General features: G+C 47.2%; 1 protein-coding gene across 1 annotated transcript; it reads left to right on the forward strand.

Moving 5' to 3' along the window:
* Positions 1-43,863: 43,863 nt before the first annotated feature.
* On the forward strand, positions 43,864-50,118 carry LOC119406274 (uncharacterized). Its single transcript, XM_037673007.1, has 2 exons — positions 43,864-44,761; positions 50,060-50,118. The coding sequence occupies exons 1-2, from the start codon at positions 43,864-43,866 to the stop codon at positions 50,116-50,118; spliced, it is 957 nt and encodes a 318-aa protein (XP_037528935.1).
* Positions 50,119-72,089: the final 21,971 nt, after the last annotated feature.

The raw sequence follows: 72,089 nt of genomic DNA on the forward strand, positions 1-72,089 counted from the left end.
GTTCATGTTGTTGCAGCACTTCCGGCAGGGGCAGATAATTGAAAAGTTGTTCCTTGTTTTTTTTTCTCTAATGTCCTATGCGTACTGAAAAAAATAATTTCAAAATTTCGAAAGAGCGATTTAGGGAAGCAGTAAATTATTTTACACGTCTCGACTGTGCTGATGGAACTCTCATAATTTCCTTTCTTATTTTTTTTTTCTTTTTTAGAGTAGGGGTTGATTATTTAGCTAGAACAAAAAAATACGTTTTGGTTTTGAAATTGCAATCCACAGGCGGTTATTTTGGCAGTAGTTACAAACCCAATTGCCCGGTTTACCGGGTCCGGGTAAATTAACGTACTATTCATTACTATAAAGAGGTTTATTAGCGGCGACGATATTTGACGATACAGCGACAGTCAAGGCGGGGCCGACTCTCAGCGCGAGCTGCGTTCTCTTCGAGCCGAAGAGGGCGACCCACTAGAAGGTGTTCGAGAGGACGACCCATTATCAAGTTCGAACGCTTCGCTACAATTACCCCCGGGTAGGAAAAGGGAGCCACCTGGCGACCTAGCAACTAGTCACTATGAGGGGGTCGTGGTAGGGCTTCAGGCGCTCCACGTTGACAATGTCGCGCCCTCGACGGCGCATGTCCGAAGACGGTTCTATGGGTTCGATGAGGTAGTTGACCGGGGATGTGCATTCGACGACACGGTAGGGGCCTTCGTATTTGGGCAGTAGTTTGGAAGAGAGGCCAGTTGCAGTGGTAGGGACAGAGAGCCAAACGAGCGCTCCAGGGAGGAACGTGGGCGCAGAAGTGGTGTTGTCACCGCGAATGCTCTTCTGCCGCTGTTGGTTATGCGTAGTGAAGGTCTTGGAGAGCTCACGACACTCCTCAGCAAGTCTGGCTGTGGCAGAAATAGGCGCACATTCAGAGCGATCCGGCTTGTAGGGAAGTATCGTGTCCATGGTGTGCGACGGGTGCCTTCCGTACAGTAAGAAGAAGGGTGAAAAACCAGTAGTGCTCTGAGGGGCGGTGTTATAGGCGTAGGTGACGAAGGGCAGAATGGCATCCCAATTGGTGTGATCGGCGGCGACGTACATCGAGAGCATGTCGCCGAGCGTGCGGTTAAAGCGTTCGGTTAGGCCATTCGTCTGCGGGTGGTAAGCAGTAGTTTTGCGGTGAACAGCATGGCACTCTTTGAGAATGCCTTCCACGACTTCCGACAAGAAGACACGGCCTCGGTCGCTGAGAAGCTCTTGGGGTGGTCCGTGACGCAGTATGAATCGGTGTAGTAGGAAAGAGGCAACATCGCGCGCTGTAGCCGCTGGGAGGGCGGCGGTTTCGGCGTATCGCGTTAGATGGTCAACAGCGACGATGGCCCAGCGGTTACCAGCCGAAGTCAGAGGAAGTGGTCCGTACAAATCGATGCCCACGCGCCCAAACGGACGGTTAGGGCAAGGTAATGGTTGTAGACCTGGTGGCGACACGTGCGTTGCAGGTTTTCGGCGTTGGCAATCGAGGCAGGAGCGAACGAACTTCTGCACGTAGCGGTACATCCCTCGCCAGAAGTATCGTTGTCGAATGCGGTGGTAAGTTTTGGATACCCCAGAGTGCGCGCATTGCGGGTCAGAGTGGAAGGCCTCGCATATTTCAGAACGCAGACTGCGGGGTATCACTAGTAGCCACTGGCGGCCGTCGGCGTCCTAATTGCGTCGGTGCAGTAGGTCGTCGCGAACGGCGAAATGGTGGGCTTGACGACGCAACGCGCGAGTGGATGGTGTTGCGGACGGATCAGTGAGCAAGTCGATCAGCGAGGTGATCCATTTATCCTTGCGCTGTTCGGTAGCGATGGTGTGAACGTCGATTGAAGCAACAGCTATGTGAGATACTGAGCAAGGGGCATTGTCGTCAGGCAAGGGAGAGCGCGAGAGGGCGTCGGCATCAGCATGCTGGCGTCCGTTGCGGTACAGCACTCGGATGTCGTAGTCTTGCAGGCGAAGTGCCCAGCGGGCGAGACGGCCTGAGGGATCCTTCAGTGACGACAGCCAGCATAGTGCATGATGGTCGGTGACGACATCAAATGGGTGGCCATACAAATAAGGTCGAAACTTTGTAAGGGCCCAGATGATCGCCAGGCACTCTTTTTCCGTGACCGTGTAATTGGTCTCGGCTCTGGTAAGCGTACGGCTTGCGTATGCCACGACATATTCGGGGAACCCTGGTTTGCGCTGCGCAAGGACAGCGCCGAGGCCTACACCGCTGGCATCCGTGTGTACCTCCGTTGGGGCCGTAGGATCGTAGTGGCGTAGTATGGGAGGAGACGTCAACAAACGACGGAGCTTTGCGAACGCGTCGTCACACTCGGACGACCACGACTTTAGGGGTCCGTTACCTCCAAGGAGCTTCGTCAGCGGTGATATGATGGTGGCAAAGTTTCGTATGAAGCGTCGAAAGTACGAACACAGTCCTACGAAACTGCGCAGTTCTTTGACGGACGTAGGTTTGGGAAATTCGGCCACGGCCCGAAGCTTGGTCGGATCGGGAAGGATTCCGTCCTTGGACACGACGTAGCCGAGGATTGTCAGCTGCCGTGCTGCAAATCGGCACTTCTTCAGATTCAGTTGGAGGCCGGCGTTGCGCAAACGCGTCAAAACATGCCGCAGACGTTGGAGATGCGTGGAGAAGTCCGGAGCGAAAACCACGACGTCGTCAAGGTAACACAAGCACGTGTGCCATTTCAAGTTGCGCAGAACGGTGTCCATCATGCGCTCGAAGGTGGCGGGCGCATTACACAGACCAAACGGCATGACGTTGAACTCGTACAAGCCGTCGGGCGTGACAAAGGCTGTCTTCGGTCGAGCGTCATCCGCCATGGGCACTTGCCAGTACCCCGAGCGCAGATCAAGAGATGAAAAGAATTCGGCTCCTTGCAGGCTGTCAATCGCGTCGTCGATTCGCGGCAGCGGATAAACATCCTTGCGAGTGATCTTGTTGAGCCGTCGGTAGTCCACACAGAACCGCACGGAACCGTCCTTCTTCGCAACGAGAACAACGGGAGACGCCCATGGGCTGTCCGAGGGCCGAATAACGTCGCGTCGAAGCATATCGTCGACTTGCTCATTAATGACCCGACGTTCTGCGGGAGACACGCGATATGGACGTTGCCGCAGTGGTGGTTGGGCGCCAGTGTCGATGCGATGCGTAACAACGGAAGTGCGGCCAAGAGAAGTTTGCCCGATATCGAAAGAAGAACGAAATTCTTCGAGCAGGCAGAGAAGTTGGGAACGCTGGACCGATGTGAGGTTGTCAGCAATGGAGGACCTAAACACATCAGCAGGTGACGAATCGGACGTGGAAACAGCACTGAGCGTACGGGAACTGGGACAGTGCGTGTCGTCGGGTGTGTCCATAACTTGTGCGTCTTCGAGGGGTTCCACTCTGCCGAGACATTCCCCTCGCACCAACGTAACAATGAACGGGGATGGGTTGGTCACAAAAACATCCGTGTCGCCCTGGGTGATTTCCACGGTCGCAAATGGCACCAGCAAGCCTTTCCTAGTGAAAACGCGGTCACATGGAGAAAGGAGTGCGACGGCGTCGCAGAGACCGGTGCAATAGACTGACACAGCCGTTGACGAATTTGCAGGAACTGTGATGTCGTCTTTGACGAATACCTTGGTCGCAGCCGATGAACTGTCTGCCGGCGTCAAATCTGAGAATGGTGAGAGCTCTATTTCGGCTGGTGCGCAATGAATGACGGCGTCGTGGCGGGCGAGAAAATCCCATCCCAGGATGACGTCGTGAGAGCATGAAGAAATTATAATGAATTCGACGGCGTACAGAGCGTCCTGAATGAGGACGCGGGCGGTGCATACCGCCGTCGGGTGAATACTTTGGGCGCTGGCTGTACGGAGGGAGAGCCCGGAAAGTGGCGTCGTCACTTTTCGTAGCAGGCGGCTTAGTTTAGCGTCCATAACGGATACGGCGGCTCCAGTATCGATAAGGGCAGAGGCGCGAACACCGTCCACAAAAACGTCTATCACGTTCGATGGGCTTCGCTGAGGGCTTTCGCAGTTCGATAGCGTCGCAGCCCTTGCCTCGTGGACTGCGACGACTAGTTTTCCTGATCGCGTGGGACCGGACGTGGCCGCATCGGTGACAGCGAGCGGCGTCGTGGTGACTGTGAACGGCGGGTAGATACAGCTGGGCGAGACGTCGGCGACGGAGGCGTAGGTGGGTCGTAATATGGGCGGTTCGACTGGCCGGTGGCAGGCGACACGTCTCTAGGCGGCTGCACGCGGTTGCAATAGCGCGCCACGTGGCCGGCGTAACCACATGCGAAACATATGGGGCGATTGTCAGGTGTGCGCCATCGGTTCGCTGGGGCAGGGCCCGCCCATGGTGCAGGACGGGATTGACGGGGCGGCAACTGATAGGACTGCATGGTGGGCTGCAGTCGTGGCCTGTGCGTGACGTCGGCGTAGGTTACCGGTACATCCGCTTCGAAAGAGTGAGGTCGAGCGGAGGACTCGGCGTAAATGTGTGGTGCAGCCGTAGCGATTGGTGGGGGCGTTCTTGCGACAACTTGGGCGTAGCTCAAAGGTGCAGGAGCCGGATGGTGCTGGTGGTACTCGGGCATGACCTCCGCGATTTCCTGCTCGATTGCTCGACGGAGGGGAGGCAGAAGGGTGGGCGACGGCTGTTGAGCGTACCGAGGGCGAGCAAAGTCCAGCAGAGAGAACTGGCGCGCGATTTCCTCGCGCACGAATGTCTTCATCTCTGCGAGCAACGCGGAGTGGTCGGGTACGGTCGACAAGCCAGCGAGCTCGGCGTCGCGTGATGGAGAGCGACGGGTCATCGATCGCTGCCGGCGCAGCTCCTCATAGCTTTGGCAGAGCGTTATGACCTCTGCCACTGTGCTGGGGTTCTTGGCGAGCAGCATGGTGAAGGCGTCGTCGTCGATGCCTTTCATGATGTGCCTGATCTTGTCACACTCGGACATGGTGGCGTCGGCTTTCTTACAGAAATCGAGGACGTCTTCAATGTAACTGGTGAAGGATTCGCCGGCCTGCTGAGCGCGTTCACGTAAGCGCTGTTCGGCCTGCAGCTTACGAACGGCAGGGCGGCCAAACACGTTGATAATGGCGGTCTTGAAGTCGGACCACGTCGTAAAATCGGATGCGTGGTTGTTGTACCACAGGCCCGCCACACCCGCGACGTAGAAAACCAGGTCAGTCAATTTTCCTGCCTCGTCCCATTTATTGGGGACACTCACGCGCTCGTAAATCGCGAGCCAGTCCTCCACGTCGGTACCATCGGCGCCAGTGAAGACGGGAGGGTCGCGAATACGAGGGACACCAGGACATGAGGTCGGTGCGGGCGGGGGCGTTTGCTGGGAGGCGTCTTGAGGCATGGTAGGCGGCAGGGTACGGGATCGAAGAGCCAGGGGCATCGAATGAGGGCCGAGGTTGTTGTGAAGGCCCAGCACTCTCCACCAAATTATAAAGAGGTTTATTAGCGGCGACGATATTTGACGATACAGCGACAGTCAAGGCGGGGCCGACTCTCAGCGCGAGCTGCGTTCTCTTCGAGCCGAAGAGGGCGACCCACTAGAAGGTGTTCGAGAGGACGACCCATTATCAAGTTCGAACGCTTCGCTACATTACGTGTTTTTGCCGGAAAAGCTGCTGTTTCAGGTATCGGCAGTTTGCCTCGCGGATTATGTTTTCACGAGGTGGAATTGTTCTGTAGCTGTAAATGTAGTTAGGTGCAGTGATTACGGTGCCCGGCTGCTGACCCAAAGGTAGCGGGTCATAGCTATAGGCCCGTGGATGTCGATGTAATGGCCAATTTTGCTGGATTTACTCGCTTTAAGTAATTCATTACATTACAAAATTACCAGCCCACAAAATTAGCTCATTAAATTACTCATTAGAGCAAAAAGTAATTTAATTGCCGCAATTTCACGACTGTAATTTCACTACTGCCAAGGCTGGTTTTGGCGAACCGACCTGGCCGCTGCAAGACAGCTATACGGCGAGACGCGCTAACGCGTTCGCTTCAATCTCCTCCGCACTGTTCCTCAGAGACTTGTGTAGTATATGGCTGTGTACACTCGGCGCGTAAGCGTGCGACTAGGAAGCCCCCGTAAGGCCACATTGTTGCGACCGATACAACAATGCCCGCGTCGCTCCGTCGCCTCGGAACGACGAGCGAACGAGTCGTCCCTGCATGCCACGGCATCGTGAGGCGAGCTTTTGTTCTTCCTTGTAAGCCCCCCCCCCCCTTCTCCTTTTCTCTGTTTCTCTTTCTACACTTTTCTTTTTCTTAGCGTCACTTTTGTCTCGCCTCTTCTTCTTTCTCTTACACCTGTTGCTCGATTCTGGTTCCGCGTACCGGAATGTCACCAGTGACCGTACCAGCAAATGAACGACCCGAACAAGGAGCAGGACAAAAGAAAGTAAAAAAACGCTGAACACGCGACGCAGTGCAACAACAATGCCCGTCCTTGTGGACAAAGCGCGCGTATGAAATGTACCACGCGGATATGTCGCGAGGATGCCACGCGACGGGTCATTGTTTTCAGAGTTGCCGCGCTGCGGGCTTCGATCGCGGACAACTAGAGGGCGCTCTTGCAGTGCAATGTGGTTTATCGGTGTTAATCATTGATAAAAATCAATATTAATTTTTAACCTTTCTGGTCAAGGTACTGTAAGGTACCGATCCGACACAAAGGGCCATAATGTCCGGTTTCCAGTGTAGCTCGTCTTTGCCTTCGCCAGCACAAACTCGTCGTGATCCAATCACAAACGCAATATACAGACCATAATCATCATCGCCGTCTTATCATAATCATGTGTCGGGTGCTGTACAGCTGCCCGCACGCTTCAAAGAGCAGAGCCGCAAGCCATCATCATGATATTTATCTTGATCACTGAAGTGTCGTTACCTGGGCTAGTTGTCTTAATTAGCAATAAACGTAGACTGTCCCCGACGTTGGACAGAATCGAAACGCACCGCGTACAGCAAACACGATACACACGTTTCACATGAGCCGGACCGCGGCCGGCGCAAGCCGATGACGCAGCTAAAAGAGCAAACGACGACGCCAGCCGAGGGCATCGTGATATCTGCGTCTGTCTCACCCCGGAATAATCCAGCACAAGCCAAGACCAGTGAAAAATAGTATACAATTTCAACAGCCACATCAATGCACTTGAAGTGACCGTCTGGATTTTTCAGATCGCGTTGATAGCAGACGATCGTCAGCAGTCGACGCAGACAGCTTTGCCATCGGCGACCTGCTCGCATAGTGCCTACAAGTTTATTGCCAGTTTTTAGCTGTGCGTCGTGTTAGCGAGGCCTTGAAGGCCTTGAGGAACGGTGATTCCAATCGGAACTGCATCGTGCGGTCTTCGGTGTCACCCGAAGAACTGGAGATGAACGCAAAAGCCCCGCCTTTCCGTCAGCGCAATGGAATGTGTTGATGACATTCTGGGCAGGTAAGCGACTGACCCGACTATAACATATCGAAGAAATATACCGCAACGTCTCGCATTGTCTGCGCGCTAGTGGTGAGTGGACAGACGATAAGGAGGCAGACGAACTTGATTGCCGCCTTTGCTTTAAACGTATGCAATGCTTGGCTACATGCTACCCATGCAAAATAGATAGGTACTTAATTTGTGCGCGAACTTGTGGGTGTTAGGTGAATACTTGGTTACCGGAGTTCGCGAACGTGAACGGCCGGGGTATAGTGACGTTACTTTGTGGTACAGAGTTCATCCAGACGAACACGATTGTTATAGACCCTTTTCATAACCCACAAGTGCGCTTCCCTGCGCTGCACATTTGCCCAACTAATGGCGGCACCTGTCGTACCTTCAAGTGGTGAAGAGGTCCTAGTTTCACGTGCTGGGGCTTGTCTATTATGCGTGTTTATATCAATAGAACTGATTCTACATTTTTCGCGTCATAGAGTAAGCAAACTTCGCTTGAACACGATGTTTAAAAAAGTGACTAGCTGCCAATAGTTGGGCTAACTGCGTCGCATGAAAGCTAGCATGCGCTACTTTTGTAATGGTGTGAATTTCCGGCAGCGACACGTAATCAAGAACATGTCTTTTAGAATCTTTTTTTTTCTGCAAGAACACTCGCAAAACGAAACTATTAAAAAAGTGGCTATAATTTGGGTTAGAGGAAGCGTCTAAACGTGTCTGTGCCAGCGTCAGGCACAACCAGGCATTCCGCTAACGTCCATGCATATGCCGGAATACCGGACGCGGTAAAACTCTGTGATATATAAGAGCAATTGGGTCCAGGCACCTCGACGCCGCTTTCTTTCGCCATGACTTCGCAACGGCCAGCGCCTGCACTCGAAAAAAAGTAGAGAAGCCGAGGTTTCAGCGTAGCGGGGCCGTTTATGACGTCGGCGGCCGTGCTTATCTGCAGCGATATGCAGGCACGGTCTTCTAGACACCGCTGAACAAGATGAGACCTATTGTGAGGAACATTTTTGAAAGCCGGGTGCCTACATTTCGCGAAGAGCTTAACGAGGTTCAGCAACTTTAATTTCTTTCTAATAAAAAGAGGTATTTTTGTGGTTCTCCATTCTAATAATTTCTTGACGGCCTTGTATTTGACCAATGTATTCCGCAGCTGACTTTTGATCCTTTGTATCATGTTACTTAACAGGTTTTAGAATAGCAAATGTCGCATGTTTTCATTGCTACTTCAGTGGTCACTGAGCACGGGCGGTCCCATGATGCAGTTTCTAACTGCCGGCCCTTATTTTGGTCGTACATCTTTTATAGTTTTTACCATGTTATGGATACAAGTGAAATTATTTTTATTCTGCACTTATTCGTACATACATACATACATACATACATACATACATACATACATACATACATACATACATACATACATACATACATACATACATACATACATACATACATACATACATACATACATACATACATACATACATACATACATACATACATACATACATACATACATATGGCATGCCGGAAAAATCCGATGGGTTAAGCAATGCTTTGCACATGTTTGATGCGGTATCTGATTGCCAGACCGTTTCGTCGCTCGTTTCGCATCCTGCGGCGGTGAGTGCATTGCCGCTTCTGACCGCAAGGCCTCGCTGCTCAGGCTATCAGTGGCGAAGTGGAGGGGTTTGTGTGTACGCGCCAACATACTTTGCAGGGTTCGACCGGAAACACCCTTTGATGACCTGCACATGGCGCCGCGCCGCGAGTTTGTTTACTGCAGGGAAGAAGGAGGGCGCTTATTGCCACGCCTGCTGGTCATCCATTCCTGAGTATCGCGTAGTTGTGTGCAGCATACTTGAAACTTGTTGGAGTAGATTGTAGTCCTCGAAGTTTGCGTGCCAGGCTTGCAACGCGTTGCTCCGTCGGAATGCGCATTCCTTCGTCGAATTATTTTGGCGGCCGTTTAGCCCAGCTCGTTTTGGTTATGCGCAACACCGAATTAGGGTATAGAGATGTAGAGGTTTTCTCGTTGTCATGCGTTGCCTGCAGCAGTACGGCAAAACTTGGCGTTGCTATAACTATTACTATTTTCACAAATTGTAGAAGTCTTGGGTAATTGCACTGTAACGTATTTAATTGGACCGACTGGACACACCACAAGACGAACCGTCCAAATACGTTACAGTGCGATTAAGCAAGACTGTATAACCAACTGACCCCGATTTCTGCTTTTCTTGTACTAGTCCTATGCTCCTCCTTTGTGTTTTCAGTTTACCTTGGGCTTTGTTCATTGTTGTATACGAACAGTCTATCATTTTAACACGCGACCATAGAGTTTCATACTAGCACACTAGAGGGAAATCTGGCGCTAGTGTCTATGGGAGCTGCAACTCATGGCGCTTCAGCTATAGCATGGGAATGATGGGTAGTACACGGATTCGTCTAAGCTCTAAGCTTTGTCGCAGGACGCCTGTAAGCTTTGTCGCAAAACGGAAGCTGAACAGAAGTTCAGCAGTCCCACTTCACCACCTTGATCCTTTTTTAGGCTTACCGATCCAAATCAGCTCACCAGGTTCACAACGAGCCATCCTTTTATCCGAAAAAAAAGCGAAGACGCAACAATAAACAAAGCCACAAGATCGTTCGAAGTATAAAGACTATAGGCAAATCCATGCACTACCCGTCATTCCGATGGTGGCTGAACGATCGTAAACATAGCGCACAGTTCCCTCTTGTAAATATTGTAGGCAACGCTTATGTGCACGATGATGACGACGATGGTGGTGATGTTGGTGGCGATTATGTGCCCGATTAAGAGTAACAGACTGGATTCTAAGATAAGGCAAGCACACGAGGGGCAGGCAAAACGTTAAGTGCAGGCACGTAGGCAAGGGAGGGGGGGGGGCAGGAAAATTCGTACAGCCTTTTATGTTCCCGGGCAACTTTTTTTTTTTCTTTTTGCCATGGAAAGACTTTCTTTTGAACAATGGATAACTTGACCGCAGCAAGAACAGGACCGCGTTAATTGGCGAGCCATTGGAGAGGCATTTGCTTTGAAATGGGCGCAGTCAGGATGATGATGATGATGATGATGATGATGATGAAGGCTTCCGTAATGGCGGCATTTTAAGCCAATCGGAGAAGCCGTAGCAGCCCTCCGGGCCAATCAGGCTCGACCAATGGCAGCATTCGACAACATGAGGGAATTTGACAATGTCCAGAATAGCACCCCCGGTTCACGTGTGGCGCTTCTTATCTTTGCTTTCGCAAGTACAAACTCGTCGAAATTCAATCACAAGCGCGATATACAGACTGGCGCGCACACGTGTGTACAGTACTCGCGATTGGTCAGTCTTTGCACCACTTCCTGCAATGTGGATTGAAGGCCAAATACCGCGACATGCGGCTAAACAAGTGCCGGTCCAAACGTGCGTACACCTTGCGTGCGAATGTGAATGAGGAGGGTGGCAAGGCAGCCGATGCGTTGCTCCGTGTTTACGCAAGTGATGCAAACCCGTTGACATGCGCATACAGATATACTCGGTCGCAAAGTGATTGCAGTGTTGCCGTAAGCGCCTGCAATGTCGTGCATACATTGACGCCGATGTTGCGAGTGATAACGGAGTGCGGAAGGAGGCAACCGCTACTTCGCTGTCGCTGCACTGTACCCGAGTGTTTACTTGTAATGCGAAGCATTTCATAAAAAAAAAAAAGAAAAGCTGGAGCCTATAGGGTACTGACGCGAAAATTTTCAGTTCTCGTTTTCTTGCCTCAAATCGAAGGCCAAATCCTCAAGAGCCTAGAAAATGTACTGGTTAGCGCGAGTGTGCCCTGCGCAATTAATTACAACACGTTTTTAAAAGATAGTTTCGGTTTCTACTGCGCACTGACGTAACAACATGGTATGAGCTTCTCGTCACGTGATCGGGCAAGATATGGTGACGTTTTCACGGCCGCTCCGCTCCGTGGCTGCTCTGATCACGTACAAGCAGCCATTTCGAATGTTCTGGTACCTAAAGTAATCGCCACTGGCCATACTGACGCGTCAACTCACCAGAATCGATGGTGTATACTCTGTTCCAGAAGTTCCGTGCAGCAGAGCCAAGGCTACACGACCCTCGAGCGCAGGTTGTTGCGAAGCGAGATGTAGTGCCCCATATACGTAGCCCGTTGTTTGTCCTCATGACTTTTGCAAGCGGTCTCGTCGGAGGATTTTTACTTGAAGGCTTCTCTGCGTGTTGTAGCTGTGATTTGTATGACGATTTTGTCGCATTTTCTGTATAAAACAATTTTTGTGGCTCCATGATACTGAAGAAAGAGTTCTTGCTTGTACGTGTTATAACATGCAAATGACGAAAGAAATAACGCTGTTGTGGCTCGTATGTGTTATGTTTTTACTTATAAAGTACGAAGGAATGGTACGACACTGTCTAAACTTTTATGAGTAGTCCGCACAGCCCGAGCGTCCACAGCGCCGCGGAGGACCCAGTCTTGGGTTGTGATTAGTCCGCGGTGACAGATTTGGTCACTCCTTAGTCAAAATGGCGGCGCCTGGTTCACCTGTGCGATATCGTGCAAGTATCTCGAAGACGCGCGCTTTTACGGTGCCGAGGAGAATATTTAACCGCTTTCACAATTACAGCTCATCTCACTGCGCAATTGCACAGTGTCCCGAGACGCTCTTGCCGCTTTCGCTGCAGCGCTCGCCGCTAGCAGACAACAGGGCGCGGAAGGATACACTTAGATGTGCTCGCCCTCCTGATTGGTTGAGAAGGCCTGTAGCTTCCACAGTGCTGCACGGAACTTCTGGAACAGAGTATAGTCTGCAGTAGAGCACTGTACGGGCCCGAAAGCCCGGCCCCGGCCCTGGAATGCCCGGACCCGCGCCGGGCCAGGGCTCGGGCTGGCTTCGGTCTTATACGCCCAGGCCTGGGCCGGGCCCGGGCTTGGAACCACGGGCCCGGGCTGGGCTCGGGCTTCATAAAGCAGGCCCAGGCCGCGCCCGGGCCGGAAAATCAAGCCCGTGCAGTGCTCTAGTCTGTAGTGTACTAGAATAATATAGTGTAGGCTAACACCACGCTAGTGTCGAGTCAGTAAACACACCATGCGAAAATTTGCTCTAATGTCAAAATATCAGCATTTACTGAGCTTCGCACTTACTCGCAGCTATCTCGGTGTGCACAAGACTTGTATGGCGAAGTAAAACACAGCTTCGAAAACTGGTGTCAGTACCTCTTTAAGTATTTTTTTTCTGGAAAGGGAAGGTGGAAGGGGTCAGCATTCTTTAGTGAAGAACATATTACCGCATAAATTGTGTTTTTTTTTAATTTGCGACATAGACTTGCCCTTAAGGCATAGTATTTGTTGTGTATATTTGTATTAAATGTGCGCCGTTAGGCCGGTGTTGTCACTCGCTGCGAAGCTCGAGGGCGCCGGTTCGATTCCTTGGCACGGTGGCCGCATTTCGGTTGGGGGCGAAATGCAAGAACACCTGAGTACTTGGATTAGGTGCACGTTAAAGAGCCTCCAGGTGGTCGAGATTGATCCGGAGCCCTCTACAACGACGTGCCTCATAATCATAATATAGTTTCGGTGCGCAAAACCCCGGCAATTATTCTAATTATTGTAATTGCTGGAAAAGTAATTTAAAGGGACAGACAACCGCTCAGAACACGAATTGAAATTATTCCACTAATGGAAATATTGCCTATCGTTATTGGGCTAAAACTAGCCTTGTTTTTAACGGCGATGCCGTTAGAGCTATCCGTAACTTGTATTCCGTCGTGCAGAACTCCACAGGTGGGTATGCGCCACAGGAATTGGGCAAGCCCCACTACCACGTACAGCAGGTGCCAGCGTTAAACGAAAACTCTGCTCGGCGAAGTAGGGCACGTGAAACACGGGAAAGATTGAGAGAGAGAAAGATAAAGAAAGAGATAGAATGAAAGAGAAAGTGAAAATAGAGATAGAGGAAGAAAGCGACAGAAAGAATTAAACTGCAGCGACACTGAATGTTGGGCTAGTTGGTGATACATAATGGGCAAAAACAGCGCGCAGGCGGACGGGACGAAGAAAAGCGTTGGTTCTTGTGTATCCTTTTCTTCGTTCCGTCCGTCTGCGCGCTCTTTTTGCCCATTAGAAAGAAAGAGGTAGAAAGAAGCCGTCACGAAAAAGAGATAGAAAAAAAGCAGAGAGTGACAAATAAATAAATAAATAAATAAATAAATCGAAGAATGAAAAGTGAAGATATAAACAGCGAGAAAGAGAAAGAAATAGATAGAGAGAGAAAGAAAGAGAATAAAGAAAGAAAAAATAAAGAGAAACAAAGAAGGCCAGTCAGCTCCGCGCTTCCTTCAGGCTTGGCTCCACTAGTGCGAAGTTGCTAAAACTTTTTTCTCTTTAGACGCGCATTTATATTTTTATTTCTTCACTTAAGTCGCGAAAAAAGACTTGTGGCGCCCCACGCGGTAAAAAAGCGAAGATGCGTGAGATTCCGATCAAGTGACCTTTCCCTGCTGACGGGGTATAATGGCGTCTATATTAGTGTTGAAATGCAGGACACTTTTTTTCTTATAATCTTCTATAAATTAAAATGTGCAGATACATCCTCGTTTGTAGTGAGCGGAACAGTGGCGCCGCCTTCGCTTGACATGTGATCCGAATATCATAGCGGCAGCGTGAAAGTTGTTAGCTTATGTTAGCTCAGGGACTAGCGGCACCTGTCAACGAGTTGAAGTATACCAGGAGGGCCAGGCTCGCGCAGCGGTGAAGAGACTTCGCGTGCCAACGAGCGTTCGGAAAGCTTATTATACCTGCTTTTTATATTGAAAGATAGTTGAAAATGTCAAAATGAATGTGGTTAACCCCAGTTGCACTCACCCCTCGGAAAGCGGAACATTGAGCGTAATGAACATTTTCCGAATAGGGCTACCAGCATCGCTATCGCTTCTCAGCGTTGCTGGAGGAGGTACTCTTATTGAGTGGCTTCTCAGATCAAAAAATTCTACTTAGAGATTGGCCACGCGTTTTCGGAATCGACTGCTGCAGGTTTCTCTAACACCGAATAGGAGCTCTTTGTTGCGCCGTAAAAAAACTGGGTCGTGAAAAATCGGTTGTTAGTCCCTTTAACTTCCGCTACGCTTCTGGAGATAGCGGGCTCGAGATACAAACAATCGAACCTTTCATCGTGTTTGCTCTGCAGCAATAGCGCGACTCCGATGACGTCATTACCCACCGTTGTGCTGTTTTGTTCTATTAAGTTTGGTGTGGCAGATAGCGCGCTATGTCAATCCTCCAACTGAATTGCTTAGGCGATACATCCAACATTACTTCGACGATAAGTGAAACTGCGTGTTGTAATAATTAAGGAAACATCCCTGATGGAGCTTCCGACTCATTACGTTGCTCCTAATGAAGTCATCTGTCATCTACACGTGGCAGAAGCAAGATGTCGCTAGTATTTAGCTTCAGTAGAAGCCGGGATTCTGGATGAGAAACTCCTATGCCCAAAAACCAAGCGAATACCTTTACGTCATCCTGTAGTATGGTATATGCACAAATCGAGTGCTAGTAGTCACGTGTGCGCGAAACATGGACAGATTTCTTAATTAGCATAACGTCTCCGATTATGCAGCGCAAATGATGCATCAAGGTTAACGTATATCGACATTTTTCATGCCTAAATGTAGTCACCTGATTTGATATATGGTCTGATAAAACTGTCAGAAATAGCGTAACGTCATGTCCTATATTATGGTATATGCTCAACAAAACGTGTACTCGTGGACGAACATGTGGGCGAAGCATGGACGAATTGCTTAATTAGTATAACGTCTCTGATTATGCAGCTCAGATGACGAATGAAGGTTAACGCATATTTACATTCTTTTATGCCTAAATGTGGTTTCAGACTCTGTTGTCTGATAACACAGTAAAAAAATAAAATTAAAAACCTCACAAGGTCCCTTATGCATTCACTTCAGACGACTCGAAGGCGAAAGACATCTTCTTTTTCTTCTCAGTCAGTGTACTGATCCTGCCTCACCACCCTTCGAAAGCTTTCTGGACCTAACGTGGTTTCGCACTGCCTCCAAAATCGGAGGCTCCTCAATTGGTTTTGTATTGCCTCCGTGATCGAATCACCTTTGATCACTCTACGATGCCCGTGATGACGTCATTTGACGTTACGTCACAGTGACATCAGGATGACGTCACATTTTGGCGACATGTGACGTCATCACGCTATGATTTTTTGCATCACTCGTCCCCGACGCCGCGGGACGCCGACGGTCAAATTTCGTGTTTGATGAGGCATCTAAGGCTTTCGCCTTAAAACACGCAAGAAAAAGTGGGTACTAAAGTGGAACTAAATTTTTCTCGAAAACCCAGTTGAGTGCTCTCTTTCTTTTTTAAGCATGTCCCTCCCCTCACTGTCGTATGGCTCTCAGCTTTCACACGGCGCGTCGACCTTGGCATATGCGCAGCCGCTGACAAAATATTTCCCCCCAACCACTCCTGCACCGTCGCACCCCCTTTTAAAGAACGTTATGAGAATGGAGTCTCTTCACTGTTGAATGTCCTCGTTAAGCACTGAATTCTCCCCCTCCAATATTTTCCTAGTAATTTGTGTTTTCGGAAGAATGAGCAGAAAGAGCGCTTTATCTTCCCTACCCACGCTATCAAATTTTCATTTTTGAAAAGACTTCACGGCAGGGATGCCAGTTTAAGCGATGACTCATCGATCTGACTCCCCCAACTATAAACTACGTCAAGTGGCGTGTATACCCGAAAGTCACGGTTAAAAAAAAATAAAAGGGTGTAAACGAAACAAATCTTCCATATCGTTTGCCAGACTATGGACGCTCTCAAGTGAAACTTAATGAGCCAGAACGAAGCATATTCCCAGCAATTATGAACGTTGCAGTCCCGAATCCCTGGCCTCATCGCATGGCATGGCAAGAACATTATTTTGGTCCAGAAAAACTAGGGCCCGATGGCTATAGCCCCCGGCTGGCCCCAGAGTTTTCTTTTAAAATGTGTTTTCTGTTTCTTTGAAATCGTTCTTTTCGTGTCCAGTAACAAGCTCTAATCGGTGATCCCTCCTTTACTTAGCCATTTTAAGCCACCTGTTCATGTATTGACGACGGGTCTTATCTGTGTACTGTCATTCATTGATCGCAGATGGCGCATCTGCAGTACTTGAATTTCCTATTCACGAGGGAGGCGTGCGTACAGTCTAATGCTGAACGTGCGGTGCTTTAATGAGAGTTACTACTGCGACGGATTACAACGATCCAATGCGAGCCGCGACAAACATTTTATACTTGGGAATTGTATGTGCGCGCGCAAGCTTCCGTTTTCCTTATTATTATTATTATTATTATTATTATTATTATTATTATTATTATTATTATTATTATTATTATTATTATTATTATTATTATTATTATTTTTTGGTAGCTTAACTCAAACAGAAGCATAATGAACACTTAGGTTTCAACGAATCATTCACTCGCTGTTTCTCTCTCGTCCCTGCCGGAAAATGTCTTTCATTTATTTAAAGCTCATTGCACCATTTTATCGGCAACAATTTCCTCTCTTATATAGCATACCTTTTATCTTTGCTAGCAAAACAAGGAGCCCTAAATCATCTCCTTTTTCAGGACATCCGTTATGTCAGTTCTCTCAGTTTCATTTCCACCTTTTCTCTTTCTTTCTTTCTTTCTTTCTTTCTTTCTTTCTTTCTTTCTTTCTTTCTTTCTTTCTTTCTTTCTTTCTTTCTTTCTTTCTTTCTTTCTTTCTTTCTTTCTTTCTTTTATTGGTGCTTTCAATGTTGAACGTTGGATGTAATCTACTCTACGACCGTGACCGTCAAAATTTTTTCCGTGGTGCTTAACCGTCAAGCAGCGGGTAGGCGCACCGGCAACCGGAACCGGAAGTCGTCGCGCTTGCGAGGAGCGCGACGAGAAAGAAAAAACGGCGAGGAGGAAGCGGACGCTAAAGCCGAGGGGGGGGGGGCGGTGGCGATGACGGTTGCTCTTAATGGCGAGAAAAAGGATGGGGGGTGGGAATCTTTAAAGTATCAAGTTCAGGCCCGGAACGCCGTAGGTGTTGGCGTAGTATTGGCGTACGGGCGCGGAACTGCCGAGGGAGGCAGAACGGCTTCCGTCATTTTGCAAGCGCCTTTCCCGCCACTTAACGCGCATGCGCGTGCTTGGCGAGCGCGTCATATCTCCTCGGTGACGAGCTCCCGTCACGCTCATTTCCGGTGCTTGTACGACCTTGAGCGGTTTCTAGATCCTCCCCTCCATGTCTGGGGGGCTCGCTCTAAAATGTGCTAGTCCAATTTGTACAGCGTCCCTGCAGAGGCTGACAGTTTTGTGATTAGTTGCTTTTCTCTTTCGCCATCTTGCGTTGCGGGGCATATTTGAGGTCGTAACTTAGTGCTACCTACCGAGTTTGTTTCTTGTTATCGTATGTATGTATGTATGTATGTATGTATGTATGTATGTATGTATGTATGTATGTATGTATGTATGTATGTATGTATGTATGTATTATGTATGTATGTATGTATGTATGTATGTATGTATGTAAGCAAGCAAGCAAGCTTGCACGCATGCATTTGTGTAAGGATATCTGCATGTTTCAATACTTGGCTGGTGTTTAACGCCGTTGTCAACGCCGTATTTTTGCTAATTTAACGGGCTTTCATGCAAGAGACGCGCTATGTTCTGTCTTTCCTGGTGAACAATTAGCCGGGCATAAATTATTTATTAATTCATTCATTACTTAACAGCGCGAAAAGAACAGGAAAGCTTTCGAAGGCACACATACGACAGGACACAGCGCCGACTATCAACTGAAATTTTTATTCCGGAAACGGTTTTATAAGGGGTATGCTGAACCTGAGCGCCTGCGCACACTTAATCGCGACACACATGATGCAAAAAAAAATTATAAACTTAAAAGATTATAACTGAATGCCACGTGTAAGTCCCTCAGTTCATTGGAAGTTTAAAACTGCAATTTCGATGTGATGGAGGGTGATAGACGACCGGTTGATGTACTTGTTTTCGTTCTTTTTGTATGTATGGAATAAAAATTTCAGTTGATAGTCAGCGCTGTGTCCTGTCGTATGTGTGCCTTCAAAAGCTGTCCTGTTCTTTTCGCGCTGTTAAGTAATGAATGAATACAAACTAGCCCGGTTTACTGTACTCCTTATTAATTAAGGTCAAAAACGTAGTTTACACGCAGAGTCCATTAGGGCAACACCGTCGAAAAGGAGAAAACAAACACTCTGCCCTTCGAGCAAACAAGCAAAGGGTCAGTGTGCCTTCGAGCCCACCTCGCCAACAGTGTTTTCCCGTATGGCCCGTACCGCTGACACCTGTCTCGACACACCGCACAGCATTCTTGCATCATCTGCTCTTGAGAAAGAAGAAGTGAGCACAGAAACAGACGCCCACGTGCAGTGCTATTGCCATGCGCCGTGTCTGCCAAGAGCTCTTCCGCAATGAAAGAAAGCTGGAGCCGCATACGCATACCTGCGGCGTGCTATAATTGAGCGACAGCTGCACGCTATTTGCCAGGAAATAAAAAGGATGACGTGAAAGGGGGGAGAGGGGGGTGAGCCCGAAGCGTCTAGTCACTGTAGGTTGTGCAGGGGGTGGAGAACTGCGGTGAAGACAGGAACAATGTTGCCCAGTGGCTAACCAAGCGTCGAGTTCAGGGAGGCAACTCACCTGTAAAGATAGCAACAACATAAATAGGTGACAAGCTGCGGGAGGATCTGGGCGCACGTGATCTCTCTCGTGAGCGTGCCAGGACCAGCCAGGACATGACAGTGCAGGAATTAGAGAGGAGAAAGGAAGGAGGGAAGGAGAATGAAAAGGACCCGTCGTTCTGAATCTGTTCTGAGAAGCGAATGTGGGATTGTACCTTTGGGTCGGCGTATATTTCTGCAACGCCTGCGTGTTATTTAGGTGCGCTAACGCAGTTTTCGTTCTTGAAATTTTGAAGGCTGATTTAAAACCATTAAGGCGAAAATTTGCCAAGCAAATGCTGTTCTAAGCCAACAACTTCGTTAAATGGTCTCTTTACCGACCGTGCACTGCTCTGTTATTTCGGCGGTGTAATAGCGCAATGCGAACAGAACATCGCAAATGCATCCAGGGCAAGAACACTTGACGCAGCAAGTCTAGATGACCTGCTAGCCAACTGTTTCGCTCAGATGATAGGATGACGGCCCCGGAAAGGCGTGTGGCCTCGCGTTCCAATCCCAAGCGGGAAATAATTTTTCTTCAACTAAGTAGATTTCCTATGTAGCTTCGTGCTACAGATGGGCGGACGAAAATTTTTCGTCGAAAGAAATGTTTTACGGCTGCGTCACCCAATGATGTTTTCATTTTCGTGGCGTCATGAAACGGAGGCGTTGTTCTCTTCAATATCGACGTCTCTCGGGGGCTGTATTTATTGGACCACGGATACATTAGGTGCTCGAGCATTGCAATGTTTGTGGATGTGTGGAGTCTCCATGTGTTGTTTATACCCTAGTTTCTTTCCTCTTTCTCTCCTCCTATCTCATTTCCTCTATAATTCCTCTTCCCAAAGGAGCAGGACGCACTGTGCCCTCTAGGTGGCAGTTGCCACCTGTTTTCTCGGTTCCCGTGTGTGTTCGTGTAAACACATACAATAATAATAATAATAATAATATAATAATAATATAATAATAATAATATAATAATAATAATAAATAATAATAATAATAATATAATAATAATAATAATAATAAACAAGCTCGAATACATGTAGAATTCTCACATTCTAATAACAACCGTTGGGCAAATAAAGTTTATTCAACTCAACTCAACTTGCTGATGTCAAAATGTTAGGATTGGCAGCGCCGTCTGGCAAAGCACGTTGACTTGACGCAGCATATCCTCTGCATGTGGTCGCTCACTGTCCGTGCAGCAGACGACTGTGGGTGACACACAGCCGGGCTGCCGCCATGAAACCACATCCTACGCTTCTGGAATCATCAATTTTACAACTCCTTAAAAATTTGCAGCATGTTTACGATACATGCTGGCGCCTTCATATGGGCGCTGGCTGCTCCCTTTCATAGATAATTAAAAACAATAAGCGCTACTTGCAGTCGTCCCTTCTGCCATATATCCCTAGACCACTCAATTGGCGCAAGCCATTCTCTTTTCTTTATTTCTGCTCTAATGTAATTTGCCTTCAGCCCCGCCACTCGAGAAGTTTTCCGGACACCTAACGAGGTTTTCCATAGCCTCCAGGATCGGAGGACACTGCTAGCTTTCTGCGCTTCTTTTTTTTTTGGTAACACCTCTTTTCTATCATCTTTTATTTTATTTACCTTACGCCTTCCCCCAGCACAGGGTAGCCAGCCGGTCTGAGAACTGGCTAAGCTCCCTGTCCTTCCTTCCATATCGTCCTCCTCTTTATCCTCCTTCTGCCACCTCACCTGGTTTTGCATGGCCTCCGTGATCGGCCCATCTTTGACCAAGCGACGACGCCTGTCCGCCGCGGTGGTATAGCGGTTTGCGGTGCTCGGCTGCTGACCGAAGGTCGCGGGTTCGATCCCGGTCACGGTGGTCGCATTTCGATGGAGGCGAAATGGTAGAGGCCCGTGTACTTAGATTAGGTGCACGTTAATGAACACCAGATGGTCGAATTTCCGGAGCCCCTCCTCTACGGCGTCTCTTCATAATCATATCGTGGTTTTGGGACGTAACACCCCAGATATTATTCTTATTAAGCGACGACGCCGTGCGATGACATGTGACTTCGTCATGACGTCACAATTTTAGCGTTCTGTGACGCCATATTGTGACGTCATCACGTGATCATTTTTTTGCATCACTCGTGTCGACGCCGGCGCCGCTGGAAGCCGACGCCGCCGACAATCGATTTTCGCGTTTGGTGATCATCTAAGGATTTCGGCTTAAAATCAAAAACCACCTCAAGTCGCATTCGAAGTTAGACGTTATCTGGCTGTGTAGCTGTTATCGCAAGCTCTGACAATGCTGAACGCAATTAACGAGACTGAAACGTGCAGCGTGTGAAACGACGCCTTTCTGCAAGCAGCCTTCACAGTTTCATGCGATGTAGTTTTTTTTTTTCTTGTTTTTCTACGTTGGCGCGGTGCACTAATTGTTCCGCCGGCACGCGTCTCAAAGTGAAAAGCGTCGCTTTGTTCTTAATGATCATTTGCGGCTGTTCCTTATTTTTTTTTGCGCATTATTTCTTGTCTCGCGGTATGTATATATACACGCTATCTCGATGAGAACGCGCATTCGCAAAACACGTACATGCTGAACTATTTAAAAAAATCACGCGTAGAGATATAATAGTTATATAACGCATTTTAAAGTCGAGAGAATGAAAACATAAGCCTAGGCTGGTTCGCTCGTTCTGATCGTTCTTCCTTTTCGTTTTTCTTTTGTGTTAAAGCGTTCATGGTTGGCTGCTCGTGAACGAGGCGTGCGCCCCTTTTAATTAAAACTGTTCTAGAAGGGTTATTGCTCCGTAATAAACCATATTTAATTTGACGGCGGCGGACCTTTACGAGTCCTGACTATTAGAGATGTTCCGGCATGGAATGTGCGTGCGCTTATAACACGCCTAACCTTACACTACAGTATGTTCAATTTCGTGTTTAATAGCAATCGGCACGCAGTTGTAACGATTAACCTTTATAATGCAAACTTATAGACATTCCATAGGATGCCAAAGTATCGTATATGCCACGTTGTGTGCATAGTTTGAAATGCTGATTTAAGCGGCAAATGCTTAACGAAAGTCTGATGGTTGCATTTTTATCTGCAAGTGTTATGTTTCAGTTGTGAATGCTTAAAAAATCAATTACGATTTAATTAAACGCTACAGTAATTGGTCTTGCACTGAATAACAATACAATGCCGTTCTTTTTTCTTTAAGAAACGTACTTCATGTGATCAGAAGTAAAAATAGATTTTCTGTGCCAATTTTTCTTGATGCAGAGCTGTTTGCTTATTGGAGGTAACGAAGACTGCTTCACTTTCTTAACTGTACACTCCCCCCCCCCCCCCCCCCCCCCCCCCCCCCACCACACACCTTTTTTTTTTTTTTTTTGCTGTACGAGGTACGACTTTTGCGTCTAATTTTCGTGCCCCGAGTATTTAGCTTTAAAAAAATATTGGTCAGTTCACTTACAAGATATACGTCATAGATAACGTTGTTTATATTGACTGTCAGTCGCTGTATGTTGAGATGCGGCAGATTCTCGAGTTCCAATAGAACATCATGCAATATTTCTCTAATGGTGTATGTTCTTCTCATAGGCTTGAATTAAGTACCTGAAAAATCGCATCGTGCATTCGTTTCCAAATATATTGCAATTCTGTTTGAACAGGGAAGCCTTAGAATGTAACAAAAGTCAGTAGTGGGAACATGAGGTTTTTAAGGTTGGACGTTTGTACGATAATTAACGCTTGCTTTGCTTAACGTTGCCCTTCCTCAAGTCTCTCAAGATGTATGTTTGGGGCAATCAAGATAATAATGGCTCGAAACAGTTAGAAGAATTGTTCTAGGAATTCTGTGGCATTCTTACTGAGTTACTGTTGCAGTCCGTAGGCGTTTCTACTGAGCTTCAATGAGATTGACACGTGCAGAAAGCAATATGATGTGGGAAAAGCAGGTAGGTTAACCAAATAAGTGTTCGGTTTGCTACCCCACACTTGGAGAGGAGTTAGGGAGCAAGATATAACCGACAGAAAAAAAGAGTTAAAACGTCAGAAAAACGACGACAATGCGTTTTCACTTTCGCTTTCACCATATTAATAATAATTGTTGGGGTTTTACGTCCCAAAATCAGAATATGACCACGAGGGACGCCGTAGTGGAGGGCACGGAAATTTCGACCCCCTGGGGGTTCTTTAACGTGCACTTAAATCTAAGTACACGGGCGCCCCTCAAGCATTTTCGCCTCCGTCGAACATGTGGTTGCCGCGTCCTGGATTCGATCTCGTGACCTTCGGGTCAGCAGTCGAGCACCATAACCACATGACCACCGTTCCTCGTCGCTATATTACCTTAAAAGACGCACTGTGGGGGTATTATTAAAATGTTGGCGTACAAGAGATTACACGTTCTCCCACGAGTGCGACAAACGGATAGTCCTCCCAGAAAGACCGCTGATAACGCCCATGGAAGGGTCTCACATCCTTCTGATTGTTCTGCGAGAGATCGGATTAACGTGAACGATGGTCAACTAGGCCACACAGAAAGAGGCACTCGGCCGGAGCAATAACTGCCGGGCCGTACACATCCGGCCATGCTAACCAGGGCTATCACCAGACCTGCCTGTTACGTAACGCCGCTATACATTCAATTGACAGCTCTTGAACCTACACATCGTGCGAGCTTTTTCTTCGCGGTCAAGAGGCTCATTTCACAGACTGCTGACTTATTTTATTTAGATTGATAACTTGCACAAATATTTATTCTCTGTCTGATTTCTGCGTTTTCCATGCTTGCTATTGCGAGTTGAGTATGTACTACATAAAACTACACAAACTAAGTAATATGGCTTAGAGTATTGTAACAACCAAAGGAAGAAGATTTCCCAGTATATGGAAGCTGGCCAGCTCAATTAAGATAAACCGGGGCGTTGGGTCAAGCGAGGACGTAACTCGGCAACAAATCAGCGAGTGAAATATCTAAGCACACCACCGCCACCCACCCATCATGTAGTAGGAGTCGTACGCGTGCCTAACTAAGCGTCACGAATTCGCCGCTAATCGGCAAGCACGCCTGCCTCGAGAGAGACGAGACTCCTAAAAGAGAGAATAAAACAAACATAACTTAAGCTATACGCGGTAGTTAAGCCACGAGGCGTGTTCTCGCCCCGTTGGGGTCGCGTCGGTCAGTCCCCCCCTCCCCCTTCCCTCCGACAAGTCTACAGTGCTTGGCGTGAGCTGCCGCGGCGCGTGTTTGTGCTTGGCGAGGCGGATCCAGCGGCAGCTCTTTGCACTCGCTGACTATTTATTTACATTTTTTTTTTCGCCACCGCATTAACGACGCCGCTGGTGCTTATAATTACAGGGTGCCCCCAGTGTACGTTGCATAAGAGAGGCGTAGAAAAGAGAAGTGGAAGGGCTTACAGATGCACGCCCTCATAGAAGGAAAAAGTGCAGTGCTGTGTAGACTACCGGGTTGTATACGCTTGTTACGCGTTTAGTTGTGAAGCGAATGTTGGCGACTGCTGGTACCCTGTTGGACGCTTGTTGGACCCTTGTTTGGACACTTGTTGGACACTTGCTCGGCCCCTGTTATGCACTGGTCGTGCTCTCGTAGGACTTTTGCTGAGCGCTGCATCAACTTCTGGTGGTTCCTGTGTACCTCCAGGAAGACTGGTCAGCCATGTTTTGAACGCGGGTCGTAATTTGTGAAGTAGTTGTAGTTTTGATGCGCTAGACTTAGGCACTTGTTGGGCAATAGTTGGGCACTTCTTGGGCTCTGGCATATGACACGTTGTTGGTGCTTGGTAGGGCTTTTGTCAGACACACTAGGAGGGGCTTTTGAGCTCTTGCTGAACACTTGTTCGATACTTGTTCGGCTCTTTTTGGGCACTGGCCGTGTTCCTGTTGGATTCTCGCTGGGCACTACTTGAACCTTTGGTGGGCTCCCGGAGACCGACATGACGCTGGTTTTGCACTAATTGGGTACTTGTTGGGCACTGGTATTGGACACGTTCTTGGTGCTTAGTAAGACGTCTTGTTAGAACTAAGAGTGGGGCTCTTTAGGGCTCGGCTCTTGCTGGACATTTGTTGGACGTCTCACAATGCTTTGACAATTGCTGGGCACTGTTCTGGTATCTCGTGCAGACAGTATAGTTGAATTCTTGATGTGCCAGATTGTCTGGGCGCCTCTCGGACACTGGTTGAGCGCTTCTTGGACCTTGGTTGAAGCCTTGCCGGATGCCTGGTAGAAGTCATGTGGGACGCTGGTGGGACCCTTGCACGGCCATTGCTGGGAACTTGCTGAATTCTTACTGGGTACTTGTCACTTGTCTTACTGGACACTAGTACGTCATATCCTGGGCTCTGGTCCGGCATTTCGAGGATTTGGGGACATCTGTACGTGCTGCCATCTCTTGGCGACAGAAATAGCGTCCTGCCGTAACTGAATGGGAAATAGAGAAAAAAAAAAACCATGTCTCACGGCAAAAGCTAGTTACCAAAAAAGGACTCCCAGTTCTGTACAGAAGAGACCCACTGGAATTTATTGGTAAATCTGCAGTATCGCTCTAGAAAGCGTGCGGCTTCCCAGGACAGTTGAACACCACTCATTAGAAACACATGGGGCAGCATTGTAAAATATTAAACACGCAGGGAAGCCACGCGATTTGTAGTGCGACAGTGCAATTTTACCAGAATGTTCCAGTAGGTCTCTGCTGTATAGAACCTGGAGTCCTTTTTTAGTAGCTAGCTTTATCGTCAGATATTTTTTTCCCGAATATTTCCCCTTCAGTTACGACCAGCCGCCGCTGCAACCGGCGAGAGATGGCGCTACGTGCACATGTCCCTTAATGCTGGTCATGCTTTTGCTGGACGCTCATTGCTAACTGATTATATACGCTGGGCGCCAGCTGAACACTGCTTAGACAGTGGTAGGTCACTGGTCGGACACGTATGTCGGACAGTGTCCGAGCATCTCTTGAAAACTAGTTTTACTTGAAATTGAGTGGGAACTGGCCAGACTCTTGTTGCGCAACGTCAGCCAATCGGCTCTTACTGAATTCTGCGCGCGCAAACATGAAAGTGCGCACGCAAGTTTAGAGGAGTGCACGTCGTGACATCCGGAAACCCGCCCCCCTTCCCATCCCCCACTTACTTGAGTGCGTCTGTGTACAAAGCTTCGCTCCAGTCGTGCAGCTGAAAAAAAAATATAATAAAGACCAGAGAGAAACGTCGCGAACTTGGTCGCTTTTCGACCCAATTGAGCATCTACGATGGCCGTCTCGTCGCCTACTTCGTCGCGCGACTCGCCTGCGATTCGCCAGTGTGAACGCCAATTGACCTCTTGGGCGCCCGCTTCTTTCGCGCTGCACAGTTTTGTTCTGGTGGCTCCGCGGTGACTGTACGGTCATTGCTTTGATGCTCCGCGATATTTTATGCACATACGCCTCGCTATACAGGAGACTTTATACCGCTTTTCCATCGCGTTTCGTCCCTGGTATAAGGAAGGGCCTGCGGACGAATAACAACACGAACAGAAACAAAATACAAAACGTTCTACTACGCATTACGTCAACGTATTCAGGCACAGCTACGTTAGAGGGGCTTCGCCGCGCATGAGCAATGAATTGGCATGCAATCACGCGTCTGTATCTCTGCCGGCTTCATTCTCAATTGCTGTTGTTGTTTAGTATCACGGATCCCTGCATGGCTTAAGAATCTTACGGGCTCGAATACATGGTTACGGTGAATACACTGAGGAAAAAATATGGCTTGCGCATAAAGCGGTGACAAATGCGGTATAAGTTATAGGCGGCGTGTGTGTACCCTGGCGGCGTGGTTCAGGCCGATTAAGTAATAAATAGCGCGGCTGCGATTCGCTGCGCTGGGCCGTCGTTTCGGAAATAGACCTCCAGCAATTTGTACACTGCGGAGAAAAAATGTTCAAATAAAAGTACGATAGTTTGTTCGACGCCGACGCTCCCATTATGTCGTTCCGCGGACGTCGATGTTTTTGCGCTTGTTACACTTTCCTTCTTTCATTAGTTCTTACATGCGATAACACTTCGTGACGCCACTGATATGCTCTCAAAGCTCGTTGACGGGGAGTTAAGTTACTTACACGAAACACGTTTTTATTGTTCTTTTTTTTCTTGCAAATGCGTGTCCCTCTTAGTAGGTGTGAACCTGTGTTGAACGAGATTAGGAGGCTGATCTCTCTGAAATTTCCGTGGACCGTTATTAAAAGTGATACACGGTAATAGTGACAGCCAAGAATCTTGATTTAAGTAATTAAAGAAGAAAAAAGACTCTCAAGGGCATATCTGGGTAAATTGTGCCAAGTGGAACAAATTTTTTAACATATATGTTATGCATAAGAGAACAAGTGAGAAATTATATTAAAAATGCAATTTTTAAAGCAAAGTGTCAGTATCTTTTTTTCATAGATAGATAGATAGATAGATAGATAGATAGATAGATAGATAGATAGATAGATAGATAGATAGATAGATAGATAGATAGATAGATAGATAGATAGATAGATAGATAGATAGATAGATAGATAGATAGATAGATAGATAGATAGATAGATAGATAGATAGATAGATAGATAGATAGATAGATAGATAGATAGATAGATAGATTTCCCCTTCTCTTCCCGTCTACATCAATGACGTAGCTGGCACACTTGTGACGCAATTACTAGCCTTACGTAAGCGCATTATACGAGGCTGGTGCACACCCTGGAATGAATAAAGAATACTAACAAGTGTCGCTGCCAGGGCTGGGCAAAGATACTTTGAAATTGTATCGCGATACGATACAAGATACTGAGGCAAGAAATATTGGAGATACAGATACAAGATACTGCCGCAAAAATTGTATCCGATACGATACTTGGCAATTGTATCTTAAGATACTTCGACACATTCTCAAATTTGTGATTATAGATCCATATAATGTAGCAGCAAACACCTATGCACGAAAATGTCTACTTCAAAATTTCTTAACTGTGACCTATTTTGTTTCACTTGAATGAAATGTCTGTTAGTATCTCAAAAGTTTTGCCCTTCTTGCTCAAAGTACATTAGTTTCCTTCCAGGATAACTTATTGGGGTTTGTTTAGCTTCTTCCCAGGGCAACTCTTTGTACACTTCGCTGACAGCGGTACTTGCTTTGCACAGCTTGCCGACCATCCAGCAAGTTGCCATATAATCACAATAACTTCAATAAGAAGCCTTCTCACGACGGCGCAAATACCGGTGTGGAATTTTACCATTTCCGTAAAAGGCAACTTGCACAATACCGTGTATCCGGACAGGTGTACAGCAGCAACAACGCTGGTAGCGACATTTTTTTTTTCTTTTTTGTTGGGGGGGGGGGGCGCATGGTGTATACTAGGGGTCTGAGCCATTTCGCTAGCGGCCCGGCCCGCACACATGACCGTCTTCGTCTCATTTGTTTTTATTTTCTAAATAAGTATGTTCGTGAGCTGCACAGACATGGCTGGTCTCAAGCATTCCTTTCGTGAGGAACATGTGGTCACCATGTGCTAAAACATAACCGTGGAACAAAAACTTTATATTTTAGAATCCGCGTCCAGATATAAGTCATTCTGTACATCGCTATCGATGTTTCTCAAATGCTGACTCCAAATCCCCTTCAGAAATGACCTATATATGAGATATGGGAAAGGCTTCCTTTCAGACGTCATGTTGTTCAAACTCTCTCCCACCATCTTCACTGTCCCGGCCCTTGCAACTAAATTTCGCGACTGCGGCCCGCTGGCTGTAAGCTCAGTTTGAGACCCCTGGTGTATACGTACATGACGTAAAACTGCAACGAATTGTCATATTCTACTTATCTGCTGGCGTAAAGGATTCCTTGTTGATATGCTCACTAATGTGCAATCTTTTTAGCAATTATTCTTCAACGAGAGAACATGTACAACACAGAAACGTCTCAGACGTATTGTATAGTGCCATAAAGCGTCGCAGGACACCGCCGCTATTCGCGCTATTTCCACTTATAGCTCCCATTACGTGGCGATTAGTAATGCGAAAAATATTTAAGAAAGCCTGATACAGGAAAACAAATATAAGTAAAATAGAAAGGTGGTTGTTTATCAAACATTCACATTGAATGAGTACAGAAACACAATACAGACGGCGCCCTTAATAGTTATGACAATTAAGCATCAAGTATCGTCAACTTACCTGTTGAGACAAGGGAAAATTCAGTGCTTATGGAAAATTGCCTGAAACGGCTCGTTGGGACCCTCATGAGCAAAACAGAGCATTCAGCGAAACAAAGTTTCTCGAATCCCCTTCCTAACATCTTTAAGATGGCTCCTAATGATTTCCATTATTACAATGCGAACTCAATATCGCTATTTTCCTAAGCGGTAAGCAGAATGTTTTGTACTGTTTACTCAAGGTACGCCCACATAATTATATATTTGTTTTCAAAATCGCCTTGGCAACGTGTAAATGTGTAAACAGTAGTGGAAATAAAGTAGACCGAAGAATAAAGCAATCTTATTTTGGGTGCGCGTTGCAAAAGACATACTGCAGTGACGTCACTGCAGTACCAGACCGGAAAAACAGTGCAGACTTAGGTAATGTAAGGGATGCAAAATGACAGCTAAGAATTTTGTCATTTGTCAAAGCTGTCATTTTGCATCAAATTTGTCTGAAATCAAATTATGATTTCATAAATTCTTTGAATAAATGTGCGAAGTGAAAACTGCGGTATGCCATGATAGTTTCTGCTAGGTAAACGCTTGCACTTTTAGATCTAGCATCAGTAGCAGTGGTGCTAACGTTGTTAGATTCTTATTTGCATATAAGTTAATTCATGGCATGCAAGTCAAACTTGCATCCACGAGATCCTTCAAATCGCTGATATCTAAAATCCACGCGACGCAAAGGAACCCCATTCTTGCACGCATCACATTTCGTTACGGAGCAAGACGCAAGAGAATCTTCAATAACGACACTGTAGCAAAATCAGAATTTGCGCAACAGACGCGGCGCAGGACAGTGGCTAAGAGCAAGTGTCGCGGCATATTGGCGCAACTAAAAAGCAATCGAGCAAACAAAAGGTACGTGGGCTGGGCGTAGACGTCCGCGCGCTTGTCTTCCTCATCTTCTGCCCTCACTGGGGTACTCTGGCGGGAAAATAAAATTGCGTCACCGCCCTAAGACTTATTCAGATGGCTTAGTGGCACCAGTACCAGCTTGAGAAGTGTAGCTTGGCCAGCGATTATTGTTCGCACGGTTGTGTTGCGATAGAAGTATCTTGTATCTTAAGATACACGATACATTATCGAATGTATCGGAAATACAGATACAGATACTCGTCTTTCGAGAAGTATCACGATACAGATACAAGATACTCATAGAGTATCTAAGATAGTATCTAAGATACATGTATCTTCGATACTGCCCAGCACTGGTCGCTGCTTAGTGACCGTGCTTACTGTTTGCCCTGTGCCGCTGTTGTCAGCGCATGCAGGAAAAATACAAAGGGGAGCGGTGGCGCGTTAAATGTGGAACCGCCAACAAGCTAAGAATGGTTGGCCTTCAGAGCAGCTTCGCTTGGTTAACGAGGAGCTACCTTTGTCTTCAGGGACTGCTGTCTAATTGTAGTGCCGTACTGCGGCAGCTGCAATAGTAAAGGCCTTCACAGTACACGTATCCTTCGTGGATACGTGTACTGTGAGAAACCGTCCCTTATATTTAGTGATGGTTAATGTGGTAGTCGTAGCACTAGTGTAGAGAGAGAGAGAGAAAGAAAGGTTAAGTGAAAGGCAGGGAGGTTAACTTGAAGTATTTCGGTTTGCTACCCTGCGCTGGGGAAGGGGTGAGGGGGATATAAAGGTAAGGACTAGTGTAGAAATATATTCTTATTAGGGGAGTGAAACTAAGGAAGGAACGGTTGTAACGGGAGGCGGGGATTACTATTTGACTATAACTAAAAAATGCAGAAGTAGGGGAGAAGTAGAAAGTGTTAGTATAGAATGAACGAGGAAGATATAGTTGTAACAGCAGTGGCATACTAACTGTCTGCCTCACCCAATGAAATTCTTCGCACAATGCGACAGTTCACCTCAAATGAAGTTCGAGGCGAACTATTGAATTCAAATCCGTTCTGACACTGTACTCGTGTAATCTATATATGAGCAGCTTGCCAGTATATCGTTTACCAGCTGCGTCGTTTTCGTCTCGAAGCCTCAACGGCGTCGAGGTACGTGTGTGTAACCACCGCAGAAAAATCACCGCTCAAGCACTGTGTACAGATGGTTATCCAGCGACAGTGGCGTAGCCAGGGGTTGGAACACCCCTGCCCAGTGTGCCACCTTGTGTACAGTTCTTGTGTACAGGGTCGTCTACATCTAAGATGAACACCTCATTAGTATTCAAGACCTCACAGAAGCTGATGTTCAACACATAATTCGGAAAACTATTACTGTGTTGATCGACACCGTGATTAGACGTCATATAACGGACATTTCCCTCGTAAAGTGGAATAAGCATTCTAGTTTTACGAGCTTGAATACTAATGATGTGCTACCTTTAGATGAGGTCGACCCTGTACATAGGACGGACGAATCTTGCTTTCGCCTTCGCTGTAAAATATTAGCATAAGCGATCGTTCCAGCCAATGGTCGTTTGCGCTGATCCTTTTCTGTGGTGGTCGTGTACATACGTTTGAGAAACGGAAGGTACGCAGTGCAGTCAGGAAGCTTGCGCAGGTGAAACGCGAGAGGCGGTTAGTATCCTCCCCAAGAAACGAACCAACGCGCGAAAAACGAAAAGTACGCTGCCACGGTTAAAAGAGAAAGGAAGGCATGTCACGTGCGCGGGACCGCGGGTTGAATGTCCCACCAACGCGGGAACAGTTGAGCGCGAACGGCAATAAGGCTTTAGAACGCAACGAGCCGCAGCACCCCCTGACGGCACGTGGCTGAAGTTTATTTTCTGCCGCGCCACGAACGCTGAAGTGTCTTTCGGCAGCAGTCGCGGGCTCTAATTCTGGACGACAGACGACTACGAAGGCGTTTCTAACGGACGATGCGGGCTTGTCTGCTGGGCGTGCGCCTCCGCTAGTTCTGTGCACGCCTCAAGGAGGTTAAAAAAAAATGCTGGAGTGGCGATTATTGCGCAATAGTGAAGCCATGCCCACCAAAAGATGGCGGCTGCACCCGCCATCTTAGTAGGGGCACGATAAGCCATCGGCGTTTGGCGAAGGAAAGCGAGCGTTCTCCACGCACGCCAGAGAAGTTTAATGTGGCAACTTTTGCGGGTCAGATACTGCAGCATGTGTGTCTTTGTGTTACTAGTTTTCTTAAATAAGCCTGAAAGTCATGGCAAATTTTATTGGATGTCAACCGCCAATAGTCCTCTCGACAGGTTACTTTTGTCGGCAACAACGATCTTTTATTTCATAATTAACGTAGCTCTTACACCAACAGATTAAAACCACTTGATCTCTAAGAAGGCACCACCAGAAAAGAGCATGTTTCCGAGCTCCTTGGTGGGCAAAAGCCGGCTTCACTTTCTCTGGCAAGGCGTTTCGAGAGCTTCCACTCCAGAATTTTTTTTAACCTCCTTGGCACGCCTACAGAATCCTGACAGAGCGCTATAGTCGGATAAAACCTAAGAACACACACAAAAAAAAACTCATAGGTTCCCTTATGCTTTCGCCTAGGACGACTCAACGACGAAAGCAATCTTCTTCTTCTTCTTCTTCTTCTTCTTCTTCTTCTTCTTCTTCTTCTTCTTCTTCTTCTCAGTCGATGTATTAATTCTTCCGAGCCCCTCTCCGAAAGCTTTCTGCCCCTATCGTGGTTTTGCAATGCTTCCAAGATCGGAGGCATTGTAAGCTCTCTGCAGCTCACGTAGATTTTCATTGCCTCCTGGATCGACTCACCTTTGAGCAAGCAGTGATGTCATGTGGCGTCGTCACCATGTGACGTCATTACGACGTCGTGACTTCATGTGGTGACTCATCGCGTGATGGAGATTTTCTTGCGTCCCTCGTGTTGACGCCGCCGACGGACGACGCCGACTCGGTACACCGGTCAATTTTCGCGTTTGATGAGGCGTTCAAGGCTTTCGCCTTAAAGATAATTTGTAAAGCTTTACGGTCCGCGCTGTTTTTGAACTTGCAAGACAGCGCGGACTAGAAAGGAGCCTTCGCGTTTATTGAGACTGCACCCCTGCGATTGCTAGTATCTTGTAAGAAGCTTCTGCAGAATATACTTCTCCTCTTCAGTGAAGAACGTCTCGCCGGGCATATTCGTTTTTAGTCGCTCATTCAGAGTGAATGGAGTTTCCACGACGCTGGCTGGCCAGGGTGGCTGGAACACACAATCTCTTGCACTCGACTGCGGTGGTTTTTCGTGTTGTGTAAACAAAATTTGAAGAACGAGTCCAGGCGTCTCTTCTTCTGCACCTCAATTTAGAATATATGGAGGCACCCTCATCCTTGACATAGGTGTCTGGTAGCGGTGCATTCCTTGGGTATAGGTGTTTCGTCGCGCTGCCGGAGCGGATCTCGGAGGCCACGCATGAATAAGCGCGTGGTTGAGCTCTCCTCCGCCTGGGGCCGGAACGATTCCAGGTGCTCACAAGAAAACCGTCTCCTTTTTCAGTGAACTCGTTCAATTAATTTTCATTGATTATTCTGACAGTTAGTTAGCCCTTAAGCAAGCCTATGCGCCGATATCAATTGTATGCAATATAACTCTTGAGCCAGAACCATCGATTTCGTACCAGTTAAGCCGTCCCTAAATACGTGTACAAGAAGCCCTCCTGATGCATGGGCACACTAGATCGAGCGTGTTTAGATTTAAAAAAAAAAGGTTTGACAATTCAAAGTAATATTTACTTTGCTACCGGCAGCGTGGTAACAGATCTGTGTGTTTAGAACAAGAGGAAATGATTGAGAGCACTATATATATGGGCTGTACTCATGAAAGATTAAAAAATTATCCTTGACTTTACTACGGGAGACGATATTCTGTCCCGAAAGTCAACAACACGTCACATCCGCCGTGGTATATTCTAGTGGTTATGGTGCGCGACTGCTGACACGAAGGTCGCGGGATAGAATGCCAGCCGCGTCGGGTACATTTCGATGGAGGCGGAATGCTAGAGGCCCCTGTATTTAGATTTAGGTGCGCTTTAAAGAACACCAGATGGTCAAAATTTCTGGAGCCCTCCACTACGGCGTGTCTCATAATCGTATCGTGGTTTTGGGACGTTAAACACCGACAGGTATTACATTAACAATACGTCACGTGACTCTGTAATGAGTTCCTTTTATGTGAAATCCAACATGGAGGGGAAAAAACTAGGCAGGAGCTTCACGTGAGAATTTTGAAGCCCAGCCATGAAAAAACTAGCAGTTGTTTCGTGTACGAATACAACCGCTAAGCGAAGCTCCGCCCAATAAAGTTTTTCCTTCCTTCCTTCCTTGGAAATGGGACGCAAAGGAGGTTGGCTTGTGGACGCTAGACACGATCCCTCCTATATTTTTTTTTTAGTTGCGAAGCTCCTTAGGCCCGCACTCTACCGCGCCGTCGAAGCTCCCTTCTCTTAAGCATCGCTTCACACTAAAAGTTTTCGGGAGTAACTGCACAGTTAACCCAAAAAGAGCTCACTCACAGCGGCAAGAGAGTGCTAGCAACTCTCTTTGCGAGAGTAAACGCTTGTCCCATATTTCACTCCCTTTTCAGGAGTGCTGGGAACTCTCTGCTGTACAGAGTAGGCATGCTCTCTCGACAGAGTTCTGGTACTCTGGCTGAACCAGAGTGAACAAGCTCCCTCGCCAGAGTAAAGTCACGCTTTTGAAATGGAGTACATAGACTCTCGGCTCGAATTGCGCTACTCCCTCGCAGAGTTTTACAATGCTGGTTGGGCTAGAGTGCATGAACTCCCTCCAAGAGTAGAATCACTCTTGCTGCTAGGACTAACGTTTAAAAAAAAGGGGAAAAAAAGAAATCCTTCGTACGTTTTCTACAATGTAACAGTGAACCTGGCTGAAATGCCTCAAGCTTACCTCACACATACACAGAACTCACATCCGCGCACTCATTCATACACAACACAGCAACACTGAACATATGCACTACTGGCGCTGCACACAACCATACACCCCGTAACCGGTATATGTATCCATGATGTCTGGCCCGCCTTCTAGTGCCAGTGGCAACAGCTCTGCTGTGCGTATTTACACAGCAAACATACATGGAACACGTGTAAATATCTAATGATCTATTGTGATACTGTTGGCACATCGATCTTTTACTATAAAACAGCATAATATTCAACACTGTTTTCATTCGTAAATTCCAAATATCAGCTGGGACTCTATGATATCGGCTCAATGCCGTACAGCCGCTCATGCCGAAATCTGAGAGTTGTAGTCACGCGCTTACAAATACGCTTGCGGCGATCTTTTACCAGGGCTGGCTGATGAATACTTTACGACGTTACGATCTGGCCTCCGCTCGGACATGCGGTGCCGCGGCAGGCGCGGCACGTACGCCAGAAAATCAACGACGGTCAACATCACCACAATGCAAGCGCATCTCTGGCGATTCTCGCACTTTCGCTCAACCTCGGTTGCATTTTAATGCATTCAAAGCTTTCGACGATAAAATGCGCATTCTTCAACCTTCATCAGCCACTTCCGCCGAGATCGGTCGCACTCAATATGACCCATACGACTCCCAGCGAAGCACCCCGGCAGACGCACCCCGGCAGCCACCGAAAGCCGCCGGGCGCACTCGCCGGCACTTCGCAGACACAGACTTGTCAATTAGTACGCCTTGTTGAACGAACATGATGGCATACTTTCTTCCACGTTCAATTTGGTGTTTGGCGATCGGTTATGTATGTAGTTGCACCTATCGATTCAGATGCAAATCAGTACATTGACACGGGCGCTGTGCGGGTGTGTCGTCGATAGCGCGAGAAAATACAGGTTATTGAATGTCATTCGTGGTCGTCATCTGTTCTGTGTGTTATGAAGACGCGAATTTTATTTGAAAAGGAAGATCGCGTCTATCTTCAGTATGCGACCCGTAAAGATGAAGTCGAGCGGTGAACTCTGTCTTGACTAGTCTTTTTACGGCAAGAGCGCTGCGTTGGGGCGTGGTGTTGTGGTAGAGACCTCGGCTTGAGAATCTTGTGGTGGCAGGTTCGATTCTTCCTGCCGGACGTTTTTTTTTTTTTTTTTCTCACGACTCTTCTTTTATTGCAATAATGCTTTAGTGTCTACCTTATTCCAGTGGCAATTAGTTTGTGTCGTAAACTAAGTTGGCGATGCGTTAGAATTTGCCGATGTTCGAGGCTTCGAAGCATGCCTCTGTTGGCGTTTCAGAAACCAAAGGTTTACGATCACAAACACTTTCTTTTGTTATTACTGAAAGCTATCCTATTAACTTGCACAATAAAGTGACATCTGTGGCGTCTACGCTCGGAGGATTATGGTACAGTTATATATCGCTGTGCGGCGTCGGCCAGAAGCTAGCGCTAGTTTGTACTCCGTCTGCTTAGGAGGGAGTTCCCGACCCTGTTCACGCTACGTCGGGGAGGGAGTTCCGTGGATTGGGAACTCTATCTGAGTAGCAGAGAGTTCGCGGTCTCTTTTACTCTGCCTTCAAGGAAAGGGCAAGTTCCGCGGCTAACTCTCCACTACTCCCCCACGGCGTTAAAGAACTCTGTCGAGAGTAACACAGTCGCTCTACCCTCGCAGTACTCCCTCTACATCTGTGAGTGAGCGCTTTCCTCCTGCAAGGGACGAACTCTGTGCAAAAGTTTGCGCACGGCACGGCACGGCAACAAGGGCGCTTTCCTCCCTTGTGGGGAGTAAGGCGCCCTTTTTCGGATGAACTGCAGAAATGCACGTACCGTGTGCAAATTTTCGATGGTGAATCATTTGTCCCACGTCGTAAAAAGAGGAACGTGTAACCCGATCGAAGGGCACAAGGGGACAAATTCGGCCTGTTGGTAAGACATTAGGAAAAATTTTGCAGCGCAAAATAACACAGGGACGAGACGGGAGCGCACGTGTTGTGTCCTCCCTTCTCGTCCCTGTGTTATTTTGCGCTGCAAAATTTTTCCCGATCGAAGGGTTTGGCGGATCCAAGTGTGGTGGTGGTGGGGAGGGGGGGGGGGGAATGTAGGCAGCAAGAAGCAACAACTAATTTCCGGAGAGGTGTGATAGAGACAACTACGCGGGCATTTTGAAATATTTCTATTCACTAATTATTTTCGCATGTGAACCGAGCACATCGCCGACATATGATTGTATAAACATTTACTACACGTCTACGTATTGACATGTACGCTGTGGTTGAATCTGCGGATGTGAGGACACCGTAGCTCTCCCTCTGCAGGATTACGCGGGCCTATTACACAGATCTCATGCAGGCATAATCACTGTAATTATGGAGTAAGACCAAATATCGGATACAACGACGGCATGCCACTTCTGGAAGCCTCATCAACCTCATGAAAAACACTTAATTATGAATCGGTAAAGGCTGGCGTGTGTTACCATAGGCATGCGTAGTGTTCTGCAAAAGAGGGGGGGGGGCAAGCTTTACCGCAGCGCACTCCCCCCCCCCCCCCCCTCCCCTATGTCGGTCGAACCCCTCTCCCTGCGCTGCGCGCACCGCACACTCACTCGCTCAGTCGTTCCAGCCACCGAGCGCGACAGACGCTCTCCCCACCCTACCGCCTTCATGAAAGCCAACAGCGAGATCATGCGCATAGTCGTTTGCGTCCCATTTCTAAGGAGCTTCGCTCATCGGTTGTATTCGACACGGAACAACTGATAGTTTCGTACAACAGTGGAATGCACGGAATCGTAAGCCGGACTGGACGCGTCGCTATTCTTATTCATCTAAGAGAACCCTCATAGTGTGGTAAGTCGTACCGGTAATTTTCATTCAGCGAAATCGTCGATGCGTGTATGCCCGAAAAGAATTCAGGTCTAAATGAAGGTCATTTACCTCAGATCATGCATTCTTTATCTGCCTTTTTTTTTAATGCGGCACTCCTTCTTGAATAGATGTCAAAGCCATTCTGTGTCAGTGGCTGGTTACTCGCGTAGACGTCAGACTGATAAGTTGACTGGACACGTCACGTAGCCGTCGCGATGGTCAAGTGGTTGTGGGGCTTGACTGCTGTCCCGAAGGTCGTGGGATCGAATCCCAGTCACGGCGGCCGCATTTCGATGGAGGCGAAATGCTAGAGGACCACGTGCTAGACGTTAAAGGCTGGAATCACTAAAGTATAACAATTAATCTATTTAGATTAATAAGGTGTACTCTGAGAACTCCAGCGTCGTTAATTTCACCATCATAAGTTCATAAATAGACGAGAAAATCAAGGCCACTTCCATTTTTAAATTTCGCGCCGAAACCTTCAAATTGTATTTGTCGTATTTTGGCTACTCTCGTTAAACGGAATTTTCTGAAACTTGGTATATTAAATTTGTGGCCCCCTCAGAGGTCAATATACTTCATAGTTGCCTTTTATGACCTACGTATAGGCCCCAGTACTCGCCGTCATAATCTATGACGTCACAGCGTTTGGCGCGAGGACTTCAAGGGGGCGTCGTCACCCATGTTTTGTTGTTGCGCGTTTTCTCGCTTACCAAGCGTCTTCTCGCGACAAGCGTGGTGATTTTAGAATTGTGAAAGAGTATTCCACTAATAATAGAAAAATTGTTTTGCTCTTTAGGGTCCCTTTAAAGAACGCCAGGTGGTTGAAATTTCCGGAGCCCTCCACTACGGCGTCTCTCATAATCAAATCATGGTTCTGGGACGCAAAACCCCAACAATTATTATTAATTACTGAGCACGTCACGTGTTCTCGGACACATTCGATTCCATCATGTCTCATCTGTAAAGCACTGGCACTTATACAAATGGACGACACGAACACTGGCAGTTTTTACACGTGAATAAATTGTCCAACGTGGCTGTATGTGGTTACGGTGCTCGACTGCTGACCCGCAGGTCGCGGGATCGAATCCCGGCCGCGGCGGCTGCATTTTCGATGGAGGCGAAAATGCTCGAATCCCGTGTACTTAGATTTAGCTGCACGTTAAAGAACCCCCCAGGTGGTCAAAATTTCCGCAGCCCTCCACTACGGCGTCCCTCACATTGATATCGCGGTTTTTGGACGTTAAACCCCAACAATTATTACTATTGCATCTCCACCACTTTGTAAAGGCGTTTATTGACGGCTGGATTGACGGCGACGATGCACGACAGTCACGACGAAGCGCAGCCTCTCACGAGCACGAGGAGCTCTTCGTCTCCGAGAAGAGACGAAGAGGGCGACCCACTAGAAGGCGCTGAAGAGGACGGCCCATTACAACGTTCCAATGCTTCTCTACACTATGTATACTATAGCGCACTGTCAGTGCACGTTAAAGTACACCAATTGGTCTGAAGTTCCGCAGCCCTCCACTGCGGCGTGATTAATAATCATATCGTTGTTTTGGCACGCACAACCCGAGGAATTATTATTATTATTATTATTATTATTATTATTATTATTATTATTATTATTATTATTATTATTATTATTATTACAGGTGAATAAATTACAAACGACAGATAATGAAGCAGATGAAAGCATAGGGGAAGTCATTTCGTTATCTTGCATTCAGGATGAGGACGACGAAAAGGAGGTAGAGGAAAAGTAGTGTTGTCTGCTGCAGTGGATTCTAACCTTGCGAAGTTTGCCGCCCGAGATCGAGATATCAAACGCAGTGCAGTCTTTAGATCACCAACCCGTAGTGGTAGCATAGCAGGCAAGGCGTCGCGCTGTCAAGCTCGAGGTTGCGGGTTGGATTCCCGGCCACGGCGGCCGCTTTTCGATGGGGGCAAAATGCTACGCCATTGTACTTGGACTTAACTGCGCGTGAAATAACCTCACGTGGCCGAATTTAATTCGGAGTCATCCACTACGGTGTACCTGATAATCATATCGGCATGATATCAGTCATAAACGGTCGTTTTGGCACATGAAACCTAAAATATTATCATTTTTCTTATTTAACTTGGCCCGAGTTAGCTGGGACACACTGTATATCTTGCACAGGCAAACAGCCTTGATAAATAACAGTATAGCATAGCGAGAAATATTTCTAGGGAAGGGTGAGGAGGAGTTCAACCATGCTTAATGCATGTTCGCGCGTGCGTTTATATGTGTGCTCGTATATATAACCATGCAAATTTGAAAAATTTATAGAAGGGATGACCCCTCCCCTCCCAGCTGCGCCACTGATAGATAACTTTCTGTTTTCATCACGTTATCGCGACTGGGGGGGGGGGGGGGGGTAACTTTGGCGAGCGTGAGCCGAGCCAAGGCACCGCACGCTTGGAACTTCGAAAGAACACACGCACGCACATACCAACCGCGACATCAGCTTCTCAAGCGCTGCGCAGAACTACGCGGTGGGGCGGAGCCACGCAGCGGGGATCCAGCAAAGAGCCTCTTTTAGGGCTTGGAATGTAGGCAACTGGAACCCGGCGGCGGCACGTGGCGAACTTAAAAAGGAAAGGCGGGTTCTTCGCGCTGTTTTGGCAACGGCTCTTCTTCTCAGTGAGGAAGGACTCGTTCGGCCCGCTGAAAGAGCAATGAATGAATGAATGAATGAATGAATGAATGAATGAATGAATGAATGAATGAATGAATGAATGGGAAACTTTCTGGCGCAAGAAAAAAAAAAAACACTGCATAAGAAAGGACAACGCGCTGCTGCGTTGTTTTTGAGGGAGGACAGTTGGTGCGAATACGCTCCCACTAGACCGTCAACTAATTATGTTCAGTGAATGCATGTCCATTTACGAGAAATAAATATTGAGATTAATGGAAAGAAGTTCAAGAAACACTCACTTTTTCTTGGTTAACGTGGTATTCAAGAAAAAAGTTGCTGAGAATTTGCGTAAAGCAAACTGCCGTATTATGTGAAACATCTAAGAAAGAGCACATGTGCATTACTTTACTGCATAGTTGGATGAGAGGGTGCCTGACAGTTGGCTAAAAATTTAATAGCCAATAGTGGTTTTGTGTGAGTAAATATGGTAGGCTCTACATAAATTATACAGCTGTTTTTTTTTAAGTAATAATGTTTCAGCATGTAGTCCTTTATGTTTATAGTTTGATGGAATTCAGCATCCTATTCATTTAGTATTTTACCTATATGTAGCGACAAAGAAACGGAACGTTAGGCTTAATTATTTCTACGCAAACAATTCTTCCTGATGTTCTTAATGAAGGGCTTAGCTGACAAGACGGGATTGTGGATCTTTATTTGGGATCAATTCATAAATTTACATTGACAGAGAAACATACGGTGTTTTTCACTGGAAGATTTGGAGCGGCCGCCAAAATCCTGGTTGATGGCCTAAACAACTTCACTGTAAAGAGAATGAAAAGAACGCGTGCCGGTTCATGATGATGATAGCTTTTTACGACGGAGCACAAGTTACCGACAGCCTAAATAGCTTCGCTGTAAAATGCCAATAGGCAACTAGCGCGTTATGTTCTAGTTGTTTTAGTCCCGCTGTCGTGTAAAATTCTGTTATGGTGGCTAGTGGCTGCCTTCATTAGGAATATACCGAGCCTTGCGGATACTGGCTCGAATATTCTCTTACGAGGCAGTCCTCATTGGTGCGTAATAGCTTTTTGCGAATATGGGGGCCCTGTGCTTGAAATAGTTTGGCGCGGAAAAACCAAGGGGAGTAGTCTGTATACCCGAGCTACTCTTTTTTTTTTCATTTCGAAAGTTTGCCCAACGGCATACATAGTTAAATATACAGATAGAGGCCGGTTTCCGCTATATACATCAACAGTGCTCTATGGCGGAGCCCATAGAGCCACAAATCGTAGTCCGGTGGTCTCGTTGGATGAAGGCCCACTGTTCTCAGGTAGCGCCGTCGTGTCTGGTTCAGGCCAGTGCATTTGGAATGGCAAAATTCTCCCTGTAATGGACCCAAACTCGTTATATGCGTTAAGTAAAATCAGAACAATTATTTACCATTACACCTGGTTATGGAGCGTGCGTCCGTGCTATAAAAAACAATACACTTTCGGTATGAAAAAAAAAACAATTAGTGCGTTGATTCATTATTTGCTACAGATTTGTTTTTCAGGACTATCCGCAACAAAGCTTAGAACCTTCTTGTCAATAATGAGCCTATATATGCGGTTTGCGTTTTGTAGGTTTCCCATGCTTGAAGTTGAGAGTATGACGGAAACCCGTCTCGCCGGGATGAAACATACTAGTTAAAGGGATCCGGACACCGACCAAATGATTTAAAAACGAATGTACTGACGTTTCGGCTCCCCCACGGGAACCATGTTCACAATAAAAGATCGGCACAGCAGTTCGCCCTTTTTAAGTGCGGCGCATCACGTGACCAAGACACCTGGCGTACATCGGAGGAAGATTACCCTCGTTGCGATTAAGGGTGTGCGGCGTAGTTTGGATGAACAAGGACTCCAGATAAAGGCGTGTAGCACGATTTTTTTTCCTTGGCAATCACACGGGCGTCTTTCCAGCTGATAGCGTGTGACGTAGTTGCGAAGTGTTCGGCCACGGCATTGGACGCAACATGTTTATTCGTGACGTCATTCTTGTGCTGTTGAAGTCTTGTCTTGAAGTTGCCGGTTTCCCTCACGTAGACGTAAGGGCAGTCCGCACAGGGGATGACGTACACAACACCCGGGTACCTTTCCTTTTCAAGAGGGTCCTTCACACGTACGAGTTCGTGCCGGAGCTTCCTGGACGGGACGTGCGCAGCCTGCACGTCATAAGACCGCAGAACTCGTGCAAGGGGCTCGCTTACTCCCGGAACGTACGGAATTGCGGCCCATTTCTGTGTAGGTCCAGATTGGGCGGGCACTGCACGAGTCAACTGGAGCCCTACTGAGTCAATTAGGTACTCAGGGTAACCACACGCCATCAGCTCCTGCCGCACCAGTGCATTGTCACCCGCACGGTCTTCCCCTGTCGTGCATACCCTTTCCGCCCGACGAAGAAGAGAGCCGACAACGGACCTCTTTTGCGAAGCCGGGTGCACCGATCTGTAGTTGAGGTAGCGGCCAGTGTGAGTGGGCTTCCTAAACACCTTGAACGACAAGCCTGAGCCATCGCGTTTCACCAGGGCGTCCAAGAACGGTAGCTGGCCCTCAGACTCCGCTTCGACTGTGAACTGAATTGCTGGATGCATACTGTTGAGGTGAACCGTGAATAGGTCGAGGTTCTGCCGCTGCAAAACACTGAAGCAGTCGTCGACATACCTCACAAAGCCTACCGAAGCATACCTCACAAAGCCTACCGACATACCTCACAAAGCCTACACAAGACCGATATCCTCCTGCGGCCTATAGTGGACTTCACTCGCTCCCCGCTCTACAGGCTGTCAGGTTTTCTTCATAGGGTCATCTCGCCCCTGGTAGGCAAAGGTGCTACCTATATATACGCAACACGTATGACTTCATCGAAAAGGTCAAAGACACAATAGTCGATCCGGACGAAGTCCTTCGACGTTGTGTCACTTTTCACGAGTGTACCCATAGACATGGCCGTGGATGTGTGCGTTGCCGCCCTCGACAAGGACCCGACATTGCCTGAGCGATCTCCCCTCGAAGTGCACGACCTAGGCAGGCTACTCAAGTTTTGCCTGTCGAACACCTATTTCACCTTTCAGAAGAAGTATTACCGGCAGTTACACGGTGCGGCGATGGGGGCGTCGATTTCGGTGACTGTTGCTAACCTAACAATGGAGGCTATTGAAGCTCGGGCACTTTCCTCGTTTACGCCGAAACCGAAGTGCTTTCTGAGGTATGTCGACGACTGCTTCAGTGTTTTGCAGCGGCAGAACCTCGACCTATTCACGGTTCACCTCAACAGTATGCATCCAGCAATTCAGTTCACAGTCGAAGCGGAGTCTGAGGGCCAGCTACCGTTCTTGGACGCCCTGGTGAAACGCGATGGCTCAGGCTTGTCGTTCAAGGTGTTTAGGAAGCCCACTCACACTGGCCGCTACCTCAACTACAGATCGGTGCACCCGGCTTCGCAAAAGAGGTCCGTTGTCGGCTCTCTTCTTCGTCGGGCGGAAAGGGTATGCACGACAGGGGAAGACCGTGCGGGTGACAATGCACTGGTGCGGCAGGAGCTGATGGCGTGTGGTTACCCTGAGTACCTAATTGACTCAGTAGGGCGCCAGTTGGCTCGTGCAGTGCCCGCCCAATCTGGACCTACACAGAAATGGGCCGCAATTCCGTACGTTCCGGGAGTAAGCGAGCCCCTTGCACGAGTTCTGCGGTCTTATGACGTGCAGGCTGCGCACGTCCCGTCCAGGAAGCTCCGGCACGAACTCGTACGTGTGAAGGGCCCTCTTGAAAAGGAAAGGTACCCGGGTGTTGTGTACGTCGTCCCCTGTGCGGACTGCCCTTACGTCTACGTGGGGGAAACCGGCAACTTCAAGACAAGACTTCAACAGCACAAGAATGACGTCACGAATAAACATGTTGCGTCCAATGCCGTGGCCGAACACTTCGCAACTACGTCACACGCTATCAGCTGGAAAGACGCCCGTGTGATTGCCAAGGAAAAAAATCGTGCTACACGCCTTTATCTGGAGTCCTTGTTCATCCAAACTACGCCGCACACCCTTAATCGCAACGAGGGTAATCTTCCTCCGATGTACGCCAGGTGTTTTGGTCACGTGATGCGCCGCACTTAAAAAGGGCGAACTGCTGTGCCGATCTTTTATTGTGAACATGGTTCCCGTGGGGGAGCCGAAACGTCAGTACATTCGTTTTTAAATCATTTGGTCGGTGTCCGGATCCCTTTAACTAATATATTTCCCATGCTTGCACGATAATTCTGAGGCAGCAATTTTATCGAGAGTACACGATACAGTGAGCATTGCAGGGTCACAGCTCAACAGATGGTACAGCGGATAAGACATTTATTCATTATTTGCGCCGCGTCACCTTGCGATGGAATTTCGCACGAATGATTTCCCAGCTTTGCATGTCGTGACGTCAAAACTATAACAGCGTCACGAAAAGCCGAGTTCATACGTGCAACCGTATTCGTGTACGCTGGTTTACTGTAGTACCGTTCATTTAGCCGAGCGCAGTTGAAGAACGCTTCAGATAGGACGAAGAACAAATACGCCGGCCGTGTCCGTTGTTCTGAGTTCGTCGTGTCTGAAGCGCTGTTTGACTCCGTTCCAATAATGTATCAACCAGTTCTGTCCAGCACACAACTCCATTCGGCTCTTATACAGATAAAAAAATAATTGAACGTTAACAACCCCATATGATGTCATTTAAACGCATTCCCAAAAATAGCCTGTAGAAGGACACTGAAGGCTTCCAAAGAAAAAGTAAACAATCAGAAGTAGGCTATTTAGTAAAACGTGCGCTTCGCAACTCGCGCTGTCACTCAGCTCAAAGGAACCCTAACCCTTTCCAGAGGCGCGTCACGATCCGGCGTCTCAGGCTTGCGACGTAGTCGAGTGAATGTTGTCTGGCGTGCAAAAAAAGACGAGAGAGAGAGAGAGAGAGGAGGCTGATCAACTCGTCGGGCAGCGAACGCATTCCGTGCCAGTCACCTCGGCCCGCGCAACCCTTTTCTCGACCCCCGGGTCTTTTAAAGATGCGCGACCGTTGTCGCAATGCGCGGGGTTGAGTCTCGCTGCGTGCTGTTGGCATTGAATGCCCGTTCATCGTGTGTGCCCCGGGGACGCGACGCCCTCCCTCCGGGTGCCATTTATAGGGGATTTCGGTTGGAGTGTCAATGGCGCCATCGTCTTGGCCGGGTCAATGCGGATGCTAAACGGATGCTGTGTCAAACCGCAGAGCTTTGCAAGTTGAGGCCATGTAGAAATAAGGACGAAGTTGAGACCTGCTCCGCCAGACGCCGCAAAAATCCCAGCCTCTCACGATCTTTCAGTGAACTCGATTGCTTTTCATTAATTAACCTCACAGTTAATTGCTCCTTATCTTAAGTAAGGTTATGCACCGTTATCACATGTATCCAATATAACCCTTAACATAAACCAGAACTATCGATTTCTATTGTTTAGAATCATTCTTATGAATATTCCGAAAACAGGATGTAAGTGCTTGATCGGATATGCTTGGAAATTAGGAGAAACAAGTATCACTCGGTGCGCGTGACACTAATAACGAAGGCTGCCGGCATTGAAAAAAAAAAAAAGATCCCGTAATATCGCACTTACAGACAACCCGTATAGATGAAACGCGCAGCTGCTAATGATAATAACAACTGGAGTTTCACGTCCCGAAACCAAGATATGATTGAGAGATGCCGTAGTGGAGGACTCCGGAAATTTCGACCACCTGGGGTTGTTTAACGTGCACCTAAATCAAAGCACAAGGACCTCTAGTATTTTGGTGTTTTGCTTCCATCGAAATGCGTCCGTCGCGGCTGGGATTCGATCCCGCGGCCTTCGGGTCAGCAGTCGAGCACCATAAACAGCAGACCACCGAGGTGGGTCACGACGCAGTCGCTAAGTCAAGCGATAAGGAAATACACTTGAGCACAAGGTCCAGTCAGTAACACTAAAGTTCACACAGAATTCATTCAGAGACCTGAGCATACACGGCGTTCATCCTAAGCCACTGCGAAGTCGGCTCTTAATTTCGGTCTCCCTAGCGCATGCACAAAAAAAAAAAAAGTGAGAGAGAGAGAGAGATTCAAGTCATGCCTTCAACGGCATGGGTCACTTACCTGTCTCTGCTAATTAATGTTTTGCTTTGGGTCAAGGGAGGGAAGAATATAGAACATGTCTCTCATGGGTGCGCGGGGATCAGAGGCACGCATCGTCCCTGGCAGCCTTCTTCACTCCGAAGAAAAGAAAGAAAAAGCAAAACTAAATCAAACACGTCGACCAGTGCCACGTGCTATACTGGGTCTCCGAAACAAATCAAGAGAAAGGCTTGACACGTCACTCTATAGAAAGAAACAATGCACGTTCGAAATGCGACCATGCCCCCTCGCTTCCCCTCAATGCGCAGCGCATTTAGCAGCACCAGCGACTCAGTCAACCCGTTTCTATTTGCTGCTGCGACCCTTCGGTCATGCGGTTTTTAATTCAGGTCTTGACTCTAAGGATGCTGTAGACTCTCCTTCCCTTCCTCCTTCCCTCTTGCCCTCTCTCTCTTCTTAAGGGGTTGGGACGTACCCGTCTCTCTGCAGGGGCCAGTATCTGGGGCGAGCACCACATAACTACAAAAACTCACAGGGTCCCCTATGCACTGACCCAAGACGACGGGACTTCTGCTCAGTCGATGTATTGATCCTGCCCCGCCACCCTACGAAAGCTATCTGCCCCTAATGTGGTTTTTGCTGCCTCCGGGATCGGAGGCACCGCACCTGGTTTTGCACTGCCTCCGTGATCGGCACACCTTTGGCCAAGTTACGATGTCATGTTTTGACGTTATCATGTGATGTTACGTCACGTGACGTCACTATGACGTCCCAAATTATGGCGATATGTGACGTAATGATGACGTCATGGGCGATGTCATCGCGTGATGACTTTTTGCATCACTCGCGTTGACGCCGCCGACGCGGGACGCCAATCAATTTTCGTGCTTGCTGAGGCACCTAGGGCTTTAGCTTTAATAAATAGAAATGCCAGAGATCAAACTGAGCATTAGAATGGAAAGTTCGACTATAGTTGAAATATTTGCACGTTTGATGCAGCGCTAGAAAACGACGCCGTAGAACAGAGCGCTCGTCCTGTGCTCTCTGTTCTACGTCTTCGTCCGTCAGCGCTGCATCAGCGTCCCGACAAAGCGATTTCGGACCATCACAATACGAAAATAACTTAGACTGTGGCCAGTGCTACTCATCTCTTTAGACCAGAACATCCATCTATTGTAGGAAACAGCCATAGGCGAGAGCAGAGGGGTGGCAGGGGGAGGGGGAGTGCCAACCCCCCCTCCCCCACCCCGAATCATAAAAGGAGGGTGACAAGTCTGCCCCGTATACCTTTACTTAATATGACCTCTACCATCATTGTTTTAAAGTGCAAGTTTATAGCCACGCAGGTTTTTGAAGATAATGGTGGGCGAGGACCCCTGATGTTGCATTCCAAGAGGGCTGTGTACTTGTCACCTTGATCCACGAAGATCCTGAAACCTATGGCAGTGGCTATAGGTCTCCAGTATGGCTGGGGGTCCAAAGACAGGCCGTTGTGAGAAAACACGTCATCGCTGCCACTTTAATTTTTGCACCCATTCGAAGCTTTTTTTGCTTTCGCACTCGACCGCTAGAGGGGCGGGGTGCGCGGCGGTGAACATACTTATTCCTTTATTGTCTTATCTCCTTGCTGCACACCATTGCAATATAGATTAGCCTTACAATTGTCTGCGCAGCAACAAATGCGTACAACAGAACAGGACAGCCTTCCGCTTCGTAGATGTTTCTTTTGCTTTTTTTATTGAATGCATGAATGAATCTTTGTTTCCCAGTTAGCCGTGAAGGAGGGTGAGAAAAAAAGTAGATAGATGGCTTGATTTCATTTTCCCTTCCTACCATCATTCAATACATTCCTTTTACCGTAATTGTTGTAGTAGAGCACCGTATAAGCTTAATTCGAAGGTTGCAGGTTCGGTCCCTGCCGGCGTCAAGTTATCTTTTCGTCCACTTTAATTTCTTCACATTTATATCACAAATACTACAAATACCACCCCCTATACTTTCCTTGGCTTGATTGTATGAGAGTTCTAATTAATGTTGTGTCTAACAAAGAAAAACGAGCCCTTAGAATTCCCCTTCTTTCGTGTACACATTCCTTTTATCGTTCATTCTTGTTTGTTTGTTTCATTCGATTGCACACTCGTCTTTTTATTCTTGCTTCTTGCCCCATTTAAAATCGTCGCTTAATTACTTTTGTTCCTTCCTTACTGCATTCTTCCATTATTTGCGCAGAGCCTTTCGTGTGTAACTTGTTTTTATATTCTTCGTGAAAGCTAAGACGTCTTACGGAAGTCAGTCTTGGCGACCGGGACTTTGACAAAAGGAGTTTAACGAGGTGCGCACAATTAACGGGCGTATCAGTTTGACGGCGACAGCTGTGACGAACCGGGTTGACACGAACTGCCGCACGCGGCGTATAAATGGTTCACGTCTGTATATATAGAAGCCTTTAACCCGGTTTTTTGTCGTCAAGTGACCGCACTGATTTTCCGCTTATCGAGTCCTGCCTCGCGCGTTCCGTCACATTGCATTAGACAGACCTAACAGGACGGGGCCCCTCGGTGACATGGTGCAAAGATGCGTACAGTCGTGGACAGCATTAAAGGGAACACCGCACTCGTGTCCCAGCAACGATTACTCGTGATGAGCGACTACCGGTATGACTTATTGATCTGAAAGAGGTATACTTTTTCGCTTGAACACTGATGCTTAGTTGGTTGATGACGTCACAGATTTCGGCGATCTGTGACGTCAGTGTGACGTCGTCACGTGATGATGATTTTTCGCATCGCTCGTGTTGACGCCGCTGACGCGGGACGCCGGTCATTTTTCGCGTTTGATGAGGCATCCAAGGCTTTCGCCTTAAAATATACCCACGCCAGTAGGAAACAAGCACAAGAACAAAAATGCCACGTCGGTCGAACGAGGACAACGGTCACACTTCAAAGGCGAGCGCTTCCGTCACTTCAGGCAGTCCGCTGCATTGCTCGCAATGTGACTGTTGTGAGACTTGACCCAAATGTTTGTTTTAGCAGCTGAGGAGGCGCTCACGCACCCCGCAGGGGCCTTCGCGCGTCTGTCCCTGGCGTGAGCGTAGCAGCGTGGCACAAGCGTGCGCGGCCCGGGTCACCGCTCGCGGTGACAGCTGCCTGTCTTCACGCGAAGATGTCGTTGATTGGCCCTTTCGGCACCCTTCGAAGGAGGCTGTGTGGCGGATGTCTTTCGCGTCGCTCCTGTATCCTGTGTCTCGCGGTCGGGGCTATTAGCGAATTGCGGTCACCGCGGTTCGCGGTCCCCTTTTCCGGCCTTGTTAGTCATTTCATTGTATTTATTATTCGAGAGCAGAAAAGGAAATTGGTTAGCCGATATTCTAGCTCACATTACGAGGAAGAAGTGGAGCGCACGCATGCCACAGTTCTTCAGGTCTCCCTTTATTGGTCGTTTTAGTTTTTCACGTATACACGCACGTATACAAACACACGCACGAACACACGTAGAGTGATGGAACCGCCCCCCCCCCCTCCCGCGAAATATTTCTTACGCCCCCGACTGCATCGTTTTCATAAAAAGGTTGAAAACGAGGCCGGAAACGAAGCTCACCGCAAAGTTTATCAAGTGCTTCGAGCTAGAAATGTCGCTTTCAGCCAGAATATTTAAAGGCGCCTATCTCAATTCGTACAAGCACCAAAAATCGCCCTCTCCATAATAGCGGTCGCTACAGCCAGTGTAGTAGCCCTAGACATTTCATGTTTATGTATCAAGTAAATGAGCGTGCTCATGCGCCTGTGTGCTTCTTGCTTCTGCAACGCGAACGCTAACAGGAGTATGGAGGAGATGGGGAAATAGACGCTTGAGGTCATGAAAGAATGAAGGAAGGAATGAGAGAATGAGTGAAAGTAACAAAGAAAGAAAGAGTGGGAGGAAGGAAGGAATGATTGAAAGAAAGAACGAATGAACGAGTAGTTGAATAAATGAATGACTTCTCAATGCTGTTACCCTGTTTCAGGATTTCCGTGCATGTTTTCACGTCATGTTGTGGCTGTGTAACATTTAACTAAAGCGGGAGCTTTAGCTAAATGTTAGATGCTAAAAAAAAACAAGCGAGCATCGCACGACATCGAGTTCGAGGCAAGCCCTCCGACATCCGTTCTCTAGCGCCTAAATGCGTTAAAATCGGGTATATACGTAACGATAAAGCGATGAAGTACATACACGATCAATTTACTTAGCTATGTATCTTGCGATCAGTGCTCCAAAACTCGCTTTATCAGAGACGAATGACCCCGGCGATTTTCGCCTTTTCAGTTGTATTCTCCCTTAATTCATCACTCGTTCCCTGTGCATTGGAGCTGTTTTATTACGCATCCTCAAATGGTCTCTTGATGGTCGTCTTCCATTTGTATATACCGCAAATGGGGATACGTGCGTGTACAACCAAAGGCAAAACCGTGGCCTCCGAGATAGCTACGGCAACCGCGGAGGCCACGGGCAAAACAAACCTGAAGGTGGTCACGACCAACATTTTGCGATTTACTTGTATGACGCACGTGTTAGCTAGTTAGAACCAGAACTCTCAACCTTCAAAACCCGCGATGCTGTGTAGTGACGACCAACTCGCGGTGTGCGTATCACGCGTCTTCAGTCTGCCTCTAGCTGCTCACTATGTGTTTACACGGCACTCACCGCGGTCAGAGCCTCTGCAGAGCTTCATAGTCAAGGTGACCACGGTTCTCCATCAGGGCTACGCAAAACAACAAGAGCTGAGCCACACTGTCACACCTTCTCATGCGACCGGCTGTGGAGACCGCGAGTAATTCGCTTACCCAACACGTTCACAACGGCCCGTATCCAACACTCTTACCTTTCTGCTTCGTACGAAAGCTGTGGAAATCGGTAAAACCACGGTGTAAGAAAAATAATTTAGGTGTGGACACTCTCCGCCCGCCGCGATGGAGAGCGCGTCCAGATAATGTTCGCCTTTAATACATGCGCCGGCCGCAGTTTCGTGGGGGGCGCTGCGACATGGGGGCTTAAGAAACCTATTGCGACGAGGCGAACGCGCGTTTTTCTTCATTTTTTTTCACCTCATTGCATTTTTTTTAACCGTGCACGCTAGCAACTAGAGCAAGGAACGCATACCGCGTTTCTCGCGACCGTGCTCGCGACCGAAAAATGCGACGTGCGGCGAACGCCGAAATTGGCTGCACGGCGTTAGAAAAAAAAAAAAAAAAGGATTATACTTCTTACGTTGCGTTGCGTACGTAAAAGCGCGGCGTCTTGCTTAGAGCGCGTGAGCAGTCTTTCTGCTCGCTGACTTCTCACGTGCGCAACGCCGTTACGGACGCTACGCACGCAGCTCGCCTTTTATAGTACATGCACCGGCCGCGGTTGCGTGGGAGGCGCTGCGACATGGGGGCCGAGAGGAGGAAAGAGGCGAACATTATGTGGACGCGCCGTCGGGCGGAGTGTCCACACCTAAATTATTTTTCTTACACCGTGGGTAAAACTGAACGTTGCTATCCAGTCCTTTACGTGCATGGCCATTCACAAAGCAACAGAGCGTCGATCGTGGCGTTTCTTCGTAGCGTGCGGCGCGGTCTCGTCTGCTGTTGTTTTCGCCGTCGTTCTGGCGAGTGATCCAGCAGGCATTTCATGACGGTTCGGTGGCGCGTCCGACTAGCAGGGATAAATTCACAGCTCTCGTTCTGAGTGTTAAATGCGCAAACACACGCGATATTAAGCTCAATCATTGTTTCGCTCTCGCTTGTTGCACCTGGTCCTACAGCAAACTGTGCGAGGTAGTCGGTCTTCGTACTACCCAATACTTCTCCGACAGGTGGCGCGACGCGTCTTGAAAACTCCAGAGTCTGACGTCTATTGCAGGCACGTAGCCAGAATTTTTTTTCGGGTGGGGGCCCAAGGCCTAATTATTCGAAAGAAGGTTTTTTCATGGCAAAAAGAAAAAAAGTTGCCCAGGAATATAAAATGCTGGAGGAATTTCGGGGGGGGGGGGGGGGGCCCGGGCCCCCCGGGCCCCCCCCTTGCCTACGTGCCTGGTCTATTGCACCATTGCATCTGTCTGTATTATTGCATCTGCTGTCGCCCATTATATTTTGCTTCTAAGTTTCGGCAGTTCACACTAAGGATTTCTGTGTTCTTCAGGTTAGGTTCTTCGGCCGCACTGGAACGCTAAGGTAGCGTTACAGTGCGGTCATGGCGCATTCCACCCAGCAACTCGCCCAGAACGCCAATTACTACTACGGCTGCATTGGAACGCGAGCAGCGTTGCAAGCGCTGCTGCTGCGCATGACATGCCCGTCTCGACGGTCGTCGTTGCATGTACGCCCTCTCCCCATCCGAAAGAGTGTACCACTGCGGTCTCTAGACCGTAGTACCACGACGCTCCTCAAACTTCTCCCCCTCCCAGCGAGCCTCTCTTCATCATTCTCGCCGAGGCGCATCCCTTTCCCCTTCCTAGCAAGCCCCTCTCGCCACATCGCAAGGCCACGTGACCCAGTGGGGAATCTGCGGGTCAGGTGCCTCTGCATGACAACCAGAGACCTTCCACGGACATGGCTAAACCATGGACATGGCTAATTTAAGGGTTTAAGCCGCGGACATGGCTAACCCTTAAACAGCGGAGCTGTTTAGGGGTTAGCCATGTCAGGTGAAGGCTTTGTCAACACCAAGTTGACAAAGCCTAACGGGAAATTTAATTGTAACAGGTTTCTATATCGCTTACGACATTAATTTTTTTCGCCTACTGCCTGATGAGAGAGACAATTAAAAGGATGTCGTAAAAGAATTTGAAGATAAACGTAGCTAACTTGTTGATTAGTTTACCTTAACTGAACAAAGAACTAGGCAAGTTGGTATTGGTTCGTGGCCAGTGAGAATAGGCAGGCCGAAAACGAGGACACGGGGGAAGAACGAAATGCCCATTCGGTGATTGATTAAAATTCTAGGCCCCTGGACACCCAGATGAATTGAATGTTTGACCCACTCTGCTAATCAAACCTTTCTAGGAACCGACCTCGTGGTAACTTACCGACGATATTTACGAGGTGGTCATCCACAATTATCATTAAAAATGCAATTTGGTAGTAACGTCATCATGGAGGAATTGCGTTTTAAGCGAAACGTTCAAAACTCAGACTTCGGCGTCGTACGCGAAAAAAAAACAAACAAAAAACTGCGCCGGCAAACATAGAGAAATGCGGCTCTCGAAGGTACGCCGGTCAAATGCGTATCTGTATGGGTCGTTTTTCAATAATTGATGCTCTCTCGATTGTGGGCTTGACGACGATGAGCAAGTTTATGATACGGCAGTGTGCTCTTTTATCGAAGTGGCCTGTCATTTCACGCTTCCACATTTCATTGTCTGGGTATGAACGCATCACGGTCGTTGTTGCCTGTAGTAACTGAAGTGTTGCTCTACTAAGCACGTGGATGAAGGTCCAATTCCAGCCGTGATGGAAGAAACAGTTGAGGAGGGATCATTGCGCAATGCAAAAGAAAGAAAGAGAGAAAGAAAGAAAGAAAGAAGGCAAGAAAGGAAGAAAGAAAGAAAGAAAGAAAGAAAGAGTACGTCAGGCACATCAAGTTTCGCTTGCTCCCATTTTCCCAATAGTGCAAAGGCTCCTGCATTTTTCCATCAACTGTCATGTCCATTCCCAAACATCGCGCGGCGCCGAGCAAAGTAAGTAAGTAAGTAAGTAAGTAAGTAAGTAAGTAAGTAAGTAAGTAAGTAAGTAAGTAAGTAAGTAAGTAAGTAAGTAAGTAAGTAAGTAAGTAAGTAAGTAAGTAGTAAGTAAGTAAGTAGTAGTAAGTAAGTAAGTAAGTAAGTAGTAAGTAGTAAGTAAGTAAGTAAGTAAGTAAGTAAGTAAGTAAGTAAGTAAGTAAGTAAGTAAGTAAGTAGTAAGTAAGTAAGTAAGTAAGTAAGTAAGTACGTAAGTAGTAGTAAGTAAGTAAGTAAGTAAGTAAGTAAGTAAGTAAGTAAGTAAGTAGTAAGTAAGTAAGTAAGTAAGTAAGTAAGTAAGTAAGTAAGTAAGTAAGTAAGTAAGTAAGTAAGTAAGTAAGTAAGTAAGTAAGTAGTAAGTAAGTAAGTAAGTAAGTAAGTAAGTAAGTAAGTAAGTAGTAAGTAAGTAAGTAAGTAAGTAAGTAAGTAAGTAAGTAAGTAAGTAAGTAAGTAAGTAAGTAAGTAAGTAAGTAAGTAAGTAAGTAAGTAAGTAAGTAAGTAAGTAAGTAAGTAAGTAAGTAAGTAAGTAAGTAAGTAAGTAAGTAAGTAAGTAAGTAAGTAGTAAGTAAGTAAGTAGTAAGTAAGTAAGTAAGTAAGTAAGTAAGTAAGTAAGTAAGTAAGTAAGTAAGTAAGTAAGTAAGTAAGTAGTAAGTAAGTAAGTAAGTAAGTAAGTAAGTAAGTAAGTAAGTAAGTAAGTAAGTAAGTAAGTAAGTAAGTAAGTAAGTAAGTAAGTAAGTAAGTAAGTAAGTAGTAAGTAAGTAAGTACGTAAGTAAGTAAGTAAGTAAGTAAGTAAGTAAGTAAGTAAGTAAGTAAGAAGTAAGTAAGTAAAGTAAGTACGTAAGTAAGTAAGTAAGTAAGTAAGTAAGTAAGTAAGTAAGTAAGTAAGTAAGTAAGTAAGTAAGTAAGTAAGTAAGTAAGTAAGTAAGTAAGTAAGTAAGTAAGTAAGTAAGTAAGTAAGTAAGTAAGTAAGTAGTAAGTAAGTAAGTAAGTAAGTAAGTAAGTAAGTAAGTAGTAGTAAGTAAGTAAGTAAGAGTAAGTAAGTAAGTAAGTAAGTAAGTAAGTAAGTAGTAAGTAAGTACAGTAAGTAAGTAAGTAAGTAAGTAAGTAAGTAAGTAAGTAAGTAAGTAAGTAAGTAAGTAAGTAAGTAAGTAAGTAAGTAGTAAGTAAGATATTAAGTAAGTAAGTAAGTAAAGTAAGTAAGTAAGTAAGTAAGAGTAAGTAAGTACGTAAGTAAGTAAGTAAGTAGTAAGTAAGTAAGTAAGTAAGTAAGTAAGTAAGTAAGTAAGTAAGAAGTAAGTAAGTAAGTAAGTAAGTAAGTAAAGTAAAAGGTAAGTAAGAAGTAAGTAAGTAAGTACGTAAGTAAGTAAGTAAAGTAAGTAAGTAAGTAAGTAAGTAAGTAGTAAGTAAGTAAGTAAGTAGTAAGTAAGAAGTAAGTAAGTAAGTAAGTAAGGTAAGTAAGTAAGTAAGTAAGTAAGTAAGTAAGTAAGTAAGTAAGTAAGTAAGTAAGTAAGAATAAGTAAGTAAGTAAGGAAGTAAGTAAGTAAGTAAGTAAGTAAGAAGTAAGTAAGTAAGTAAGTAAGTAAGTAATAAGTAAGTAAGAGTAAGAAGTAAGTAAGTAAGTAAGTAAGTAAGTAAGTAAAGTAGTAAGTAAGTAAGTAAGTAAGTAATAGTAAGTAAGTAAGTAAGTAAGTAAGTAAGTAAGTAAGTAAGTAAGTAAGTAGTAAGTAAGAAGTAAGTAGTAAGTAAGTAAGTAGTAAGTAAGTAAGTAAAGTAAGTAAGTAGTAAGTAAGTAAGTAAGTAAGTAAGTAAGTAAGTAAGTAAGTAAGTAAAGTAAGTAAGTAAGTAAAGTAGTAAGTAAAGTAAGTAAAGTAGTAAAGTGAGTGAGTGAAAGTGTTCCTAATCCCTTTCGGCACAGGGCAGGCGCTCGCAGCGCCACAGGACAGATTACTCTGACCGAGAGATGGCGCCAGCAGTCTCGCGTGCCTCATGTTTTAGAAGTTCTACACTCCTATAATTTCTAGGCGATTCAGCTTACGGATAATACGGCATTATTGTTTCAATTTTTGTTACAGCTTCACAACAGGAGATAATACTTATCAGTAGCAAAGTTGTTAACTCAAGTTTGTTTGCCGTAGGCCCGTAGCAACTGCAATAACGCCTTCGTAGCTCCCTGCTGCAACGTATACGGCTTTATTTTGAGGCGACTAGCTCTGTGCATGTGCTCCTTTTCTGTATTTCGTTCATTCTTATCCTTCTAGACAATGTTCTCTTCCGCTCGGCGATCAACACCAACAGTGGTCCCGGGTTCGATCCCCAGAACAGGATGAATTTTTCGTCAACTAACCTTTCTTTCTGGGGAATCCGTGTGGATTTCCTTGCGGCTTCGTGCTACAAACGGGCGGTTGTCGATGTCCTTCTCTTAACATTAAGCTGTTTGCTGCCAAATTGGGATGACATACGCCCTGAATTTGGCACGGAGTTACAAGCAGCTTAAAGGTTTTGCATATAGAAACGACAATTTGCGTTCTCGCCTGACACGAAGCGGATTAAAAACAGAAGGAAACCATTATGCCATTCACTAGCGCTTCGCCGTCGGCAGTAGCCCCCGATAAAGGGGAACGGCTCCTCGAAGCACATTGTTACACCCACATTGATAACGACCCAAAGGTCGGACGTTTCGCAAGTTTGTCTGGCAACATTCCGAGATTCGGGGCGTCATCTTGCTATCGCTAGTGGGCAACGAAACAGAGTGTATATACATTCCAAATGCGCATAGGGTGGTCAGATTGCTGGTTGTCAGCGGTTAATGGCCATGAGAAGGCCCAGTGGTGCAGTTCCACATATTAAGGCTAAAGCCTTTAGATGCCTCACCAAATGTGAAAATTGACCGTCGTCCCCGCGGTGTCGGCTTCAACACGAGTGATGCAAAAAAAAAAAAATCATCACGTGATGACGTCAGCACATGACGTCAAAAATCACCGTAATCCGTGACGTAATCATCATCGTGACGTCAGCATGACTTCACTATGACGTCAAATAACGGGATGTCGCATTATGACGTCATCACGTTACATCGTCGCTTGGTCAAAGGTGGGCCAATCCCGGAGGCAGTGCAAAAGCAGGTGAGATGCAGAAAGCTTGCCATGCCTGCGATCCCGGAGGCAGTGCAAAACCACGTTGGATGCGGAAAGCTTTCGGAGGGGGCAGGGGAGGATCAGTACATCGACTGCGAAGAAGAAGATGGCTTTCGCCTTCGAGTCGACTTAGGTGAATGCATAAGGGACGTTGTGTGTTTTTATTGTTTGCCGCGCGCTCTCGTGGTCTCTAGAATTTTGCTCACATCTGTACATTTATGCAGCCCTGTAGAACAGAAGTGAGCCATAAATGACTGTCGTAAACAAAGGAAAGAAGTGTTAATTTCAAGGGCTCGTTTTCTTTGTTATACACAATATTATTGAGAACTAACAGACAATAATGCCAAGGAAAGTATAGGGGATGTTTTTAGTAATAAATGTAAGGTAATTGTGAAGAAAGAAAAGTGGACGAAAAGATAGCTTGCCGCGGGCAGGGACCGAACCTGCGACCTTCGAATAACGCGTCCGATGCTCTACCAACTGAGCTACCGCGGCGGCCATCCCCCCGTCCACTTTGTAGGGTATATGTGTGCATTTAAACGTGGGAGCGTCAGTCAGCGCCGCCAGTAGCCATGACGGCGAGTGTGGAACACTCTTTTTATGTCTGTTGGCGTCATGTAGCACGTGAACTTATTACGAGCTGGCAGCTGACCAATAATCCCTCGCATACTACATGAAAGCATCAAGTCTGCCAGAACGAGACCCTCGCTATGAATGAAGGAAAGAAGTGTTAATTTCAAGGGCTCGTTTTCTTTGTTATACACAATATTATTGAGAACTAACAGACAATAATGCCAAGGAAAGTATAGGGGATGTTTTTAGTAATAAATGTAAGGTAATTGTGAAGAAAGAAAAGTGGACGAAAAGATAGCTTGCCGCGGGCAGGGACCGAACCTGCGACCTTCGAATAACGCGTCCGATGCTCTACCAACTGAGCTACCGCGGCGGCCATCCCCCCGTCCACTTTGTAGGGTATATGTGTGCATTTAAACGTGGGAGCGTCAGTCAGCGCCGCCAGTAGCCATGACGGCGAGTGTGGAACACTCTTTTTATGTCTGTTGGCGTCACGTAGCACGTGAACTTATTACGAGCTGGCAGCTGACCAATAATCCCTCGCATACTACCTGAAAGCATCAAGTCTGCCAGAACGAGACCCTCGCTATGAATGAAGGAAAGAAGTGTTAATTTCAAGGGCTCGTTTTCTTTGTTATACACAATATTATTGAGAACATAAAAAGAGTGTTCCACACTCGCCGTCATGGCTACTGGCGGCGCTGACTGACGCTCCCACGTTTAAATGCACACATATACCCTACAAAGTGGACGGGGGGATGGCCGCCGCGGTAGCTCAGTTGGTAGAGCATCGGACGCGTTATTCGAAGGTCGCAGGTTCGGTCCCTGCCCGCGGCAAGCTATCTTTTCGTCCACTTTTCTTTCTTCACAATTACCTTACATTTATTACTAAAAACATCCCCTATACTTTCCTTGGCATTATTGTCTGTTAGTTCTCAATAATATTGTGTATAACAAAGAAAACGAGCCCTTGAAATTAACACTTCTTTCCTTCATTCATAGCGAGGGTCTCGTTCTGGCAGACTTGATGCTTTCAGGTAGTATGCGAGGGATTATTGGTCAGCTGCCAGCTCGTAATAAGTTCACGTGCTACGTGACGCCAACAGACATAAAAAGAGTGTTCCACACTCGCCGTCATGGCTACTGGCGGCGCTGACTGACGCTCCCACGTTTAAATGCACACATATACCCTACAAAGTGGACGGGGGGATGGCCGCCGCGGTAGCTCAGTTGGTAGAGCATCGGACGCGTTATTCGAAGGTCGCAGGTTCGGTCCCTGCCCGCGGCAAGCTATCTTTTCGTCCACTTTTCTTTCTTCACAATTACCTTACATTTATTACTAAAAACATCCCCTATACTTTCCTTGGCATTATTGTCTGTTAGTTCTCAATAATATTGTGTATAACAAAGAAAACGAGCCCTTGAAATTAACACTTCTTTCCTTCATTCATAGCGAGGGTCTCGTTCTGGCAGACTTGATGCTTTCAGGTAGTATGCGAGGGATTATTGGTCAGCTGCCAGCTCGTGATAAGTTCACGTGCTACGTGACGCCAACAGACATAAAAAGAGTGTTCCACACTCGCCGTCATGGCTACTGGCGGCGCTGACTGACGCTCCCACGTTTAAATGCACACATATACCCTACAAAGTGGACGGGGGGATGGCCGCCGCGGTAGCTCAGTTGGTAGAGCATCGGACGCGTTATTCGAAGGTCGCAGGTTCGGTCCCTGCCCGCGGCAAGCTATCTTTTCGTCCACTTTTCTTTCTTCACAATTACCTTACATTTATTACTAAAAACATCCCCTATACTTTCCTTGGCATTATTGTCTGTTAGTTCTCAATAATATTGTCGTAAACAAAGTTGTATTGCAAGGATCGGGTTGCGAGACGACGCAATGAAATCTACAAATAGACGTTTTTTTCTATATATTTTTTCAAGAAGTGTTCGTGAAGTAACAGCATACTGAATCAGGAACGACAGTGATCTCTAACCAACTTACGAAAGATTCCAAACAGGTTGCCGAAATGCCGTTTAAGCTCGACGTTAGGCTTAGCTTGCTGTAAAAGCGACGTGTCCATCTTCAGCACTGAACGGCTGACCTCTTTTGACGAAACCACATTGGTCGGCTTTCTTACCCATGTGCTACAAGCCAATCCTGATGTTGGACATATCATTAGCCAAGTCACGCGGCCAATGGCACAAAAGCACGTCCGAGGGAAAGGCTTTCTGAATACAGGCTCCATGTTGTCATCTTTCGTTTTTTCATTAATATGATACAACTGTTGGTACTAAAGCTAGCAATCTCAGAAATATGTACCGAAAAATGGCTGTGAAGAGCGAAAAAAGTGGTCACACACGAGTGGCCAGATCTGTCTATATCGGTACGCCGCACGCGGCTGGTTTCAAGAGGCAATGTTTTGTTGATATTGCGGTTAAAAATATGTTGCTAAACTCAAAGCCTTTGCATGCGTATACGCGAGGGGAAAGACGTTATGTCATCTATACATATGGTCCTGGAACTTGCAGGGCACCGGAAACCTTGCGGCTGTTTTTCTTCTGTGTTTGTTTTGGTGGTGATGACGATCAAATAAAGTCGCTTCACTCACTGACGATGTCGCTACAGGCGGGCTTAACCGGGCAGACATGTATGGCCAGCAAGTGCTTCGCCTGAGCGCCTCTTTTTGTGTTATAACATATGAACTTCACCGTGTGTCGCATAACGTCTCTCAAGGAAAAGAGGCCACACTGATGTGCCGGTTAAAACAGAGAATGACTTTCACGATGTCGTTTTCCTTTCACGTTGGAACTGCTGCGAACCCTTTTGGTGACGACTGCGGTGTAGCGAGGAGACATTACAACACATCTTCTGCGACTGTCCTCGCTACAATGTGCAGAGACAATCACTCGCAATCGATCTAGCTCGCCTTGACCGCGGACCGATGATGGCAGCTGGCATTTTCGAATGTCGTCCTGAGAGGTCATCGCGGATGAAGGCGAAGAAGGCATTGCTAAAATTCTTGAAGACAACAGACTTGCACCGGCGGTTATAGACCAATAGCGATACTGTGACTGTGAGGAGTGTGACTTTGTGTATGTTTGTGCTCCTCCTCTCTCCCTCTCTTTCTGTTTACCTCTTGCAACATGTATATCCCTCCCCCAATGTAGGGTAGCAAACCAGTTATTCCAGACTGTTCAACATCCCTGCCTTTCTCTCTCTCCTGATCTTTCTCTCTAAGTGAGAGAATGCGCCTATGTGTATTGCGTATACGTTTTTCTCACGCTCATAGTTCATTCCGCGATGCTCCTCCGTTCGCGCATGCGCACGCGTCGTGACGCAAATGTTTGCTATACCACAATCCCGTTCCTGTCTGCCCGCCATCATTCTTTCTTGTTCTCCGGTGGAGACATTAGCATACAGCTATATGTTCAGACGCCGTACGAACATCTCGCATCCGAATAGCAATTCCGAGAAGAAGCGCGTAGCTTGCGCAAGCTTTGAACAAGAACAACACCGCCTTTTTTTTTCAGTTTAAATCGCGTTTTCACTTTCTCATTCAACGACGTTCAGGGGAAAAAAACGCGTTTCTTTTCATATGATGCATGCAGAAAACATGGAGGCGATTTTCGTTTTTTTTACCCTTTCTTCGGTCCATTACCATGAGTCAGAAACTTCCTCCGTCATCTGTCATTCTGCAGGAACCCGCTGCGGTTGTCGTTGTGGCGGATAGTACGACGAATCACTCGAAGATGTCTGGCAGTCTTGCATAATATCACTTTCGTTTCTTCTGTTTCGTTTTCGTTCTCGGAAATTTCGTTCCTTCAATTCATCAGTCGTTTTCCCGTTAGACGAGGTTGGCGCGCTCTGATGCCTTATTCGCATCCACAGATATATTTTTTTCAAGTGTTTTATTACTTCTCTCTCTTTAGCATCCTCCGTGTTTTCACGTCTATTTTTTCTTCCACTCCATGACATACAAAGTTGAAGTTGCGCCATCGTACATCCTACTTGCTGCTCGCATATGAATGCCTCTTCACCAGCGCCGCTCGACGGGCTGCCTCCTTTTCGCGCCATTTTCATTTTTCAGTGCATGCTTTTCTTTCGTGCGCGCGCGGTTCACACGCTGCTACCGCGAGTCGAAAGCGCGCGGCATGTCCGTTCACGTTCCGGCGGCAGCATCGCGCCTCCTCCCATGCAGGCGCCTTTTCCCGCCGGACGCGTTTCCCGCCAAAAATTTTTCCCGCCATTTGAGAGAGAAGGAAAGTGACGGTCAAGTGGAAAGGAGGACGACGTGTGAGAGAGAGGAGTGGTACAAAGCGAGGGAGGGAGAGAGTGTCATTGGCATCGGGGAAAGGGAACCCCGTTGAACGAGAGAGAAGGACGACGGGAGGCAGAAAGCGGGCGTCCGGCCGTTTCCCGCCAAAATGGTTTTGGCGCCCTTTTTTTTTTGCTTCGCTTTCCCGCGCTTTCTTTTTTGTTCTCGTCGTCGTCTTTGTCTCGCGAGGACGACGCGCCTGCCGGCTGCCGCGCAGAATGTGTGTGATGGTTCTTGCGTGATGTGAGGTTTTGCTGCCCACGGTTTCCGCAGCATGAGGCGCGATCGTCGCTTCTTCAACATTGGAGGGGACACTCGAAATAGGATGCACTAGTGACGCAACTCGCATTATCCATATTTACGGTGTGTTAAGCCGGGATAACATAATTTTGTAATAGATGTACCGTAGAACACAGCAGGCAAGGGGAGAATGCAGTTCTGATTTAAGCCACAGCAGCGTTGTCTACAAGAGTGTCACAGTTATGCATGTATAGAAGAGACTTATGTCAAGATTACGTGTTTATGAGGCTGGCACTTGCCGATATAAGTTCCCCAATGGGCCTTATATTGTGATGCCTCTAGATAGCATCATTGTAGTGACACGAAGTTGTGCGAAGCATGTGTATTCACACGAAGTTGGATGGGAAGCAGCTCATGCTTCCTGTAGGTGTCGTAATAAACAAACGATGAAACGCTTAAGTAATATAGCGATATTGCACAGAACATCACATAAGGCACGTTGTAAATCTAGAACATCTCCCTCATAGACACAGTTTTGACATCTCTCACATACCACATTTCTACACAACCGATGTGATCTCAGGAATGCTCAAATGATAGAAGCGCGAGAAGAGATATATAAGCTTGCCCTTTTTCTCCATAGCCATTGTATTGAAGATTATGTATCTAAAAGGAACCTTAGGGACACCCCTTCTAGACTATGAAGTAATATATCCATCCCCATTTCTACCTCTTTAATCCCCATATGCACTCCCCTTTAAATACGCATCCCTGCTCAATCGGATCGATGGCTTTCGACTTCGAGCCGTCCTCTAGGCGAATACATAAACGGCCGCGTGGCTTTTAAGAGTTCTCTCACTGCCTTCAGACCCCTATCGGCCGATGTGGGCGAAACTGGACTGACAAATGAGAGCCGCGTAGCGCCTTCTGGCAAGAGCGTGGTTCCTGTACTGGCTGTGGATTCAGATGTTAACATAGTAACTGTGTACATACTTTTTATGCGATGAAACAACTCTAGTGGTTGAAACAGAGTGACGCCAACCAAGGTACTGATTAAAAATAGAAGCTTTTATTACTTCGCAAAAAGAGCCGACGTTTCGGGTCCCGCTCGAACCCTTCTTTAGGGATGACTCCCGAAGAAGGGTCCTAGTGGGACCCGGGACGTCGGGTCTAGTAAAAAAAAATTAACTTTTAATCAGTGCCTCAGTTGGTGTCACTCTTTTTCAACCATAAGTTCCTTACCAACCAGACAGAATTCTGTCCAATGTTCAAACTTGTGGCTGTAACCAACTCTTAAACATCTTGAAAACAGCGCAAATTACGGCAAGGACAAGAGGATACTAAAGGACACACATCTTGTCCGTGTTCTAATTTGCACTGTTTTCAAGATTTGGAACCAATTACTAATGATTACCATTAGCCCAGCTGCCAATTCTTCTACAGTAACCAACTATGACCATCTCCTCCTTTGTGGCTCATCCGTTCCTTTTGAAACGAAGCAACCAGGCCCATCCAGTCCTGCGGTTCTCCGAGTCCCCGATAATATTTTACGATCGTGCCTTGTCTCCTGCGTTGTCGGCGGCACTCCTACATTAAGAGGAGGCTAGCTGGTGCACTGACACTTCGGTGGACCTGTATTTTTTCGCGCGCACCCTATCTGTCTGCCTTTCTTGAGGTCACACGACTACACGGAGTCCGTCTTTTTCCTTATTAGGACGAGATGTTTGCTCACGGTTTGTACTACAAGTGGCCGTGGCAGCACCTACACCTGTTTGCAGAGAGAGGGTGTTAGAAAGAAAGGGCGAAAATGAGGAGCTTAGTGTACAAGAGTCGAAGGCAAAGTTGAACAACCCTACACACACATACAAGACATCCGGCGTCGGCGTTCTTTATCTCCTGAAAGTGTCATTCTTTCTCTGGGTAAGCCTCTACAGTGCGGGACTCAGTATAAAGTTGGTCATGAGGTAGATTACCTTATCTGGCGTTTATCCGTGAGGTCAAGCACGTTCCCTTACACACAGATGGCTGCGTCGTATACTAAAGGGGCGATGACACCCAATTTTCGATCATAATCTGTGTTATGGGGGTTAACCATTGTGCGTTCGCAAACACGCTGGCAAAATTTTAGCGCATTTGGTGGAACACTTAACTTAATAACTGAATATTTTTATAAAGAAATACGTGAGCGGCCCGAGAATCGGGCAGCACTCACGCGCTTGCAAGCCGTGGCGCTACAAGCTGCTTGCCTTTTGAGCGTCATGCATTCTTGCGAACGATTTTGTTCATTGCTGTGCTGCGCGTGCAATCAAGCTATTTCAGCTTTCTTTAGCTTAACATTGAAAGTTAAAGATTTTCAGCGGCTGAAACCTTGGTAGGAGACGACGGCTGCGCTCCATGCAGCACGTGATGTCACACACGCCATTGTACAACGGTGGTCGCTGGCGGTGGGCGGGGTTTATGACTGGCGACTTCTAGGGCTTATTTTGTAGTGAAATATTCTTGTACAGCGCATTTTTCGTGTGTGTACAGCCGCAATAGACCCTCTACTACTATTTTCCCCTGAAAACGGCAATTTCTTGGGTGACCGTGTCATGGCCCCTTTAAAGCTTGGACGCAGTTTACGGTGTTTCGAACAAGCAGTAAACGATGAAAACATAGGCATGCGCAGAGGGTGGCAGAGGAAGGGGGAGGGGTGGTCCCCACCCCCTCTAGTCACCTAAGGGGCACCCAAACTCTGTCCCATACCGTTACTCAGTCAAACCTGTGCCGTCACTTTTAAATTAACAGGGTTATGGCCACGCCGGGTTTTGACGATAATGCACCAAGCATCACGCAGCAAGCGCGCTGTCACCTACACTACGAAGATTTCGATTTTGCCCGCAGCTGTGGCACAGTGGTTACGGTGCTTGGATGCTGACCCGAAAGACGCGGGGTCGATCGCAGTTGCGGAGGTAGCATTTCGATGGAGGTGAAGTGCTAGATGCACGCGTACTGTGTAATATCAGTATACCAGCTGGTAGAGATTATCCGGAGCCCTCCACCTGTACTGCGTCTCATATAGCTTGTATCGCTTCGTGACGTTCCCATAAATCGATTCCGATTCATTCCAGCTGTGTTATCCTTAGCATTCGTTGATGCCGTTCGAAGACGGCAACAGATTTAGCACAGCGGCGTATTACTTGTTCCTGAAGTGCCGAGAATAAACAACCATCGTCGGAGTAACTTTGTCGATGCGGAGGTTGGTTATTCACGCCGTTCTTCGCCGTTTACTCAGGAAATGGAAACTTGTGAAGAGATACTATTCCATTATCCTCGCCACGTGCACAGCTAAACGCAGAAAAACTGCTTTGGAATGCGTTTCTTTTTTTTTTTTTTTTTTGCTTTCCTGACGACGAATCCATCCTCCAGAACCGCTATCGCACGTGCGAAAGTGAATGTCGTCTGCTACATGGACCTCAGTAGTCAGTTTCGCGCTCGCTCCACTAGGTGGCGTATTGGCTCAAATTATTCGCGAATAACACGAAAGTGAACCGTGTTTATCGATCTATGAGAGCAGGCACAGTGTCTATTGACGTTTGGCCGCTACAGGACCGTTTGACATGGCGGCACTAACGTTGACGCCTAGTGGCACATCTCCATCCGGACGACTAACGCCAAATTCATAATTTAACTCTTGTGATACCTGAAGTAGTTAGTATACACCTGGACACAGCACATGCTGCATCCAGTGCAAAGGTGGTGTCAACGTGCACATAACACTGGTACTCGATATGCACTCATTCATAGCGTCGTGTGTGCGTTCCCGAGTTATAGGGTATCATATATATACGCATATATATATAGGGTATCATATATATAAGGTATTACGTGGCAGCAGAAAGCACAGGACCGGGTTGATTGGCGGAACATGGGAGAGGCCTTTGCCCTGCAGTGGGCGTAGACAGGCAGATGATGATGATGATATATACGCCTGTGCTCATGCGCCTATGTTGACCACACAGCGCTTCAGAAACGCGAGAGGCAGAGTTGGTAGCTTGAGCTATAGTGTACTAGAAAAAAAATGAAAACAAAGAAAGCGAACAAAACGCTCACAAAACCTAAGCCTCGTATAACTCAAACATTCTTTATCTCACGACAGATACAACATTTGGTATTTCATACAAAACTTAGCCTCAGTTTTCCTAGTACACTATAGCTTGAGCCGTGAACGCGGGAAGGCGTTCCGCTTGTCTCTCTCTGCACCGGAAGCTGAAACTACCGAAGCGCTCACTATCAGCGCTCGTTAGTGTGATGGTGCAGTACTTCACTTCACCGATCCCAGACGGCGACGCCGCCCCCCCCCCCCCCCCCCCGTCACTCAAGGTCACTGTGAAAGGGAGAAGGTGTGAGAGATATAAGGCGCGTTTGTGAAGCTTCGTATATGAGCGTCGGTAGCGCAGTGGGCAGAGCGCCCGGCGCCTATGGTCGGCGTCTGAGAAGTCGTGGGTTCGACTCCCAGGTCATACAAATCAACGAAACATTCTCTTCTGGTTTTTCTTCGTCATCTGTATTTTTCTGACGTATTTCCGTGTCGTAAATAAGTCAGTGAAGTCCTTGGTGGATCCAGGCATAAAATACTTTCACGTGAAAAATTACCATGGCTGACCGCAGTTAGACCTAGTTTGTCGAGCGATAGCCCATTCTTGCTTGCTTTGGGAAATTACGAGGCCACATTGGTTTTGAGAGATATAAATGGATTACTTGTCTTGGTTTAGGCAAGTACGACGATAAGTCTATGTCGTGTTCGCTGAAGGTTTTTCGCCGGCATTGACCTTGGCTGAGCTTGAAGGTCAAAGGCATGCACACAGATGTTTTCTGTGGTTTCAAGAAGGAGGAGTACCGCTGCCGCTTTAAAACGGAAACATTTCTCCTCATTTTGTATAGACCTGCTCGTAGATGGCTCCCTCGTGTTCTAATCCTGACCGAAAGGTGAAAACCTGCTCAAAGGCAGGCCCCGGGCGCACTTGCACGTAAACAACCTCCGTAGTTACACTGGTCCTCCTCGTGCTTTGTTGGAACAGTATTTTTTTGCATTTAGCAAAGTATTCGCAGCAAGAGAACAGAGACGATCGCTTTGATGCTCGGCGTAAAGCCTTAATCTGACATTTCTCTCCGAAACGGTCTTTTCTTTTTATTTCATTTCTTGAGATGAAGCGGTCAGGCATCAAAGAAGCGATATCAGGAGGAAGGACAAGAAGAGGACGAAGGGTTCGGGAAGGTGGCAGGAGAATCGAGGAGGCATAATTTGCAAGGAAGTTTAAAAAACACTTGGGGAGAATAAATGGCGGACGGCACCCGTCTCTCACCAGCAAGATGATTATGATGATAGGTTTTTCTTGTCGCCAGGAACTCAACATCCCACTTCAGGCAACTTTTTTTTTGCCACAGATCCAGGGCTGAGCTTTATGCAAGGCTTTGTGTTGACTGCTGTCCATACAGCTGTCTAACTTGGCAATCTACGGCGAGGATTAGACCCCATAAAAAAAAGTAACTCACAGGGTCCCTCATGCACGCACCTCAGATACCTCAGAGACTGGAAGGCAAGAGCCATCTTCTTTTTCTTCTCAGTCATGTATTGATCCTGCCCTGCCAGCCTCCGAAAGCTTTCTGCGCCTATATTACGTAGTTTTCCACTGCCTACAGGATGGGAGGCACCTTAGCTGGTTTCGCACTGCCCCCATGATCGGCCCGCCTTTGACCAAGTTACGATGTCATGTGATGACGTCTTCATGTGACGTTACGTCAGGTGAAGTCACTGTAATGTGCGATGAAGTCACAATGACGCCACAAAGTTCGGCAATATCTGACGTCACGACGACGTCATATGGTGACGGCATCACGTGATGATTTTTCTGCATCACTCGTGTTGACGCCGCCGATGGGGGATGCCGACGCGGGACGCCGGTCAATCTTCACGTTAGATCAGGCATCTAAGGCTCTCGCCTTAAAAAACGACGCTAAATAGGCAGTCCTGTATGCTTTCGCGTGTGATATCGCTGGAATGTAACAGGCGAAGAATCCACTCTAGTTTTTCTTTCTCCCTTTCCAGTTGCAACCGTTGCGTACGGCGGTACGGGCCAATGTGTTGAGAACTCGAACGTCTGGGCGACGCGGCGACTCGGGAACTTGTCTCAAACGACTCGTCGCCTTGGAGCCGTCCAACGCTGAATGAAGAAAACGTGGGAGGGAGGGTCATCCCCGGAGTAATCCACGGGGGGTCTTCTCCGTCTGACGCCTACTCCATCCACCGCAGGAGGTCAAACAACGCGATGCAGCAAACAACAACAACAACAAAAATACAGATCAGTTCGAACTGAGCCCAGTGGTGCAAAAAGCAAGCAAGCATCGAAAAACGCTTCTTTGAAAACCGCCCCAACGAAAGGCGTCCGTTTCGCGCTGTAGGTGGCAACACAGCTACAGGGCTACGACGTTTCGGTGGACTCTCTGTGCCTGTCGCTTTCTTCACCTGCGGGCTCGTTCCCGACAGCACCTGTCAATTATATTCCAAAGTCCTTTCTCGCGGCGTTGTTTTATTTGTTGCGGGTTTTTTTTTTAACGGTTCTTTAAAGCTATCGAATCGATGACGTCGGTGATGCCAACGCGGAGATCTGGGCGTAGGCGTCCGTCGACGGCCGCGACGAAGCGTGAGAGACCTCGTTCGCGGGAGTCTCACGGTGACGTCACCCAAGCTCGGCTGCCGGGAAAGCTTTTTTAAAACAACCTATGCAGCAGCAGGACATTGTCAGATTCAGTACCACTGATGCAGCGGCTTTCAGATGGAATTTTGTTTTTTAACAGCGGAGCTGCTTAAGCTTTTCGTTCCGCCGTTTCGCGTGACCAGAAAAACTAAGGTGCGCCCAGCCCGTGCAACGCAATAACTCGGCCGGCGCTCGCTCTCTTCGTCCTCTTCTTCATCTTAGGATTGACTATATTTAAAGACAGTTTGCTCTTGGCGACGTACATTCCAGAAATGAGGATGGTTGTAGTACATTTTTCTGTGTCGCCTAGTAATTCGGTGAATAATAAGGCCTGTGGCCAGTACACCCATTGACGTTGACACGATGTATGGGCAATGTAGGCTTTCATTTAATGCGTGTGTTTTAAAGCAAATAAAGAAGGCAGTTGATGCACAGATAAATGACAATAAAGCAGAGAAAGAAACGGACAGGAACAGGACCGTTCGCTCGAAACAAAAAAATAACAGTATATCCACGGAGTGAATGATGATGAGTGGGCGAAGCTGCGGAGGTTCATCGGTAAACCGTGTATCTTCCGTGAATTCTGCCCAGTACATCATCACCGACGTGAGATCAGGCGCGTTTATACTAAAGGTTCGATGAGAGTTATGACGACTTGCAGCTCACTTTAATTTTACATGTACGCTGTGAATTTTAATTGTTTAGAAAACCATTGCTTTAGAAAACATCTGGCGTCTTTCGTTAAGCAGCTGGCGTCTTTTCGTTTTGCTTTAGAAACAACTGGCGTCTTTTCGTTTTGCTTTTAGAAAACATCTGGCGTCTTTCGTTGGTTTATTTCATCAATCAACAGCGTTTTGAACAAAATTTTTATTGTTTAATCACGCACAGGAGAAACCTCACCAGGCACTACCTTGGAGGCAAATAATGGCTGCTAATAGGAATGAGAGACAGAATTCGAAGTCGACTTTTAGCTAACACTTACACTTCTACTAACGTTTCCTACTGGAACATGCCAATGGCTGCTAATGGGGAATGAGAGACAGAATTCGGCTTTTAGTTAAAGGGACACTAAAGGCAAATAACAATTTATGTCAGAGTGAAAGGTCAGTGTATGACAACTTCTAAAACGGCAATATTATCAACAGCAGTGCACTACTTACCGAGAAATTAAGCTAAATGTATCACATGATGAGCGCCACGAGTGGGACATTTTCGAAGTGATCCCGATGGCGTATGAGAGTCTGCCTACAATAAATCACTAGTAATCAAACTAGCAGCTATAAAAAAAAACAACCTTCCGTGCATCAAAAGACGTAATAAAATGCTGTTTGTTCGTTTCCGTTTGATTCATGGAAAAAATAACCTCTGTAGCGTTGCCATGGGGAACGGCGCGCGTGGTTCAAAGGTTCCGTTTTCGCCGAACTGCGCTTCGCCCGGCGCCCTGTTTCGCTCACGCGGTCGCGTCTCAGTGGTAGTTTCGGGATCGCGTACTGCCGCGTGTGTTTTGCGCGCTCGTGAAAGTCGCTCTGACAGGAAGTTCGACAAAATGCCGCATGCAACGACGCCGGCACTACGAGCCCTCAGCAGCATACCGCGTTCATCGGGGCTCAAGTCGCTGAATTGGAGCCCAGCGTCGCGAGCCAATGTCTCGTTGTCAAGTTCTCCGTCCGCATCCATTGCGGCGATTGCGGCAAGCTTCGATGGCCGTTGTTGCTGCTGTGGGCCCCGCTACTGTCGCTCTGCTGCTACTAGTGTCGGCGGCCGCGCAGTAAAGGCGGGCAACGTTGGGCACGGCAGCAGTGACGTATGAAAGTCGGATTTCAGGCGGGTGATTTGAAGTGCGCTAACGCGATGCAAACCACTAAAACGTGATTTTATTTCAAAATAAGCACTTCCTTGGCATAAAAATAGCACTACGAGGTTTCTGGACCGCCATTTCAACAATCAACGTCGACTTAATATTTGCCTTTAGTGTCCCTTTAACGCGCACGCTGCGAATTTTAGGGGCGAAGCTCCTTAAGGCGGCACCCGTTCGTCCCTCGTAGTAGTGCGTAACCAGTCGTAACGCTAGTACCAGATCTTGACCTCCAAGGTGGTGTCGGTGGGAGATTTTTCCTGTGCGTTGTTGAACAATAAAAAATTCGCAGCGTGCGCGTTAACTAAAAGCCGAATTCTTCTGTCTCTCATTCCCCATTAGCAGCCATTGGCATGTTCCAGTAGGAAACGTTAGTAGAAGTAGAAGTGTAAGTGTTAGCTAAAAGCCGACTTCTTCTGTCTCTCATTCCCATTAGCAGCCATTGTTTACCTCCAAGGTAGTGCCTGGTG

This window comes from Rhipicephalus sanguineus, chromosome 10 (genome assembly GCF_013339695.2).
Source record: "Rhipicephalus sanguineus isolate Rsan-2018 chromosome 10, BIME_Rsan_1.4, whole genome shotgun sequence".
Lineage (NCBI taxonomy): Eukaryota > Metazoa > Arthropoda > Arachnida > Ixodida > Ixodidae > Rhipicephalus > Rhipicephalus sanguineus.

What these genes read in the sequence shown, in the direction of transcription:
- LOC119406274 (XM_037673007.1), top strand. Translation starts at nt 43,864, where the DNA reads ATGGCCGTGGATGTGTGCGTTGCCGCCCTCGACAAGGACCCGACATTG. An exon ending in CGTCTACGTGGGGGAAACCG is followed by an intron (nt 44,762 to 50,059) that starts GCAACTTCAAGA and finishes TGTTTGTTTTAG; the next exon opens with CAGCTGAGGAGGCGCTCACG.